Source organism: Dipodomys merriami, unplaced genomic scaffold (genome assembly GCF_024711535.1).
Source record: "Dipodomys merriami isolate MVZ:Mamm:240054 unplaced genomic scaffold, mDipMer1.0.p SCAF_8, whole genome shotgun sequence".
Classification (NCBI taxonomy): Eukaryota; Metazoa; Chordata; class Mammalia; order Rodentia; family Heteromyidae; genus Dipodomys; species Dipodomys merriami.
The window spans coordinates 59568153-59640241 of record NW_027206401.1 but is presented as its reverse complement, the minus strand read 5'-3'; the positions used below and the strand labels follow the sequence as shown (position 1 = coordinate 59640241).

The 72089-nt window shown below is 42.3% G+C and overlaps 1 protein-coding gene across 1 annotated transcript; it reads right to left on the bottom strand.

Moving 5' to 3' along the window:
• Positions 1-31818: 31818 nt before the first annotated feature.
• On the bottom strand, positions 31819-62340 carry Hmgn3 (high mobility group nucleosomal binding domain 3). The gene is made up of 6 exons (XM_070010941.1): positions 62176-62340; positions 43832-43882; positions 37216-37245; positions 34091-34144; positions 32836-32949; positions 31819-32294 (listed from the first exon to the last, which is right to left on the bottom strand). Exons 1-6 carry the CDS (start codon positions 62188-62190, stop codon positions 32256-32258), a joined length of 303 nt encoding a protein of 100 aa, XP_069867042.1. The 5' UTR covers positions 62191-62340; the 3' UTR covers positions 31819-32255.
• Between the last annotated feature and the right edge of the window lie 9749 nt (positions 62341-72089).

The following is a 72089-nucleotide window of genomic DNA, read 5'->3' as shown; positions in this document are numbered from 1 at the left end:
GACCAAATCATTAAGGCATGGTAACACAGGGCCCTTCAGGGGACATTTCTGACCCAAACTGCAGCAGCGATGCTGAAAACATTGTTTATTTTAGGAAGTCTTTAGAGTGTTTCCTAGAAATACATATAACAAAATTAGATTACATATAAGAGAGTGTGGAAAGTAGGACAGAATAAATCTGAATATGAAAGCTCACAAAATTGAACTAGGAGTGTGTTGTTCACAGCATGAACACTGTAAGGTTTTGTGATTTTTAACTCTGTATCTTTTGACACTGTTGGTGTCAAAAGCTAGGACACTAGAAAGAAGGACACTAGAAACACAATTCCTAGGTAACTTTACAGTATGAACTCAACTAATTAAAATAGATAACCTGAAAAATATGTACAAATATACATGTGCATACATATATACATATGTACACACATATATGTGTGTGTGCATATCTATGTATACATAAAAACCTTAGAAATACACCAGTAAAGATGATTGCTGGGTGATGGTGATTGGGTTTTTTTCTTTTATCTATTTTCTGAAGTTTTCAAGGATGACTGATGATTAGGAGAAGGCTTTTGTGCTTCTGGACTGATGACTTTGATGTCATTTATTGAGATCCTCAAGAGGAAGAGAGGACAAGGCATCAAGTGCGCAGGCGCATCACAGGTCAGCTGAGCTGCAGAGTAGCAGCTGTCTGGATGTGGCAGAGGGGCCTCTTTGTTCAAGGAGGAGAAGAGGGGAGAAGCTCTTGGGCTTGGCATGGAGACAGAGCTCCAGGAAACACATTTTCTTCTGAGCCATGTTCTGATCTTATGTAAGGAAAAGGCCCAAGGGGAGTGGGAAGACTGACGCTTGCAATTTCTCCTGAGGCACAGGGGAAAGCCAGCTGTGTTTGCTTTGGTCTCCAGTTCCCAAGATTCTAGTTTTAGTCCCAGGCTATTATTAGATGGCATTAATTCAGGTAAACTTTGGGCATAGTTACATGGAAAACATGGAGTTCAATTCATGATTCAGTTAATGATTCTCAGCCTCTTGAGCAGCCAGAATTACAAGCATGAGCCATTAGTGTCTGGCTTCTCTGGTTATTTGAGAGATAAGGTCTCATTTCCAAACTTGATGACATGCTTGAACTGCCATCCACCTACTTTAGCATTCCAGGCATTGCTGGGCTCACAGGGGCTGGCCACCGTGTCCAGCTCCCAGGCTCTGTCCAGACCAGCCTGGAACCATGACTTCCCCAATCTCAGCCTCTCTAGTAGCTAGGATTATGGGTCTGAGCTACCAGCACCGGACCAATTCTGGAAATCGCTAGCAGTTCTATAATCATGTAATTTATAAACCATAATATTTCCTGTTTAAATGTTTAATTTAGTTGTTCTTAGTACTTTCATGGAGTTGTTCAACAAGCACCATCAGCTAACTTATCATCCCCAAAGAGAAATCTCATATGTATTAATAGTTATTCCCCATTCTCCTCTATCTCGGTCCCAGAAAAGCACGAATCTACTTTCTATCTTTACAGAATTGCATCTGATTGGCATTTTGTATACATAAAATCATATGTTGCATAACCTTTTATCATTGGTCTCTTCATGAAGAATAATGCTGAGTTTCATCTGCATTATAACATGATCACAGCTTTTTATTCCTTTTTATGGCTTAATAATATTCAACTGCATGCTTGCAATACATCTTCTTTATCTGTTCACCAGTTGAAAAACATTTGTATTGTTTCTACTTTTTGGTTAGGTTCTTCAACTGTTGTTAAAATTTTTCTCCTGACATGGAACCTCCCTCCCTCCCTCCCTCCCTCCCTCCCTCCCTCCCTCCCTCCCTTCCTTCCTTCTTTCTTCCCTCCTTCCCTCTCTCCTCTCTCTCGCTTGCTCACTTTTCTTTTTTGTTGGTTGTGGGGCTTGAACTCAGGGCCTGAGTGCTGTTCCTGAGCTCTTTTGTTTAAGGCTTGTGCTCTACTACTTGGAGCCACAGCTTCACTTCCAGGTTTTGAGTGGTTAATTGGAGATAAAAGTCTCATGGGGACTTTTCTGACCTGACAGGATTAGAACTGAAATCCTTAAATCTCAGCTTCCTGAGCAGCTAGGATTACAGGCATGAGCCATCAGCACCCAGTGGAGCCTATGTTGCACAGGATCCTTCTTTATAAGTCTCATCAGGTGACTAATGTATTCCATTTAAACAAATCAAAGCCATTAAATGACTATTATTCCAAGTTCCCAAATAGCTAGCACAAAATAATTATCTTTAAAGATAACCACTTTTTGTACTGAACTTTCCTACTCTCATTCAGAAACCAGGCACTTTTGGTTAGCTCATACAACTTTAAGGATCCATTTCTACAACACTTTGAAATATGATGAAATGCAGCTTCACTCTGGGATCATTAGGCACTGGAGATAAACCTGAGGTCACAAGTCCTTCCTTTACGTTGCTGGAGCCGGCTCACAGCTTTACTGTTTTCAATCATATAAACGAACAGAGACAGGTTTGTAGAGCGTTGGCATGGAAAGTCCCTGGTGGATTTGGCAGTCAACGCATTTACCATCTTCCATAAATGATGACATCTGATTGAGCCTACCCATGTGTTCTTGGGATACAGCAAGGAAAGAAGGATGCTCCCTTGCTCCCAGCAATCCCCAGCCTTCCCAGAGATTGGCCCCAAGTTCTCCATCTTCCAGCTTTCCTGCTGCATTGCATTCACAGGCTCGGTGGAGGAGAGTAGATCGCAGTGATCTGGTTTCAGGATATTAAAGGGCCCCTCTTTCCAGGAGTGATACTGAGGAATTTAAAAAATCTAGACCTGGCTAGCTAATCCCAGCTACATGAGAGGTGGAGGTAGGAAGAGCACAGGTGGAGGCTAGCCCAGGTCAAGTGACCATGAGACCCTGACTGAAAAAAATAGCTAAAAGCAGAAAGAAAATAAGCAACAGCAAGGAAAGAATATGCTCAAATACTAGATCATTCTCCTGGCTAGTCGGAGGGCCTGAATTCAGTCCAGTCAGTGTGACTTGTCTCAGACAGCCCCAGAGCATGAAGGAACCTGTGTCATGTCACTGTCTGGTGTGGTGGGCAGTGAGCAAGGCGAAGCCAGGCTCCATCTTGTCATCTGCCCTTAACACCACCATCGGCATGTAGACTGGTGATCACCGGAATGACCAGGACTAATGTGTGCTGCTGGCCCCCCAACTTCACCTGGCCAAACACCCAGGGCCCAAGCCTGCTAGCTTTGGAGGGAAAGCAAAGGAGCCAGGGAAACGTGGAGCATGTGTTACACAGCTCTGCCCTCTGGAGGTTCATTCTGAATAGAAAAGGGGCTCTGTGTCACATTTGAAATGATCATTCTCAGGCTTGGGTTTGACTTTAGTGCTTATGGGCTGGGACCTTGGAAGTTCTTTGTTTTCTTTATCAAACACTTGCTTAATAGGCATCCAAGTAACTAAATTAATAGTGAGAGATTCATAAAAAGGGCAATTTAAGGACCTTGTGATATGTCTCTGATTAAGTGGATTTTTTGTTGTTGTTGGTTGTAGGGCTTGAACTCAGGGCATGGGTGCTGTCCTTGAGCTCTTTTTGCTCAAGGCTAGCTCTCTACCACTTTGAAACACAGCACTGCTTCTGTTTTTCTGTTGGTCCATTGGAGATAAGAGTCTCACAGACTTTCCTGCCAAGGCTGGCTTCAAACCATGATCCTTAGATCTCAGCCTCTTGAGTAGCTAGCGTTACAGGTGTGAGCCACAGGTGCCTGGCAATTATTTATCCTACATCCTAACTCTGGGAGCATCGTTTCTCCAGAGCAGAGGCTGGAAAGCAAAACCCTGAATTCCTCAAGCCCCTCAACAGTAGGGGATTGGCTAAGATTTCCATGCTGTCACGCTGATGAATTTGTTGGCAGTTTGGAAGGCAGATATGAGCAGCGTCATTGTCCCTCACTTGGCTGTTTTCCTGCTGGCAATGAGTTCTAGAGACGTGAGCTCCTGTCTGCAGCAGGCGTCCGGCCTTCCCTGGCCAGCGTCCAGTGTGTCAAAGGCAGTGCCAGCTGCGTATCTGCTGCTGCTTCTTGACTCTGGATTCCAGCATTAAGATGGGGTTTAATTTAATTTAACTTTGCTCCATTCTGTTCTACTGTCTTCAGTTCGATTCTAGTCTATGGTGTTCTCTTCTTTCCTTTTCTGTTTTATTCATTATATTCTATTCTCCTATTGTACTCTATGCCTATCCTTTTTGTTTTGTTTTGCTTTGTTTTTGGTGTCAGTGTTGGAGCTTGAACTCAGGGCCAGGGTCTTATCCCTTAGTTTTTCTCTCCAGGCTGGAGTTTTACCATTTCTGTGTTTGGTCTGGTTAATTGAAGATAAGAGTCTCACTGACTTTCCAGGCTCAGTTTGAACCAGAATCTATGCTCATATCACAGCCACCTGAGTAGTCACCAGTACACCTGGCTGAGATGTGATTTTAATATACTCAGCCCTTGATAGTAGTGATTTTCCTACTGGACCAGTTATGTGATTCGTTGGGAATTATTTCCACAGACGCAGCCTAGAACAGACTTCTTCAGCCCTACCCACAATTGTGTGAACATGAATTTCCTGTATTCAACCTCAGCCTGCAGAAAAATGCAAACAGTGGTTCCTTTTTTTTTCAGTGTTGTAACAAAATCAATATCTTATTTGGTTATTGTGAATATGAAATAATATATCTGTGTACACAAGCACTCACTACAGCCTCCTATGGATTAAGATCTAAATATAAGTTGAGTACACTAATGAGCAAGAATGTGAACAAGAATTTATACAGGCTCTCCCAGAGCGTTCTATTTAAAGATGATTCTAGCACTAGAAATATGTAGATCTAGCTGCTACTAAATGGTGCTTGTGTCGCACACAGTTCATATGCCCACCTTCCTCTGCCACACTCATTCAGAAAACATTATTTGGCCCTTCTCTGACCCTATGGCCATTTCACCTGGTTTTAAAGGGGAACCCCCCCAAAAAAAACCCTCTTTATTTCTGGGACTTTATGAGAATATTGTTAAAGGAGATATAAATGCACCAATAACAGAACCATCTTATTGAAATCTTCTCATTAAAAAACAATCTATTTAATTTTAGAAGGCAGCTAAAAATAAATAATATTATTCTTAAATAAATACTAATCTCAAAGAAGAAAATTAGAAATGAAATTATACATTGTCACTCTCTAAAATGTCTGTTGTCAGAATATTTAAACAACAACAAAAACTGAGGTGGGCATTGGTGGCTCACCCTGTAACACTAACCAATCAAGAGGCTGAGAACTGAGGATCACAATTAGAAACCAGCCCAGGCAGAAAAGTCCATGAGACTCATATCTCTATTAAACTACTCAGAAAAACCTGGAACTGGTGCTGTGGTACAAGTGGTAGAATGCTAGTCTTGAGTACAAAGAGGCTCAAGGACAGGGCCCAGGCCCTGAGTTCAAATTCCAGGACTGGAAAAAATCCACCACCACCAATGACAATAATAACAAAAAAACCACCTAACTGAACACTTATTAATTTGTCCTTAGATTCTTCAGTCTTCCTTTTAAAGTAAATTCCCTTTTCAATCATGCCTTGCACTGAAACCACCCAAATACCTTCCTTTCCTATTCCTCCTACCGAGTCCAGATTTTGAATCTCAAATGAGTATGAATTTGTCATGAGAAGACCTGCAGTGGCATGCCATTAATGACATGCAGAAGGGTCCTGCCAGATGTTGGTGACAATGACAATGACATCATTAATGACATGCAGAAGGGTCCTGCCAGGTGTTGGTGACAATGACAATGATGTCATTAATGACATGCAGAAGGGTCCTGCCAGGTGTTGGTGACAATGACAGTGATGTCATTAACGACATGCAGAAGGGGCCTGCCAGGTGTTGGTGACAAAGATAGTGAAGGCAGTTTTTGTGTTTGTTTTTTTCACACAAGTCTTGGAATTCACATTTGGGCGGAATTATAACTATTCAGTTCTAGATCTAACCCCTTACCTCGCTTGGCAGGTGTGTTTTATTATCAAAGTAGAGCTGCTGGGTACCACATAGGAAAGAAGTTAAGAATCTACTTTATGTGTTGGTCCACTCTGATGAGATTCTTTTTAGCTACAGTTTTAATGATCATCTCTGGGCAAGAAGTCTCTCTCTAAATTCCTGTTTTGCTTTTTAATCTGTAAGATGAGCATAATGATAGTCTCTACTCACATTTTTTATGAAATGTGTAGGTCGCAAAGTATATGAAATGCTTAGCTCGGTGTCTGGCAGTTTAGAAATATGTGATGCTGTGCCTGTCGCCACAGCAAATTATTTCATTTTCCTCATTAAGATTTCTTTGCAGAATGTTGACATGAGTTTATGTTAAGACATAGGGCACATTCATATTTGTTGCAGCACTCTTCACACTAGCCACGTCATGGAAACAGCTCAGATGCCCTACTTTAGTAATGAATGGACTAAAAAATGTGGTATCTATACATAATGAATAATATTCATTCTGTCATTTATAGGGACATGGATGGATCTGGAAATCATCATATGACATGAAGTAAACCAGGTTCAGAAGGGCAAAGGACACATTTTCTCTCTTATGTGGATGTTAGACTTAAAATATAAATATATAAATTCGTATATACAGTCTAAGCATATAAGTATATATGTATATATATGATTGATTTGACTGAAGTACAGTATATGCATGTGTGAGACACCATGGTGAACTCCCTTTGAACAATTAACATGCACTTCAAAAAAAATCCGTATTTGTAGGCCAGGAAGGTGGCTCAGTGGTAGAGTGCTTGCCTTGCATGCGTGAGACCCTAGGTTCTATTCCTCAGCACCACAGAAAAAGCCGAAGTGGTGCTGTGGCTTAAGTGGTAGAGCGCTAGCCTTGAACTGAAGACCTGAGGGACAGCGCTCAGGTCCAGAGTTCAGGCCCCACAACTGACAAAAAAAATCCATATTTGGAAGTTGAAACATGTCTTGTATGGAATTTAAGCGTTCGTGGGAAGGGAGAAGATAAATGGGCAGGGGCGGTAGGGTGAACATAGTTAAAATACTTTATGTGGAAAAAAAATACTTTATGTGGGTGAAAATGGAACAAGGAATCTTGATGAGATTGATTTGGGAAGGGGAGAGGGGATGAGGGATCATGGCAGAGGGCTGACTATGATTGAGAAACATGGTGTGGTTGGGAACCTGTGGTTCACGCCTGTAATGCTAGCTTCTCAGAAAGTTGAGGTCGGAGAGCCAGCCCAAGCAGACAAATGTGTGAGACTCTTGTCACTAACCAGCAAAAAGCCAAAATGGAGATGTGGCTCAAGGGATAGAGCGCCAACCATTGGTGAAAAACCCAAATGAGAGCACAAGGTCCTGAGTTCAAGCTCCAGTACAGGAGCGCAGACATGCACACACACACACACACACACACACACACACACACACACACACACACACGAAACATTGTGTGTATGTGCATGTATGCATATTTATGTATATATATATTTGTATATATGTGACTTATTAAATGAAATCCCTTTGTACAGCTAAAATGACTAAAATATAATAGATTACAAAGTAACGAAAGTTAAATAACGAGCTACAGACCTAAATGCTATAGAATCACTTCATGAATTCTATTGTTGCACCACCCTCCCACTGAGGACTGACCCTATTTAGCTTCTGAGATCAGCCAAGATTTGGCACATTCTGGCTGGTATGGCCATAGACAAAAATACTTTTCCTTGCAGGTGACCCACCTTGTTTATTTTCATCACCAAAGCCTGGGAGATTATAGCTGGACACTTTGCTTCTGAGCCAGAATCTAAACTTACTCCTGAGATATTTCTAGACAGGAAATACAAACTATTCATGCAGCTATTAAATATTTTATGGCTAATACTGGGAATTTTTATTTTTAATTTTGGTTTGTTGTGGGGCTTGAAATCAGAGCTTGAGTGCATTCCAAGCTAGCACTCTACCACTTGAGCCACAGCTCCACTTCCAGCTTTTTTTCTGAGTAGTTTATTGGAGATAAGAATCTCACAGACTTTCCTGCCTGAGCTGGCAGTGAACCACGATCCTCAGATCTCAGCCTCCTGAGTAGCTAGGATTACCCGCCCAAACCTTCGGTACTGAGAATGTTTTATGTGTAGCAAAGGGTGATGGTAGGATTTGGGACACTGAGATTTTCTGCACTGATTATTTGCAGGATGCCAGGATGGTGTTTTCCTCTGCACCTGCAAAGCTGTGGAGAGTTGTTTGGAGTTCTGACAGTTCCCTTTGACTTAATCAAAAGCAGGCTCTTTACTGGGGCACAAAGGTGGATCAGGGCCAGGAAGCTACGGCATTGGTTTCCTTCTAAGCACCCAGGGTGGCTTCTACCCTTGGACCAAGGGGCAATCAATCAATCCAGAGAGAAAGACTCTGACTTCCCACAGCCATCCTTGACTGGCTAGTTCTTTCATTTCACCTGTTTTGCTGTAGCCAGGCTCACTGGTGCGTTGCTAGATAAACAGTAATCTAATGTGACCATCAAAGTTCTGCCTGCAGTGTCAGTGGTGGAGGTTTATGACATGGTATATTTGACTTCTGTTCTGAAAGTGATCTGGACATACCCTGAGTAGGACTACATTTTTTAAGATCAGAGTATTTGACAGTAGAAATGACAACAAATTGATTGTTACAAATTGAGCATAGATAATGAAACAATTCTTTTAATTTTTTCTTTTGGAAAAAAATACTGTTTATATCCGTTTTTTGACATGCCCTGATTTTAAAAAATAATTTATAGAGGAATAATTTACATACCAGAAAAATAGACAAATGTAGAATTATTTGGGGCTAATTTTTATCAACTTATGGAACCATTACCAAAATCTAGTTCTAGAATATTTTAAATTGTTCATTGCTAGTATATAGAAATGCAGTTTATTTTTTTTCTTTTTTGGTCCAGTCGTGGGGCCTGAACTCTGGGCCTGGGCACTGTCTCTCTGCTCTTCAGCTCAAGGCTAGCACTCTACCACTTGAGCCACAGCGCCACTTCTGGCTTTTTTTTTCTGCTTATGTGGTGCTGAGAAATCAAACCCAGGGCCTCATGCATGCAAGGCAAGCGCTCTACCTCTGAGCCACCTTCCCAGCCCCATGCAGTTGATTTTTATATATTGCTCTCATATCTTTATATCTATCTATATGTTTTACATAGTTTTATGAGTTTCATATAGTTTTATGAGTTTTAATATTTTCTTCCTGTTTTATCTGTGTGTTCCTTAAGATTTTCTATATACATATCTTATCTGAGAATAAAGACAAGTGTTCTTCCCCCTTTTCCTTTTTTTTGTGTGCCTGTATTGGGGCTTGAACTCAGGGCCTAGCATTATATCCTGGATTTTTCATTTAAGGATGGAACTCTACCACTGGAGCCACATATCCTCTTCTGTCTTTTTGCTAGTTAATTGAAGATAAGTCTTACAGACTTTTCTACCAGGGCTGGCTTTGAACCTCAATCCTCAGATCTCAGCCTCTGGGGTAGCTAAAATTATAGGCTAGAGCGACCAGCAGGTACAGGTGGTGATGCTTTCTGCCTCCTGTTTTAAATGCAACAAAAGATATCAAATATACACCCTTTATGAGAAGGAACTCCTGGGAAGAGGCAAGACTAATTTTGCCCTACACAGCTCATCAGGATGTCTATGTGATATCTATGTGAAACCATTTCTTGGTTTCTGGAACAGGCTGCATCTTATAGTTATTTGTTTATTTATTTACTTAGGTATTTCTATACTGTTTATATTTCTTTGTGACATGGTTATTTCAATACTTAAAGAGAATTCCTTTTCCTTCATAGGTTGAAAAAGAAAATAAATGTGAAACTGGCAGTTTAAATGCCTTCTGGTGGCATTTATGCTATGACCTGTATATTATACACTAGAATTCCAACTTTTGTGTTCACTGTCATCACTTCCCATCAAACAGAAAATGAAAGAAATATTCACTTCTCTCTTCCAATAAAACCATCGTTTATCCTTTAAAAAAAAACAAAAACAAAAAACCCCCAAAATACTAGGACTTGGAAGGTGGCTCAGTGCTAGAGTGCTTGCCTTGCATGCATGAGGCCCTGGGTTCGATTCCTCAGCACCACATAAGCAGAAAAAAAAGCCAGATGTGGCGCTGTGGCTCAAGTGGTAGAGTGCTAGCCTTGAGCTGAAGAGCTAAGGGACAGTGCCCAACCCAGAGTTCATGCCCCATGACCTACAAAAACAAAAAAACAAAACAACAACAAAAAAACACTAATCCCTGGCATACAGATGAATTTTTATTTATTTTTTGAATGTTAACTTAAAATTTAAACCTCATACTGAAAGTGGTGGCTCACACCTGTAATCTCAGGTGAATAGCTGGGATTACAGCTCCTGAGTAGGAGGATGCAATCTTTGAATAAGGTTGAAAGCTAGTCCAGATAGGAAAGTCAATGAAGACTCTCATCTCCAATTAATCACCAAAAAGCCAAAAGTGTAGCTGTGGTTCAAGGGGAACAGAGCCAGCCTTGAGCATAAAAGCTCAGGGACAGAGCCCTGCCCCTGAATTCAAACCCCAGGACCAGCAAAAATAAAAAATAAAAAACAAAAAATAAATTAAACCTCAGAATTTAGGTATCATGTATAAAATTATGGAGTTTTTAAAAGTTAGACAGATATAGATGGTTGGCTACAGAAGAAATGTTGCTAGTTGCCAGGAGCTGGTGGCTCAGACCTGTAATCCTATCTACTCAGGAGGCTGAGATCTAAGGATCATGGTTCAAAGCCAGCCTGAGCAGGAAAGTCCATGAGACTCTTACCTATAATTAACCACTAGAAAACTGGAAGTGGCTCTGTGGCTCAAGTGGTAGAGCTTTCACCTTGAGCTGAAGAGCTGAGAGACAGCGACCAGGCCCAGAGTTCAAGCTCCACAACCACCAAAACAAAACAAAACAAAACAAATGTTGTCAGTTTTCAATCAAGATTGCTGAATGATGGCTGTGGAGGTTTTGTGATGGTAAGTTTTGAAAAGAACTGCTCTAAGCAGTAAGTTGTTCAAACCACATATATCTCCTCCAAGTGGGAAATCCATCACAACTCACATGAAGTTTACTGAACTCAAGCAGGGGAGGGTGCATCACTTTGCAGCTGAATGATTTCGTGTTGTAGGTTATCAGGCAGGTCAGCTGGTTCCACGCTGAATGGTGAAGCAAAAATGTTCAATTCTGTTTGTTTACTTTCCAGGTCTCTAAATTTTTCAAATGCCTCCGTTAGTTTTGCACATTCTCCAACATCTTCAAGTGTCCTAGGAAGCTTTTTATTCTTCCCAAATCAAGATGGGTACTGCATTGTTCCTTTTGGTTTGAACTTTCCAGTCTTGATTTAGTATCCAAGGATTGATTTCATGTTGGACAGCAGGGAGCTGAGAATCTGGTGGAGGCCCTGCAGCTTGATGGTTAGCTCTGAGAGGAACTTGGTAATGTCCACCATAAACTCTAGATCACCCAGCCTTTTGTCAGGTTTCCCCTTTGTCTCCGTGAACTGCCCGACTCCATGTTGTAATTTGGTTCCATGAGTCTGCCCTGGCACTTACAGTGACAGTCAAGATCATTATACCCATTCGAGATCATTCGGCAGCTACGAATCCTGGTGGCTGTGAAGCCCTCTGCTTTTGATAAAATGACACGTGACACTACTGCTGATGTCACAGTGTTGCTAGCATGGCTGCACAGAGGACTCTTGGTGTGTGATGCAGTGGCACATAAGGAAGTCACTTGGACCTGGATGGAAATCATTCCGTTTTTTCTTGAAAAATGCAATGAATTCTTTCTGTAAGCCACTGTGGCTGGTGCTCCGAGAGCAGGAAGGCCACTTGACTTTTCAAATGCAAGCTCAAGTTATTTTTTTCTTTTCTTTTTGTTCTATTCTGTGCAGATCCTGAGGCTTGACCTCAGGGCCTGGGCTCTGTCCCTGAGCTTTTGTGCTCAAGGCAAGCATTCTACTGCAGATCTGCTTCCTCGCTTTTTGGTGGTTAACTGGAGATAAAAAGCTCATAGACTTTCCTGCATGGGCTGGCTTTGAACCATAATCCTCATGTCTCAGCCTTCTGAGTAGCTAGGGTTATAGGTGTGAGCCACAATGAAGCTCAGCTCAAGGTTTTGTTTTGTTTTGTTTTTATTGATAAAACAAGTCTCTCCAACAAGTCCTGATCTTCGTAGTGTCATACATGGCTTCTGGGGACAGCATTCCTCTCATGTCAAACTCTGCAATTATCCTGTGAGCAAAATGGCCAGCCAGACAGTATCTATCATGTCTGTTGTCTTGATATAAGCCAAGGAGAAAAATTGCATGTTTCATGTAGAATCCTTTCATTTTTCTTCAATATCTTATGTCCAGTCAGTAATCTGATTCAAAATAGTTCTCTGAGACAAACTAACACTCTGAAATAATTTTACTTTGGTGTTAACAACCCTGAAGCAGCCCCTGTGGCAGTCTTCCAGAAACTTCCCCTCTACATGAGACCTCGGCTTCTTTGGGATTTTCTAGCTCACTACATAACTGAATGATGTTGGGTTTGCCTCAGAGAAGACCAGTAAAGCTGCTTGCTATAATTCCAAATGCCAGCAAAGAGCAGTGATTCTATGTAGATACATTGGTCACACAGTTCATTGAGTTTTGCATGCTTTGTTTGTTTGGTTAGTACCAGGGTTTGAACTCAAGACCTCACATTTGCTCAGCTTGCTTTTTCAGTTGGTGTGCTACCATTTGAACCAAGCCTTAGCTTAGGTTTGGTTATTTTGGAGATCGAGTCTCATGAAATTTCTGCCTGGGGTTGCTATGAATCTTAATCTTGGAGATCTCAGCTTCCTAATTAGGTAGAATTTGAAGTATGAGCCACTGGGTACCTGGCTCCAGATAGGCTAACCCATTGCCACAAAGCAGGTATCCATCGGAGTAGTGGGTGTTTGAAATTATGCCGAAAGCATATTACTTTATCTAGGACTTGCATCCCAAGCTAGCAAAGGTGATGTTAACAAATATTTGTCATAGAAAGCAAGCCAGTCTGGTAGGGTTGAGAACAGCTCTATTTTAAGATGACCAGGAAATTCTTCTTTACAGTTGACTTAGATCCCTCTTATCATTAGTTAATATTCATTTTTACTTTCAATCACTTCCACGCCCCCCCTCCCACTTTAAAGTTGGAAAAGAATTCCTCAGAACCACTTTAAAATTTGCATTCCTCTTTTAAGTCCAAGAGGTGTCGATAAGGAATAGACTATCCTATGCTCACTAGGTTTGCTATTGCAAAGTGTATAAATACGATGGTGCGTGGCTCAAGGTTCCAAATCCAGGTCTTCTGGAGAACCAGCCCCGGGATGGCAGCAGCTTGTCGGCCATCTTGTCCCTGTCGCCTCTCCTGAGTGTCCCTAGGGGCTTCAGGCCTGGTTCTGCTTCCTGCCTGTTCCATGGTCTCCCATGAGCCTCTGTCCCAGCGCTGGCTGGGTCTGCTACGCACTGCATTCTCCCCTCCTGCACTGCGAGCTCAACAAGCTAATTAGGCTAGTTAAGGGCCCAGAGAGGCAGAAATCTGTTGGAGGTTTTCGTCTCATTCATTTCTTTCAGAGGACTTTGCAAGGAAGCTCCTGTCAGCTTTTGGAACGAGAACAGAATCTCAAAAGCTTGGCATGAGACACAGCTGAAGGCGCCAGCCTTCCAGGCCAAAGATTCCAGCCACAAAAGGCCCCAATTCAACACTTTCCCTGGGGCAGACTTCAAAGTATGCAGGAATCAAAAACTCATATAATGGAAACAAACCAAATAATCTCTGCTGAGACTTGCTGGACACACATTTCTCCCACTCTGCCACAGTCCTCTCTGACCCTCAAAGGCTATGACACTTAATTACCTGGAAGGAAGACAAGAAAGGTTTTCTGATGCTCATTTCCTTTATTCTACTTATACTTGATTTATTATACATTTTTATTATATAGATGTGGAAATATACACATACCATTTCTGACTTTCTTTCCAGCATTTTTAGTTTGTCTTATCCTTTCTTTTCCTGAAAAGAAAAAAAATATATTGCTGGGCACTGGTGGCTCACTCCTGTAATCTTAGCTACTCAGGAGGCTGAGATCTGAGGATCGCAGTTCAAAAACAGCCTGGGTAGAAAAGTCCCCGTGAGACTCTATCTCCAATTAACCACTCAAAACCTGGAAGTGGCACTGTGGCTCAAGTGGTAGAGCTCTACCCTTGAGCACAAAAGAGTCTCAGGGATAGTGCCCAGATCCTGAGTTCAAGCTCCACAGCAGACAAAATAATAATAATAATAATAATAATACCACCTTTAGGTAATTGCACAAGGGTTTTAATTCAATGTGTCTATTCAATTCATGCTCCCAAATGTTAAAGATGGGGAAAAAATCACAAAATGACTATAATAGAGATCAAAGTAAACTCCTCTTCCCCCCCCCCCCCCAAATAAGCAGTGTTTGGATTTGTGGCTTTTTTTTCTAAGTAAAATATGAGCTACTTAACATATTTCGTAGAAAACTGTAACTAAAATGTTGTGAAAATTCATTTGGCCATTAGACCCAACATAGCAGAATAAAGCAGCCAGTGGAGGTTTTACTCTCTTGGACTTCTCTTATTTCTGTGGGCTCCTGGCATTGGCTGGTTTTGTCCCCACTAGTGAATTGCTTACCTCCAGGTTTTTGGGGGGTGGCAACCTGTGTAAGAGCATTGTTCACACACCAGTGCCCATATTCAAAGCACAAATGTCCAGCCTCCACAGCTGCTGCAGTAAGTCATTTATACGTTTTGCTTGCACCTACATAGTACCATTATCTGCATGCTTTCCTAATGAGTTGATTACAATTTAAAGCACAGTCAGCTAGTTAGTTTAAAAAATTAGCAGAGTGCTTGCAAAGACTTGACACTTCTGGTCTGTTAAAATTAGGATTTCCTACTAGAACATTTTGGGTTTCATAAAAGATAAGTAGACAGAAACTTGAATTATTAGATAGGTCTTACCTCATAGAATTTCTTTAGGGTATGCAGGTGTTTTTTTTTTTTTATTACCACTGCTAGTTTAGAATTCTGAAGCCTGTGCCATTTAGATTTGAATTACTGTCAACTATCAATTAGTGGAAGGAGGTGTGGGTTATTCTCCTCTTTCCAACGTTTTTTCATAACACCGCAATTTCACAGCAAGCCTGCTATTAACTGGCATGGCCAGCTAAGTAGAGATCTGATGGCATGGATAGAGAAGGTTTGTGAGGGAGCCGTTCTCTTAGAACTCTTGGGCTCTTTGCGAAATTAATTAGGCCCCTTAATGGCCTTAGAAAACAACGTGGAGAGGACTAAACATCATTGAATCTTTTGTTCCAAGAATATGGTATTGCTATGCCTCACTGTAATTCTGAAAGTACAGAACTGCAGGGGACAGGGGACAGGACCCACACTGCTTCCTGGACCAATCTGCTGAGCAATTATTTTCGCTTAGATCCCTGACATGTTTATTTCTTAACAAGAAGGTGCACAGGCACTAGAGCAGCTTGTCAGGGCTTACATTATTATTATTAATATTTGTGTGTGCATGTGTACATACCAGTCCTGGAACTTGAACTCAGGGCCTCATTCTCCCCTTTGGCTTTTTTCTTCAAGGCTGGTGCCCTACCCTTTGAACCACCTATTCACTTCTGCCTTTTGTTGGTTTTCTTGGAGATAAGAGTCTCATGCACTTTTCTGCCTGGACTGGCTTTGAACTGTGTTCCTCAGATCTCTTCCTTCTGAGAAACCAGGATTACAGCTGGGAGCCACCAGCCCCTGGTCAGGGTTTAAATTCTCATTCTACAACTGACTCACTGTATGGTGTTGGGAAAATCAGAGCCCTCTTTCTAGATTTCTTCATCTGTAATTTAGATAAAATCAGAGGGTTTAGTAGAGTCCATTCAGACTCATGCAGTATTATTTTTATAAAAGCACTAAAGAGCATAGTTAGGCCAGGAGAATTCATCAAACCACAAACTGTGAACACAGTTCCCAAAGTGGGTGCTCATTTTTGACAGCTCTGTCAAGTTCCAGGAGTTTCCACACCCACTTTTAGTTTTGATAACTCACTGGAAGAGTTCCTGGAACTCATTTATTACCATCAAACTCATGGTTGCCACCAAGCAAAGGGGTATGAACTAGAACCAACTGAAGGAAGAGACACACAGTGAAGAATTAGGCGAGTTTGAATCTCAAAGTCTCTCTGTCCTGAAGGCTGTGTTCTCCCGAGGTGTCAATGTCTGACAATGGAGAAAAGGTAGCCTGGAATGCTTACTTGAACTTCAGTGCCCACAGACTTTATGGACACATTACTACCTAGGCATGATTAATCGATTAGTCGATTGCCCCTGTGGGTCCAGCTCAGTCTTGAGGTTAAGCTGCTATGAGATGACCAGAAGGATAACTAGATATCACTCTGCTAGCATGAACTACTGGATATGGATAAGATCTACAGCTCTCTTTGGTCAAGTCAAATTCTTTATTATAAAATCTGAAACATGATAAGCACTCTCCTAATGTACATGATTATTAATAATTGTTCTCTTCTGTAAGATATCAAGGAATAACATTTTCTCACTTCATTTATTATTATGAAAATGAACACATATAGCAGAGACAATATTGTAAGAAACACCTGCATACCCACTGCTAGATCCAACAATGAAAATTGTGCTACATTTATTTTTAGCTCTTTAGGTGAGTTTATGTGTACATATACGTAAACACAAAACATGTATTATTTATATGTCTCATTAAAAAAAATTAAGTCTGAGAGTAGAGCTGGAACTCTGGACCTGATGCTTTTGCTCATGGACAAGTACTCTACCAACTGAGCCATGCCTCCAACTCCTACGTGTCATTTTTAGGTGTATTATAGAAGTTTAATATATTTGTTTTTAAATTTTTAAACAGTTATCACAAGGCGATGTACAGAGGGGTTACAAATACGTAAGTCAGATAAAGAGTATACTTCTTTTGGACAATGTCACCCCTTCCCTCACTCTCTCCTAATTTTTCCTTCCCATCCCCACCTACAAGTTGTATAGTTCCTTTTCAACAAAGTGTCTCCTGCATACCACTGCAGCATTTGTTCACCCTTTGTCCCACCATTTCTGTACTGCCCCTTACCTGCTGAAAGACAGATAAGCAAACAAACAATACAAAAAGAAAACAAAAACAGCAACAAAGAAAAAACCCTTCTTGTTTCCATTTCTTGGAGCTCATTTTGATAAATACTATTTTATATGATCAGATCTGCACATAGGTGCACCTTTGTGTTCTGTCTTTTGGTATCAATGTGTGTGAATGCCTAGAGTCTTATATAATTTATCATGCCCCCATGAAATTTTTTTTTTACCATCCTGTGTGTTTACTTATAGATTTATAGGCACATTCTAACTACCAAAAATAAGGAAAACCATGCAACCTCTGTTTCTCTGGGTCTGGCTTACTTGGCTTAATATAATTTTCTCCAAATCTTTCCATTTCCTTATGATTGGTACAGTGTCATTCTTTCTGATGGAACCACAAAATTCCATTATGTATATTAGCCGTATTTTCTCGATCCACTCATCCACTGAGAAGAATTTGAGTTGATTCCATATCTTGGCTACGGTAAACAATGCTGCAATGAATATGATTTTGCTGGTAGCATTAGTGTGGCCTGGTTTGTGGTCTATTGCATAAATGCCCAGGAGTGGAACTGTAGGGTCATAGGGAAGCTCTATGTTTAGCTCTGAGGAACCTCACTGCTTTCCAGAGTAGTTGAATAAGTTTACATTGCCACCAACAGTGCAGTAGCATTCCCTTTTGGTCATGTCCCCACCAGCATGTGTCACTGTTAGTTTTCTTGATATTAGCTATTCTAACTGTGGTGAGGTGGAATCTCAATGTTGTTTTGATTTGTATTTCCTTGATGGCCAGAGATGTGGAACATTTCTTCTGTGTCTATTGGTCATTCTTACTTCTTCTGAGAAGTCTCTCTTTAACTCTGTAGCCCATTTATTGAGTTGCTGTTTCTTTGAGGATTTATTTTTGGCAGTTTTCATTTTTTGAGCTCTAAGTATATTTTAGACATTAGTCCCTTATCTGATGCATATCTGGTAAAACTCTTCTCCCATTCTGTGGTTGTTAGCTACGTTCTTTGCCTTGCAGAAACTTTTCAGTTCAGTGTAATCCCATTTATCTAGTCTTTCTTCGATTTGTTGTAATTCTGGATCTTCACTTAGAAAGTTTCAACCCATGCCTAGCATCCCCAGTGTTGACCCTACCCCTTCCTGTAATATTTCCATGCTTTTTGTAATATTTCCATGCTTTCTGTAATATTTCCATGGTTTCTGGCCTTCTATTGAGGTCTTTTTTTTTTTTTTTTGTCGTTTGTGGGGGCTGAACTCTGGGCCTGGGCGCTGTCCCTCAGCTCTTCAGCTCAAGGCTAGCACTCTACTACTTGAGCCACAGCACCACTTCCGTCTTTTTTCTTTTTGCTTATGTGGTGCTGAGGAATTGAACCCAGGGCCTCATGCATGCAAGGCATGCGCTCTACCACTGAGCCACCTTCCCAGCCCCTATTGAGGTCTTTCTAAAAAAATGTCATTGTAAAAGTGATGTACAAAAGAGTTAAAGTTACATAAGTCAGGCAAAAATACATTTCTTTTTGAACAGTGTCACCTCATCTTGGATCCATTTTGAATTGATTCTGGTGCAAGGTGATACATAAGGATCTAGCTTCAGTTTTCTGCAATGTGGATAGCCAATGTGGCCAGCACCATTTGGTGAAGAGGCTCTGTATCTCTTCCAACCTGTGTTTTTGGCTTCTTATCAAATATTAGACTGCTATAGGTTTGTGGGATCATTTCTGGGTCTTCTATTCTGCTCCACTGATTATCAGGCATATTCTGTGCCCATACCAAACTTTTTTATTACTATGGCTTTGTGATAGAGTTTGATGTTTGGTATTGATATTCTGCCAATACCATTCTTCCTGTTAAGGATTGCTTTTGCTATTTGGGGTCTCCAACCTCCATGGGTCATACTTTTGCTGAATCGTGTTTAAATATGTCATAGCTATCACACCAATGATCCTTAAAAACTTCAGAATGTATTTCTGAACAATAATTATAAAATCATTAAGTGTTCATACAAACTTGAAAAGCTCACAATAATTTTCCCTAATATGTACTATCCAGAATGCATTTTAATCAAAGAAAAAAAAACACAAGAGTTACTTAAGTGATCTGTTTTGTTTCCCAGATACTTTTTCTCTAAACATCCTGCTTATGCTGTCTCTCCCCTATGGAAACCATATGTCTCACAGACTTAGTCCACATTCCCATATTTTCTTTTAGTGTATGCAAGGCATGGTGCTAAGTGCTTTTTATAATCTTCGTTGTCATTGGTCCCCACCAACAACCCTCCTCTCTAATGCACAAACCTTGTGTGTTGATTGTTTAGAGGAATCATTGCTTAGAAGGACCATTCAGCCATGGGCTCTAAGGGCCTCTGGGTAAAGTGATGGCTCAAGGGCGGATCATGGTCCTTCCTTGAAGTTTCCACACTACCACCAGGAGATAATTATTGGCATTCGGTTGCTTTTAGTGGCTTTAAAAGTCACTAATCAAATTCAATGTAACCATTTTATGAAAGAAATGGAATCACATAATGAATAGATTTTTCTCAGGTAGCCAAAGCTTGGTTAGTCAAGAACCCAATCCAAGAATATTCGAGCCCACATACTTCCTTCCAGCCTTTGGAACTCGTATGACTTCTGCTCCCTGGTCCCCTGACACCCTGTCTCTTCACACTGATTGAAAGAATTGGGAGGATTTGCACTTTCTCCATCATTAACTCTTTCAAACTTTTTTCTTTTGAGTATTTTTTTAATTATCTTTAAGCATCTGTACAAACAAGTTTCCATTCAACAAAGCAGTTTATGAATTCAATGCATCTTGATCAATACCATCTTTTTCAATATTCTCACCCCACCCCTTCCCTCATTTTTCTTAATTTTTAGTTTATGTATTGAATTTTTTGCCATTTAACAAAGTATTTTAAGATGATTTCCTTGTTTCCTAGACCTTTTTTAGTGTGAACTACACACATTTTACATTTTTTTGCTCTAGGAAACATTTTTTCCTTTCTTTTACACTTTTTTTTGTCAGTTGTGGGCCTTGAACTCTGGGCCTGGGCACTGTCCCTAAGCTCTTCAGCTCAAAGCAAGTGCTCTACCACTTGAGCTACAGCACCACTTCTGGCTTTTTGGTGTTTAATTAGAGATAAGAGTCTCACAGACTTTCCTGCCTGGACTGGCTTTGAACCGTGATCCTCAGATCTCAGCCTCCTGAGTAGCTAGGATGACAGGCGTGAGTCACCAGCCTTCTTTCGCACATTTTAAATGAAAACCAGTGGTTTTTAATTATGAATGAACATTATTTTTACTAATTTATTTGTAGTCAATGTAATATTTTTCTATCTTATAGCTTTAGCATCCATTTCTGTCTGAAGAATAAGATTTTTTTTTTTTTTGGGTCCGGTCGTGGGGCCTGAACTCTGGGCCTGGGCACTGTCCCTCAGCTCTTCAGCTCAAGGCTAGCGCTCTACCACTTGAGCCACAGCACCACTTCCAGCTTTTTTTCCCCTGCTTATGTGGTGCTGAGGAATCGAACCCAGGGCCTCAGGCATGCAAGGCAAGCGCTCTACCACTGAGCCACCTTCCCAGCCCAGGATTTTTTTTTTGTATAATCTCATTATTATTATCTACAAAATAAACTCAATATCTAATATATAGTCCTAGGAAATCTTTTTTCTTTTCTTTCCTTTCCTTTTTTTTATATTTTAGTTTTGTTTCCTCTTTCTTTGAAAGGTAGACTTTTCATTTAGTCTACGTGAATAATTCATTAAGCATCCATTGAATAATCATGCGGCCGGCATGAGTCAGGTGTGTAGTCTACGAGGATGAATAACTAGCTGCCGGCTCCCACTCGAGGCTCAAGTTCCACCCGTGGAAACAGATAGGAAAACAACATTCTTCCGTAGGCCGGGAATGGTGCTGTGAGCCTGAACCACAAAGTCAGCTCGTGGCGACACAGAGATCAAAAGGTTCACCTCTGTTCCTGGGCCTCTGAGACACCCTGTGGATGCGTGACTGATAGGGGTTTAGTTCTTAGTTTTGATAAATCAGTATCCATCTTCACTGTAAAAAAAATAATAATTCCAGAATTGCATCTAATCAAACACTTGTCTTGTCTCTTAAGATCAAAGCCAAAAATGACATTTCTTGTTAAAGTGATGATTACAAAAGACTCAGAACACCACAGGTGCTCAACAGTTAACTCGTCTGTGAAACATATATAGCATGGTGCTTTGTATACAGCGAGTAGCCAGTTTTTAAAAGCATATTTTTATTGTTATTATTACGGTGTTGTTCAGAGAGGTTATAGTTTTATAAGTCAGAAAATTAGTTCATTTCTTTCTTTTTTGGGGGGGGGCGGAATCTGGTCATGGGGCCTGAACTCTGGGCCTGGGCGCTGTCCCTCAGCTCTTCAGCTCAAGACTAGCATTCTACCACTTGAGCCACAGCGCCACTTCTGGCTTTTTTCTTTTTTCTGCTTATGTGGTGCTGAGGAATCGAGCCCAGGGCCTCTTGGGACGTCACCCTTTTCCTTCACTTATTAGCCAGGTTTCATTCATTCATACATTCATTCATTCATTTATTTTCTTTGTGTGTGTGTGTGTGTGTGTGTGTGTGTGTGTGTGTACCAGTCCTGGGACTTGAAGTCAGGGTATGGGTACTGTCCCTGAGTTTTTATGCTCAAGGCTGGCACTCTACCACTTGAGCCATAGCTCCACTTCTGATTTATTTTGTGATTAAGAGTCTTGTGGAGGTTTTTCCCTGAGCTGGCTTTGAATCCCAATCCTTTGCTCTCATCTTCCTGAGGAGCTAGAATTTCAGGGTGAGCCACTGGTACTGGCTAAGTAGCCACTTTTAAAGAATGATTACCAGTCCCTCACTTTGAATGTCCTCAGGGTGAATGCGTATTTTCTTCTTTCTTTCCTTCCTTCTTTTTTTTTTTTTTTTTTTTTTTGGTGGCTTATTGGGGCTTGAACTCAGGGCCTCACACTCTAGCTTGGCTGTTTTTTTGTTTTTATTTTTGTTTTTGTTTGTTGTTGTTATCATTCCTGGGGCTGAGCTCAAACTGAGTTCAAACTCAAGACCTGAGCTCTTTTTGTCAAGGCTAGTGCACTACCACTTTGAGCTCCGACACCATTTCTGGCTTTTGAGTGGTTAATTTGAGATAAAACTCTCATGGAGACTTTTCTGTCCAAGTTGGCTTTGAACCACCATCCTCAGATCTCAGCCTCTTGATTAGCTAGGATTACAGGCATGAGTCACTGGCCCTGGGCTTTCTAGCTTGGCTTCTTTATTCAAGACTGGTGCTCTGTCACTTGAGTCACACCTCTATTTCTAGCTTCTTGCTGGCTTATTAGAGAGAAGAATGTCACAGACTTTTCTGATTAGGCTGCCTTTGAACATGGTCCTCCTATCTTAGCCTCCTGAGTAGCTAGGATTATAGATGTGAGTCATCAGCATCTAGCAAAAGCATACCTTTTAATCAGATTATTCTGATTTATTTTCTACTCTTAGGAGATCACACATATATCACAGGAAAAAAAAAACAATTATTTTGGAACACTAAGACTCAACTCTAAGAACAGAGTAATATCACATGCTCACGAAGGCCAGCCCAAGTTCTCTTTACACCTGGGAGGTCGGCTCCCAGCCTCCATGACCCCTAAACCCTTATCTACCTGTCAGGTCACTCAAACTCTACCGATCACATGTATGACAGACTGAGCTTTCCATCTGAAAAGACAATCATTGAAAGGACCATAAGAACTCATACCTAATTATTTCTTGGAAGTAGAATTCAAACTTAATTATGCCAAATGCAGTGGCCATTTTTGGCAGGATCTCTATGGCAACCAGATGAATGATACTCCAAGAATGCTATTTGGTAAGTTCCTGTGGATATGTTTATGACTAAACATCTGTTAGGTTGGTTGAGATACAATTCTCAAAATGCATTAGGGAAATAACATTAATGGCTTTCTGTGGAAGAGGTCAGCGTTCTATAATGGCTCTTGAAAATGTACATTTATTTGGGTTAGGATGTAATTAATATTGACTACTAGTCTATGCTTCGCAGAGCAAGGAAACTGACCCCAGTATTGTGCAAAATGTCTGGTATTTAGATGCTCAATATGCAGGCATGCGTACACATGCGTACATGTATGTGTATGTATGCATGCATGCATGCACATGCATTGTGTGGTGGTACTGGGGTTTGGACTCAGGGCCTCAAAGTCACTGGGCTTGCTCACTTGTTTGCTCAGATGACCCTCTACCACTTAAGTTACACCTTCAGCCCTTAACATAGTTGTGATGCATGCATGACCTTGAAAGACATACTTTGATGCACTTCTGCAGTGCTCTATGCTAAGTAAAATACACTTTAGAGATCTGGATAAACTCACAGAAAGTATAATAATAAAACAAAAACTAGAGGAAAATGTAGTTTGAGCCATATAACATTGTTGTTTTTGCACAATTCTAAATTGAAAATAGGTGCTTCCTGTGTTCAAGTTAATGCTAATTGTATGTGTGTGTGTGTGTGTGTGTGTGTGTGTGTGTGTGTGTGTGTGTGTGTGTGTGTGTAAGAGAGAGAGACAGAGAGACAGAGACAGAGACAGAGACAAAGGGAGACCCAGAAAGTGCTAGAACTCTGGCTTCCTTGCTTGGCTTTTTCACTAAAGCCTGTTGCTCTACCACTTGACCCACACTTCCGCTTCCAGATTTTTGCTGGCTAATTGGAGATAAGAATCTTGTGGACTCTCCTGTCTGAACTATCTTTGAACCCTGATCCTCAGACCTCAGCCTCCTGAGTAGTCAGGATTATAGGCTCTTTTTTTCAAATGTCTGAAGTTGTGGGGCTCCAAAGAGATCTCAGTCCTGTGATACTCTACAAGGATAGTGAGAGGCAGGGCAGGTCCTCAGATGGGCTGTGCTAGGCATCTCCAGGTATTTGAAATGCTGCTGGGGTCAGAATCAAATTGATTCATGTGTCTGTAATCTAGTGGAGCTGAAATCAATAATTGTAAGTGACAGAGAGATTGCTTTTGACTCACCAATTAAAAAGCACTAACTTTCAGAGCTGTTTGAAAGCAGGATATGTTCAATTAGTCTGAGTGACTCTGTTGGTCCTATTGTAGTAGGGAATGTAAGCCACACAAGGGAGTGGCTGAAACACCAGTGGCCTAGGACTTGGCCTCCAGGAGCCCAGGAGACCCATTGATCTAGATATGGGTAAGTTTATTTCTAGGTGAACATTTGTTCCAACCACTAAGTACTCAATGATCTAGAAAGGAAGTGACCAGCGATGGTGGTGTAATTTTCCTGAAAAGTCAAGTTGGACTTAGATCAAAAGTAAATATGCAGCCAGGTGCTGGTGGCTCACACCTATAATCCTAGCTACTCAGGAGGCTGCGATCTGAGGATCACAGTTTGAAGCCAGTCTGGGCAGAAAAGTCCCTGTGAGACTCTCGTCTCCAATTAACCACTCAAAAACCAGTAGTGGAGCTGTGGCTTTAAAGTAGTAGAGCACTAGCCTTGAGCAAAAGAGCTCAGGGACAGCATCCAGGCCCTGAGTTCAAGCCCCATGACCAACAAAGAAAAAAAAAGTAAAAATTTGAGTTAAGAGAAATCAAAAGTAAATACGTGAATTAAGAGAATGAGCAATTCTTGTCACAAGAATAATGCCATACAAGAAGATGTTCAAGTTTCTGTTCTTAGCATTCAAAAGACTAAACAATAACTAAACAAGATAAAGATCGTTTCATGTATGGGATAATTTCAAGGAATACTAGGCAGAATAACAGTTTCTGTGCTTGAGCATGTAAACAACAATCATTGTTTATACAACCATTTATACAACCCTATATACCAACCAATTAGCTTCATTTGGAGATGGACACAGCAGTGGTAGCACCTTTTCTAAGCCTGGCTCTTCCCTGAACACTGCAGATCATGTTCATTTACCCACACATTGACTGGCTTTCCTTTCTGGGAGGCTGCAGAGGCATGAAGGGACACTAAAACAATGCTGCCCACCCCACAGAGTCAACATTGCATGCTCTTGATTTTGAATACCAGTGTCAGTACTCCCCAAACTCTCACTTTGTCCTGGGGCTTCAACTCAGGGTCTTGTGCTCTCGCTTGGCTTTTTCACTCAAGACTGGTGCTCTACCACTTGAGCCACAGTTCTATGTCCAGCATTTTGCTGGCTAATTGGAGATAAGTATCTCCTGGACTTTTCTCTCAGGCTGGCTTTCAACCTAGATCCCCAGTTCTCAGCCTCTTGAATAGCTAGGATTACAAGTGTGAACCTCTATACCCAGCTATCCAAGTACTACTTTAATTCCCATCGATGGACAGGAAAACTAAGGTGTGGATGTTCCAGGGTCACACAGCCAGTGAGTAACCAAGACTAAACCCAGGCAGCGTGGCTTTAGAGTTCACAAGCTGAACCATTGTGTTATTTTATTTTATTTTATTTTATTTTATTTTATTTTATTTTATTTGAGAACATACTGTACAGAGGGGTTACAATTACATGGGCAGGATAATGCATACATTTCTTACCAAGCATTGCAGCCTCCTCCTTTGTTTACCCTTCACCTCCCTTCCCAGCCTCCCCCTCCCCCCCACCCAATCATACCCCCCTCCCCCCCCCCACACCGACATTGTAAAGCTGGTTTTGACATGACATTTTGTACTTCTCATTGTTGCAACAGGTCCACCTGAATCCTTAAGCAACTTGTTTGTCCCCATCTCCTCCACATGTTATACTGACATCAAATATAGTGAAAGCGGGGGTTACACTGTGGGGGAGGGACATACAAAGCAACAAAGAAATAATCTTATAAATGCGTTAGAAACACATGCATGAAAGAAACGTAAACATTAAAATACATATTTAAGGGTTCGTTTTCCTAACATCACATTATCTGACCTTTTCCGCTTGACTCATACCTATACTAGATATTGCAAATAAGGGAAACCATGGGACCTATGTTTCTTTGGGCCTGGCTTACTTCACTTAATATAATTTTTTCCAAGCCTTTCCATTTCCTAACAAATGGGGCAATGTCATTCTTTCTGATGGAGGCATAGAATTCCATTGTGTATATATACCACATTTTCTTGATCCATTCATCTACTGAGGGGCATCTGGGTTGGTTCCATATCTTAGCTATGGTAAATAATGCTGCAATAAACATAGTTGTGCTGGTAACTTTAGTGTGGTCTTGTTTGTAAACATTTGGGTAAATGCCCAGTGAAGAACAGTTCTTCCTGTTTGCCCTGAAGGGCTCACTGACAAAGGCAATTGCTTGCAACCAACATACACAATTCGCAAAGCCACTTGTACTCACCCACTGCAGGGACAGCCCACCGCACGGCAGACACTACACACGCAGGCTTCTATCATCATGTCATTCATGCCTAAGAGCTTTATTAAGCTGGGACTCTACTTAAGAGGTGACAAAATTGAAGGATAGAAGTTAAATAACTGAGAACCATGCTCACTTTTCTTTTGTTTCTTTTTTCTTGCAGTACTGGGGCTTGAACTCACAGTTTTGCAAGTGCTCCACACCTTGGGCTATGTCTCCAGGACTTGCAAACAAGGTTTCCTATTTTTTCTCAGGGAATCCTGGAGCATGATCCCTTCAACTCCCTCCCCCACCCCCATTCTTATCTAGGATGAGGCACACGATACTAGGCCTAGCTTATTGGCTAACATTGGGATCTTGCTAACTTTCTGCATGTGTTATCCTGGAATCACAATCCTCCTGACTTCCACCTCTGGAGTATTTGAGATGACAGGTGAGAGCCACTGAACCCAGTCTCAATGCTTAACTGAAGGTCAACTGATTCCACATCTTATGCTTTGAGTAACCTGATAAATGTAACTTTCAGGAAGAGTTGTAATGAATAGTTACAAGTTGTGCAAGCACCGTCATTAATTCCATAACAATTCTATCATCACCCCAAAGACACCCTGAATTCGTTAGCAGCTACTTCTCATTTCTCCCTACCCATCCCCTCGCAACTAGTCAACTCTGTGCTTCTATGGATTCGCACACTGGACATTCGATATAAATGGAAGTGGCACGTGGCCTTTTATACCTAGCTCCTATTGTTTGGCATGGTGTTGTAAGGGTCATCTGTGTAGGAGCATATTAGTATTGTGTCCCTTTTTGAGAGCTCAATAGTACTTCTTTACATGGACTTACACTTTTCCTTTACTCACTGATGGATGTGTGAATTGTTTCCATTGGGGAATATGATGAAAAATAGTTGTGATTACATGTGTGTGTTTTTACCTAAGTAGGGTTTGTTCCATAGTACTGGGTATCAAAACAGAAGTACTGGGTGAGACTAACAAACTCCTTTTTTTTTGTCGGTTGTGGGGCTTGAACTCTAGGCCTGGGAACTGAGCCTGAGCTCTTCAGCTCAAGACCAGCACTCTACCACTTGAGCCACAGCGCCACTTTGTTTTTCTAGTGGTTTATTGGAGATAAAAGAGTCTAACAGATGTTCCTGCCCGGGGCTGGCTTTGAACCGTGATTCTCAGATCTCAGCCTTGTGAGTAGCTAGGATTGCAGGCGTGAGCCACCAGTGGCAAGCTACTGTTTAACTTTTTGAGAAGCTGCTAAATTGTTTCCCAAAGGACCGTGCTACTTTGCGTTTTCACCAGCATTGACTGTCTGCTCAAATTCCACTCCCCTATCCTCAGCAACATGTATTTCCTTTTCAGTATGATTTCCAGCCCCCGCAGGTATAAACTCATCTCACAAAGGGGTGGCCTCCTCTCACTGTTTATTGGCCACTGACAGGTTCCAAGAACCATCTGCTCAAATCCTGTGCTCATCTTGAAAGCTCAGCATCTTTGAAGTAATTTTATACCTGAAATCTGGATCCTTGTTAGACAGCTTGTTGGTGGTGCACACATATTTCAATCTTCTCTGCCATACTGTGCGTTTTTCTTAACTGTTTTCAATTTTGATGTTGTCCAACTTACCTTTGATTTAGTCTCTTGCATCTCAGTGTCACATCACAGGAATCGTCCAGCTTAAAGCCATGATACTTTACATATAAAGATTTGTAAAAAGAACTCTCAAAGGACTTCTTCTCCCATGAGGGGAAGGGAAGGGTACATCATGCAGTTTAAAGTGGGCCAGTCTCTACTTGATGGTGAAAATTTGAGCTGTTGCACTAGGAATAGAGTAACAAAATGATTTGTGTGTTGGTCCTGGGACTTGAACTAGGGCCTGAGTGTTGTCCCTGTAAAAGTGGGCCAGTCTCTACTTGATGGTGAAAATTTGAGCTTGTTGCATTAGGAATAGACTAACAAAATGATTTTTTGTGTTGATCTTGGGATTTGAACTAGGGCCTGATTGTTGTCCCTTGAGCTTTTTTGCTCAAGGCTTGCACTCTACCACTTGAGACACAGCTCACTTCCAGCGTTTTTTGGTAGTTTAGTGGAGATAAATGTCTTTACTTTCCTGCCCAGGCTGGCTTAAAACTGCAATCGTCAGATCTCAACTTCCTGAGTAGCTAGGATTATAGGCATGAGCCACCAATGCCTGGCCAAAATAATTATTAAACAATTGCCTCCAAAATTGGTAATTTATCTGAAGGGCTTATTAAAAAGCATTAAATCCTGCCTATTATTAGCCATTATTATTCTGATATTTAAACATCAATAAGCTGGATCAACTCATAGGGAATGACACACACTTGGAATTCATGTTGGAGTTTTGAAAAAGCAAGGAGCAGCCACTTTCTCAAGTGATGAGCCTTGTAAAGGCTCGCCATGCTTGTTCAGTTGGCAACCCAAGGGACATTTGTCTGGTAGCCAAGAGGAAAGTCCCGTAAATTTAGGGAACAGAAAGAAACCTTCATTTCTTGTCTCATTTCAGATGTATTATATAAACATACACTGGAGTTTATGGGTAGTTGATCTAGTCTTAGAACAAGGTAGTTTTGGCTTTTGGCTCAGATTCCATTAGCACAGAATTTAAAATTGGAAATTCCAGTACCATGTGTACCGGAAACCACTGAACACCTCCAGGAAAAACTTCAAGTGTGCACATCACCATCCATTTAGCTCAGCTCTGGGACATGAGGGGCACCCTGTGACTGTCACTGTAGGATTTCCCCATAGATCAGCAGGCAAGTACTTTGAAGAAGAGTCTAACATACCATACACTTATGCAAGAGATAGAGGTGGGCAGTGGGTGGTATCTGTGTCTTTCATGTGGTTGCAGGCAGCGTGTCCTTATTTTATTGATCGGGACAGTGTGAGGTTCCCAAGTGTTTAGGGTAAACTATCAGCACCACAGCATTCACACGTGTGGTCAATGCGATAATGAACATACTCATACACTGTAACAGACATGCACTAAGCCAGGTGCTAGCGGTGCACATCTGTAATCCTACTTGGAAAGCTGAGATCTGAGGATCAAGGTTTGAAACCAGACCATATAAAAAAATCTGAGACTCTTACCTCCCATTAACTAGCAAAGAGCCAGGTGCTCAAATGGTCGAGTGCCAGCCTTGATTTATAAAAGCCAAAAGATGAGAGAGCAAGGCCTTGAGTCCAAACCCCAGTACCAGTACACGCACAGTAAGTAATGGCATTGATGGCTGTTACGAAAAACTTAAAGCAGACCGATTCTTCAAAAGGAAAACTAGACAAAAACCAGCATTTGTAAAAGAAACTCAGAGGGCCAGTAAACATTAGAACAATTGCAAATTTACTAGTCATTCTAGTGGAATTTGAAATGAAAGTAGTGGAACCGATTTTATATTTGTTAAGTGGCCAAAATGAAAAGTGCTGTCAAAGGCGGGGAGAAATGGCATTCTCATGCTGCCGATGGAAGAAGTTAGTGTGACTCAACTAAGCTGCAAGCAGGCAGGGCTCTAGCTGTAAGCAGTTAACTAGTTTCATTGGTAGTACTGAAATATGGAAAACATAGAAATCTATGCAACTATACCTTGCTAGACAAATGCAAACATTAACATCTCTAAGTTATTTGTGTATGCTTGCATATGTGCACATATACGGACTAACTGTGCAGTAACAACCTCTCAGATGTATAAATAGGGGAGATTCTCAGTTCTTGTGTTACATACTATCATGTTTATACATTCATTCGAATTTACATATTTCTAGGTGCAACAATAACCACAAGGTAGGTATTGAAAAAAAAATGAAAGGTCGATCAGCTGTGCGATTTTTTTTCCAAAAGCTTGTAAAGATGAGCATCCACTTCTGAATTGGAAACTAGCCAGCAACGTCTTTCCATTACATATTGACAGCTTATTAAACCTTTTTTTAAAAAAAAAACTGAAAGTATTCACAGGACACCCAATATTTTTCTGAGATCAAGGTGATTTTAGCATGTCCAAAATGCAAGAAGCATCGTGATACCTTTCATAATGAGAAACCAAGGATGATGTTTCATCAGGAGAGGACAGCCCGGGCCAATTGTATGGTTAGTATTTACAACAGGATAACAGCAGATTTGAGACAGTGACACAGCAGGCTTAAGTTCTTAGCCCTAAATTAGATGCTGGACAAAGGATATAACCAGAACATAAAAACATCTCAGACTCCTAACAAGCCACAGTCTTCCAGACAGTAGTCTCTGCACAGTGGAGCTTTTTTCTCCACCTTGAGCTATGTGAATCTTCATCTAAACACAGTTCAAAGAATTCAGCTTTCCTGGGGACTCGGCTATCAGATGATCACAAATAACAAATTTTATGTACCAGATCTGATCCTAGAACTGCCAAGTTCTTTCGCAGACAGAAGGACATTGTGTAACATTCAAAAGGTTCAAAACTGACCTCCCTTCTGGGAGGTCACACATTACCCACACTCCCATTTCCTAGCCTCAAAAAGAGTGCTAATAATATCTTTGCAGACTCCTGCTGAGGCTGGCACACGACTGCAGGGTGGCCATGTGGGGTGAGGAGCTTTCTTCCAGGGAGTAAGAAGGCCTTTACTACAAATGTGACTGAGTGTTATGTGCAAAGTGGCAGATTTTCAAAGACAAGCCTGAAGTTACTAGCTCTGCATGAACAAACCTGTTTTCCTAGGACTTGTTACATTTTATTATATATGGTACCCATTGCTGAACACTTCTTTGTGAGTTGGATGTCTTTCCTCTGTACTGTCACAGATGTTTCACTGAACTAGTAACAACAATGTGGAAAGCCAGGAAATTAAGAAACAATTCTATTTCACTTATCCTCATGGAACAGACTGCAGAAATCCTTTTTTCCAGTACTGAGGCTTGAACTCAGGGCCTGGGTGCTGTCCCTTAGTTTTTACTCATGGCTGGTGGCTCTAAAACTTGAGCCACACCTCCAATTTGTCGCTTTTTGCTGGTTACTTGGAGATAAAGAGTCCCTTATGGACTTAAAGCTGGTTCCAAACCTGATCCTCAGATTTCAGCCTCCTTAGTAACTAGGATTACAGGTGTGAGCATTACAGGCGTGAACCACTATCACCCAGCTAAGTCTATAGAAATTCTTTATGTCATCTGCACTAAGAAAATGAGATCCTTCCTAAATCAAGTAAAGATAACAGGCAAGTATTTTGCAGACAAGAAAATCTTTTATTTTAAACCACAAATAATCAGCAGGTAGCTACAACTATCCATGTCTCATTAAAATCACATAAAACCTAGGTACAAAAGCACCACTGATTATTGCTCTAGAAAAACTGCATGAAAAATTCAAATATGCACAGTAAAAACACCACAGGTTGCACAAGACTAAGTTTTTTAAAGTGAGGGCATGGAATGATGGATCAACTTTAAACATACATTTCCAATTATTAGATAGGTATTTATTTTACTTGAGAATGATGAAAATTTCCAAAAAAGCATGATTACAAGAGGGTCGAATATCCATCTTTATATATACTATATGCCAACTAGTAGAGTCCTAAAAAAATTAGCATTTACAAAATACTTGGTAAAAATAGCTTTTAAAAGTTGTCCCAAGAGGTAAATAAAATCACCCCCAATTTTCCATGGCAATTTATTCTCCTTCGTTATCTATAGATTCAGTTTTCTGTGCCTGTGGAAAAGAAAAAGAAGAGAGTGATATAGTCCAATGCACTTGAAAATGACTATAATCAAAGCAATGTCCAACCATGTGCAGACACACAAGAACCATTCATTTTTTTGCAGCTCTTCTGTACAATCTATTTCAGCTCTGGGTGAAGAACAGACAAGGTGGGAAGACATTATGCCAATGCTAGGCCACATTTACTGCTTTCTGCTTTTCAAACAACCACAGCAGACTTACCTGTAAAGTCCCATTGCTTATAGTAAATAACAACAATATACACCACACCACTATCTGATTCTAGTCACTGCAAACGTGCCAAGTTTTCTACTGTACCCTTAACTCTCACTGTTTCAACGTGCCCCTTTACCGACAAGTTGCTGGGTGGGGTACTTCTGGAGGATGAGACATTAACACTTGAGCGAGAAATGTGGATCTGTAATTACATTACAGGTAATAAAGAGAGACATGCTGAGTGTGTCATCACAGGCTGCAGGACCGAGCAAGTCAGACATGGAGTCAGTCAGTGGGAGGTGTTTGCAGAAAGTACCTCTTTAGCTTTGGTTTCACCATTTTCAGATGGCACAGCGGCTTCCTTTCCAACTTCCTGCTTCTCCTCCTTCTTCCCTTTGGCTCCTCTGCTAATCTTTGCTCCGGGTTCTTTCTGATGGGAGATGAAAGCACAAGGAGAGAGCACGTGAAGATGTGGAGTGATGGGAGAGGATATCAGTTCGCCTCCATCCAGACACCTGGTGAAATGGACCGATGGTGGCCATGGTTAATTTTCAGGGGAAAACCAACCCAGTTCAGACTTCCATGGAGTAACTCTGAGATTATGACATGGTGACAAAGAAAGCAAGCCCACTGGGCTTGCCCTTCTGTGGGAAACCTATTAACCACACGCCAAGGATTTGTTTCATGGACCACCTCTCTTCTGGGTTGAGAAGTGGAGCTGCCACGGCTGGTCCAAGGCAGTGCTTGGGGGAACCTGGGCAGGAGCAGCTACTCATGCATGAGACATGAGGCTTTCCACTCCAGTACATCCAATGCACTTCACCAGATGAGACAATAGCCCTGTTAAGACTAAGCCATGGAAGTCAGCTCTGTGTGCATGTGCGTGTACACACACACACACACACACACACACACACACACACACACACACACACACACACACACACTTTCTCTCTCTCTCACACACACACACTCTCAGACAATGCAGAACAAGACCATGCTCTGATAGGCAGAGTACAGAAAATTCACTTGGGTTCTATTCCTGGTAATTTATGTACTTTATAGCTTCTTCGCTGACAAATCAGTGTATGTGTTATTTACCTCAATAGAGATAATGTGAAGATTATGTGGAAAGTGAGCAATAGTGGCTGGCATAGAGGGCTTGTCTTTATGAGTCAGTCACAAGGGTAGATCTACCAGGGTAGAACAACATCAGGTATCCGGTACCAGAGTCTGGAAGCTCCTCCCCCAGCCAGCTGGTACCCTGCTAGTTGGGCACCACGAGCACTGATTACCAGTTCTAAGGTAGCTAGCTGCCAGCCCAAGTTCTCATGGGGGGCCTCAGCCTGACCTGCTCTGATCCCCATTCAGCAAATGGGAAACCATTCCTGCTAAGGCACAGAACTGTGCTTTATGTCCTTTGAGACTTACCCTAAGAGTGGCAGTCAGTACACTTTAGCCTAAATCATTACATATGACTTTTTCTCAAGATGATTTTTGGGATGTGGAATGATCATTTATTCATTGCTTTAAAAACCCCAAGGTGGGAGGCTGGGCATCCCCACCTTTACCTTAGCAGATGTTTTCCTTGGTTTAGGCTCAGGTTTGGGTGGCGGAGCAGGTTTCTGTAGAGACGATATGAATGAATTAGAAAGAGCAGGAAAGGATTGTAAAGCACCACCATCCGCTCCAACTCCTGATGGTGCTCATTTTAAACACGATCTCATACTATTTTCAGCACTGGGGAACGGCATGAAGACATCCGTGTTTCACGACTATTTTCATCTTGGGTTTGCAAGTGAACGGCAGGTGAGACAGAAAAGCAAACTCATTAGTCACTGGTCCAGAATAGCTCTCAGGAAACAGATAAGGCACTTCTGTCTCTGGTATCTCTGCTCTTCCTTTTATCCCAGTCCAGAAACAAGAGGAATGGCTCAGAGCCTTGGCCACATGATTCAGTGCGCCTTCCCAACAATCTAGAAATCACAGCGAGGCCCACTGGGGTGTCTCTCAAATGGGGGGAGGGGGTGCAAATCCTTCCTCTCTTGATGTAGATCCTGAATTCTGTACCCCACCATCTTTAGACTTTTATTCTCTTCAATGTCAGTGTAATGTGTAGTTTACCCTGCCCAGATTATGGGCTGGTTTTATCTCTAGAACTTATAAAGAACACAATTATAGTGATGTATCCACTGTTGATTCCTGACATTTAACATTTATAAATACTATTAGCCAAAAAGCTCTCTAATTTTCTCCTGTCTTTATGACAGTACTGGTGTTTGAACTCAGGGCTCATGCTTGCTAGGCTAGCCATGATACCACTGAGCTACACTTCTAGCCCTCTGGTTCACTGGTTATTTATTCAAAATCAGGGTCTTGCTTCCCAGTGTGTGCCTGAGCTGTGCTCTGCCTTTGCTGTGTCTCTCTGCAGCCAGGACTACAGGTGTGCACAACTATGTCCAGGTTTCCTTCAGCGAAGATGGGAGTCTCTTGACTTTTTTCTGCCTGCACTGGCCTGGCACCTTGATCCTATGACCTCAGCCTCCCCCACAGCGTGGGGTGAGAGGCACAGGCCAATGTGTCTAGCTGTGAGTTCAGAAGGTGTCTTGAGCATTTTTCTGCCCAAGTTGGCCTTGAACCATGATCTTTCTGTTCTCAGCCTGCCAAGTAGCTAAATTACAAAGTGTGAGCCATCAGTATCCCTACCTAGCATTTCCTGTCTTATGTGGTTCTCTTCCCACCCCCCAGGGAACAGGACCCAGATTCCCATGGCTTTCCTCAGCCCTGGCCAGAGAGCAGGGGGCCCCTGCGTGGGGGTGGAGGAAGGTGATCGGTATAAAGCACAGTTCTTTATAGAGCTCGTAGGGCAAATACTGCACTCTAAATCTTGCCTGTCACTAGAATTTTTTTAAATAGAAAACAATGGCCAGGGTCTCCCCAGCCACGGGGAAAAATACAAGTGTGTACTATGTAATGTTTAGATCACAAAGCACTTGTCAAGTTCCTCTATGGTGAAAACAATAGCAATCTTTTCTTCTAGCTTTAAAAAATATTCAGTGTTTTATTGTTATCTCTAGTCATCCTATAGAACAATAGCATAAGTTCTTCTTCCTATTTAATGGTAACACAGACTAATAAAGAATGTTTTAAAGATTAAAAAAAAATACATGGAGCCCTCCAATGTCCCTAAGAGGTTCAGGTTTCACACGGAGTCTAGCTTTTTTCACCCACCCAGAGCATAAAGTGAAATTGGAGACAGTTTAATTCTGGGAGAATGACTGTTAGAAATTCCCTTTCAGCCTTTCAGCTGGATGCCAGTGGCTCATGCCTATAATTTAGCTACTCAGGAGGCTAAGATCTGAGGATCATAGCTAGCATTGAGCACAAGGGGCTCAGGAACAGCAATTGTCCGGGTCCCAGGACTGGCAAAAAGGGAAAAAAAGAAATTACTTTTCAAAAAAAAAAATGAAAGGAAGGGAGCTAAGAAGATGGCTCAGTGGTAGAGTGCTTGCCTTGCATGCATGAGGCCCTGGGTTCAATTCCTCAGCACCACATGAAAGTTGGAAGTGATGCTGTGGCTCAAGTGGTAAAGCACTAGCCTTGAGCACACACACACACACACACACACACACACACACACACACACACACACACACACACACACACACACACACACACACACACACACACACACGGAATATTTTCATTAATATTCTTAAATACTCTAAATCTAAAGTTTATTCTCTATATACAACTTTTTATGGTTCCCAATTTATTAATTAAAAAAAAAGATTTGCCCTGAGCAAAAGCCCTGAGCTTCTTTTGCTCAAAGCTAGCATTCTACCACTCGAGCCACAGTGCCACTTCCAGCTTTTCCAGAGTAGTCTACTGGAGATAAGAATCTCACTGACTTTCCTGCCCAGGCTAGCTTCAAGCCGGGATCCTAGGATCTCAGCCTCCTGAATAGTGGTTAGGATTACATGAGTCACTGGCTTCTGGCTTTGGCTCCCAAATTTTTCTGATTTAAGTGTCAGCAGTGAGCAAGAAGCTGAGAATAAGAGGCCCTGAGTTGAAGCCTCATTGCTGTTTTCTCTCTGACTCTCATTGACACATATACTTGATATTTTGTGTCCAGATGTGTTGTATTAATACACCAGTGTCTTCGATTTTCATCGAACCATTTCCTTTGTAAGGCTCTCTGTGACAGCCTCTATCTCCAGTGGCGGAGGTGAGTATGAGACCAGGCCACGCCCACCTGCCCCAGCACCTCTGACCTTCCTCACGTTCCTGGAGATGGCCTGCAGAAGGACACTCTGAGTAATAACTTTAGGAACATTCTGGCCCTGGAATAAACAGCATGAGCTGTGAAAATGGGTGCAGCATTTGAAGATGAGGACTCTGCCTCATGGATGTTTTTCCTGTCAAGATCTCTGGTAATGAACCTCAAGCGCCCTGGGCTTTGTGCTCTTGGCCATGGGCCAGCTGCTGCTCCTCAGACACCTCATCAGGTGACCTGCTCAGCAACACGGGTCAGGCCTATTGGAGATGTGACCCCAGGTGATTGTCAACAAGAAACATTCCCCAGGGAAATGCCATCTGCCATCTTAATCGTCCTTTTGCTGCTTTGTACCAAGGGAATGGATACTGTACCCACCCCTCCCCCAAGGTAAAACTCTGGGGGCTCTGAGATACTTACTGCAGATAGCCTGGCAGACCGTCTTGTGGGCTACAAAATGGAAAGAAAAAACACATGTCTGTAATTATATAAAAACCAGGTTGATTTTCTAAATCCATCGTGACATAGCTTACTTTGTCAAAAGAATCTAAGGTCTAATTCCCATCAGCCTGTCCTTATTAAGCGACAGTAAAACAGACCTTACCCGGCCGTCCTCTCAGAGAAAAGTTGTGATTACTGACTTTGCAAAGATTTTCTAGACGTGTAACACAAGGCATTCTGTTTAAATGAGTAGTCTTTCCCAATTAAGGTTCAGTGACTAAGAAAAGGAAGAAATCTCCCGTAGACTCCTAAACCTAAATATCAAATCTCAAGATACAATGAACAGGAGGACCACTGCGGGACCTTGGAGAAACGGTGTCCATCTAGACTCCTGTTCCTTCAAATGAAGCTACAGCCCGTGAGTTAATAAAAGAGATTTATATTAATTGCATAGAAACCAGAGTAAGCACAAGTTCCCTATCTTTCTGCTGGGCTGGAGAATCACTATAAATCACCCACAGTTAATAAGGGAGACTTTTTTTTTAGCCTGTAATAAAATAAAACACTTATCTACTAAAAGCATGTATGTTCAATGACTAGAGTAAAAGGTTCACTAGTCTTTTAATTTCAAACTTCAGAAAACCGACAGATTATACACTGATATTGAATTTAGGTTAATATTTTTTTCAGCAAACTTCTTCTTCAAGGACGTACCAGTTAATAGCAATTATGACTGTTAAGAAAATTTAAAAATAACTGGACCATCCTAGACAATTCCACAACCGCATGCAGAATTGGTACTTCATTTATTATCCAGCAGAAGCTCTTCTCAAAGGAATTCATAAAATTCTAAAATTCTAAAACCACACTGCTTTTTTTCCCTTAAAACACAAGTATTCAAAAAAAAAAAACAAACCAAAAAACCATTCCAGCACCATACTTTTCCTCTGTCTTACCTGCTGCTTCCTCTCGAGAGGAAGAGCACAGTGCTCAACATATCCATCCTCACTAACACTTACTGAATAAGGGAACTCAAGCTATCCCCCTATTTCTTGCTACTTTCTGCAGGGTTTGCCTCACGATGCTTAATGCTTTAATGCTTCAGATGCTTTAATGCTTCAGATCACTTCCTGAAGGGGGCCAACCAGGCTGCAGGTGTGGTCTTGGAGCATGTGCCATGATGCTGAGGAATCATGGGAAATTTTGAACCTACACTTAAGGCAGTCTAGGTGAGTCTGTCAGGCCCAACTGGGAAGAATTATGTCTTGCCATCTCCACTTTTAAGAACTTTCTTGCTGAGTAACATCAGAGAAGCTAAACTCATTTTCCTTTAAACTACAGAAAGAAAGGAAGGGCCTGATTCTCCATGGAGCATTTGAACCCTGGGGTCTCTGAAGAAAGATCAGAGCTGGGCTTGAGGCCAGCTAACGGAATATGCTGAGATGAGAAAACGGTGCAGGTTGCGTGGTTGGCTGGGACAGAGCCACTGCACACAGCAAGAGGTGGTACTGGTCGGCATGCGGCAGAGCCTCCGCAGGAAACACCGTGGTTGTCATGATGTATTCACCACCAGGCACCCACAAATCCCTAGGAATCAGGATCCAGTCCCTGCCTTTCCCACGAAAGTCAACCATCACTTGAAGAAAAGGCAACATTGAAATGGGCGCCTGTAATCCCAGCTACTCAGGAAGCTGAGATCTGGGCAGAAAACTCCATGAGACTTTTTAATCAACTGACCAGTAAAAAGCCCGAAGTGGAGCTGTGACTCAGGTGGTAGAGTACCATCCTAAAGTAAAAGAGCTAAGGGACAGTACCCAGGCTCTGAATTCAAGCTCTAGTACTGGCACACATACAACATCCTCATTTAAACCTGACATCAAGTATCCTGTGCTTTGTCAAGATGCTTTCTGAGTTGGACAGAAAGAATAGCTGCCAATCACCACTCAGAACCCAGCTCTGGAGCTGCTGTGTGGGCTCAACGACCACCCACATCGGCTCACAGGGCAGCTCGCCGAGAGAGGAGCGGCCGCACACCTGCTTGGTGGTCAACCTAAGCGCACCATGTTGGCTTTACTGTTCATCCTACCTGGCTCATGTCTATTTCCCCTTTTCCTGGGCTAGCCTTTCTCTTCTAGTTCAGAACCTCCAGTGCCTAGCAAGGGCCTTCAATCAATCTTGACATGAATGGAAGAAGTAAACACTAGTTCCTCTTCTAACGTCTCTAGCTTAACCCTGAGAAAAGACCAAATATGTTAGCCATTACTCAGCATTGCCTGTCAATTGTTGTTAGGGGGGAAAAAAACCCACTACTACACTCTGGCTCTGGTCCTTCCCTCCCCACGTGACCACCCAACGAGCAACTCAACAGGCTCAGTGACGTCAGAAAACCCTTTCCAATCAAAGCATTCCTCCACACAGCATCCAACTGTTCCATCGAATGCACTTCGCTCGACTGGGGCAAGAGATCAAACTAGAAAGCTTAGGAAATTAATGAAAAAACAAAAACAAGTCTTCTCTCTATAGGTTATCCAAACCAGCCAGCCTTTACAAATGGCTATTTTTACTGTCAAACCATCTTATGAAAAAAACCAGACACCTTGAAATTTCCTATCCGGTAATAACCACCATAAGATATTTTCTTTTTCAGTGCACACAGACAAGGCTGAGACTAACATTTTACTAAGTCAGCAGGACCAATTATGCATGCAAGTGTGGGTGCCTTCCTGGAAAGTTCCATCAGCTTCCACAGCCTTAAAATCTATAAATGATTGGACTATATTTATTGCACATGAAGGAGACACGACTGCTATTTTTCCCCCCTCTTTAAAACAACCCTAGCATCTCAAGTACCCATTTAAGACTCAGCCTGGCTAGGGATGAATAAAAAAAAAAAAGAATTTCTCTTAATTTGTTTATTCAGTGTGAAACCTCAGGAAAAATGGCCAAAAAGCACAGGAGGGAAGAAAGGCTTTAACAACAACAAATCCCATCACAATGACCCACACAATACATGCGATGCGAGCATTTGCCAAAGTGCTGGGGACATTAGAATGATCTCAGGAAACATTTACTGATTGTTATCATCTCTCCAGGCCGGACACAATTCTGGTGAAGGCCACCAGTAGAAAGGCATGAGTTCTCTGTCTCCTAGCACGTAGTGAAAGCAGCGCCTAAGTCTAATCTTACAAGGACAAAGTTCTCAAGGAGAGCTGGATCCAAGTAGAAATGCTGGACTTTACTAACTAGCATTAAAAATATCTGGGCCATCTCCTTGGAATTTGGAATTAAGTCTTTTATTGGGGGGAAGGGGTAGGGAGATACTGGGGTTTAAGCTCAGGGCCTCCAATGGTTAAGCTGGCGCGACGCAGCTGAGCCATGCCCCTGCTTGTCACTGGTTATGTTTAGGACTGGGTCTTACTTTGGGGCACATGCCTAAGCCATGATCACCTACTCTAGGTTTTTGATGGTTGCTGGGATTATAGGCACATACTACTCAGTCTCGCTTCTCTCTGTGAAGGCAGAATCCTATAGACTTTCCCTGCCTGGGCTGGCCTGGCACCATCATCTTCCCATTCCAGCTGTCACATAGCTGTGCACACCACCACACCCAACTTGAGTGGGAAGTGAGTGATTTTATGAAGTGTTCTGCCCAATCGAGCCTCAAACCACGTTCCTTACATTCTCAGCCTCCCCAGTAGCAAGGATTATGGGCATTAAGCCACTAGGCACCTAGCTTGGAAAGTATGCTTATCTTTATGAGCTGTGTTTTTGCTTTTGAACCTGACCATGTATTTCCAAGTAAAAACCAAAAGACAAATTGCTTTTAATTGTCAAAACAAATGAGAAGTAGAGTTTGTCTTCCTTTGAAATCTGGCAAGAAGGGAAAAATATATATTGTTAAGCCTCCAATGAACAAAGGTAAAAACCAAGAAATTGGGTTTTGTCAGATTTTTCTAAGTACAGGAAAAGCACATGGAAGCAGGATTTTGCATGAGGAGATCTGGACATTTCTCCTGGGTTCTGCTACTTCACAGTTGTCACACTTGAGCAAAATTATATTATTTCAGAGATCTTTTGTTTGTTCTTAGCTAAAATAGGAATAACACTTACCTATCTGTAATCACGTCACAGCCATTCTCTGATGTGCACCATTTCTGTCCCTTGCTTTATCTTTGCTTGACAGAAAATGCCCTTTTCTGTTATTGTTATACTGGTAGGGGTCTGGAGCTCAGAGCCTGGGTGATGTCCCTTAGCTCTACCACCACTTGAGGCACACCTTCACTTCCACAGTTTTGGTGGCTAGAGAAAAGTCTTACGCACAGACTTTCCTGCCTGAGATGGCTACAAATCTCAGACATCTGCCTTCTGTGTAGCTAGGATCACAAGACTGCTGGTGGCTCAGGCCCCAGCACCTATTATTTTATTTATCCAATTATTTTCTTTTTCCTTACCACACGGAGGTTCTCTGAAAACAGGGCTTTTTGCATGTTTTTCACTGTAAACCTTCTCGCATTGTAGGTGCTCATAGATTTTTGGTAAGAAAAGTCTGCACTGGTCTATTGCTTAATGGTCGAACATGAACTTATCATATACAAGGCCCCAGCACAAGGAGAAGAACAAAAACAAAAAATTCCAAGGAGAACTGGACCTTAAATTATTGTGTAGATTAGACAAAATAATGGATTGAAAGAGCTTGGTCAACTGCTGAGGATAATGATGGTGATATATTGTTAATCATTGATTACCCAAGTGTTCTGCAGAAATACCTACTGAGCACTGCCATTCAAATACTCAGCACTGGTGGAAGGTTTTCAAAAGAGGAAAGACCTCTGAAATCACTATCTGTTTACCATCGTCAAGGCTGTGTAAGCCCAGAGACAGAACTGGAAAACTCAGCCTGAAATAAATCCCAATTCAATGGGGGGTGGGGGGAGGGATCAATCACCATATAGTTTTGACAGTGCTTTTTTACCCTAAGCTACCAGCCAAAAGACTGACCTTCTCACAAGGTCAATGACCGAAAGACATGATTGTGAGTTTTAAACTGGTGTTGATTTAAATGACAGGATCTTGTCTAGAGAAGATTTTTGCTACTAATAATATTTTAAAAAATACAGAAACAAGATGAAATAAAATGTAAAACCAGCAACAACCTAAAACTATAAAGTAGAAAAATCTTTAGGCTAAAATAATATATATGTTTGTTTTATGTCTCTTCTAACCAGTTTGATTTGCTTTCAGTGTAGAGGAATAAAAAAGATTACTCTTGCTGAATTTTACTGCATATAATCAATTTAAATACCAGTTCCTGAGGAGAAACCCAAATCTGTGCATGTGTCCAAATTTTAAACCTCTAAGGTTACATTAAGCCAACTCTCTTCAAAGTCACATTTGCCATTTTCTAAAGCTATGTAAGCACTTGTCATCTTTCAGATGTTTTTAGTACTTCTGTGATTACACACTTTGGATTACCAACTTCATGTTTATCCCAAATTCTGTCAGACAGTGGATGCTTGGTCCATAGATGGTAGAAACAGGCAGTTTTGTTTTTGCTTTTAAATTACTTCTTTGTAGCTTCTGGTAAAGATTTTTCCCTTTAGCACAATGAATTTCCTTGTATAGATCCTGTGCAGGGGTTTAGGTAGAAGGACAAATGCCTCTGAATTATTAACCACAGTCTGAATTACCCAATCAAAAGAATCAAGAGACTAGATGCTGGTTTTGCCTGTCCTTTGACCCCTTTTTGTTTATATGCTCAAGCGTAAGAGCTTTAGTTTGCCATGCACTGTAAAGGTTTCTACATCAGGGAATGGCTGTCATCACACATACAAATGCATCTCATGTCCTCTTTTCTCATCCGTCTCCTTTTAGATGCTGGTAATTCTACCACAAAGGGCCAAATACGAGCATCTCTGCGAGGTGCTTCCCCTTCAGCAGCTTTCTGTATTTTAATCAGTGTCTTTGAATCATTACCTAATTTTGAATCACTGCCTAATTAGTTATCTGAAAGCCCTAAAGAGTTTTCCTAACTTAAACAAAGCTTTTGTGTTTTTCTGAGGTATTATATATCCTTTCATAGTTTTATTCATTTTTTACCTAAGACATAGATGGATCCTTTTAGCTCAATACATCTAAAAAGTAATTGATAATTCACTTACCGGAGCAGAAAATTTATGAGATCAACAGCTTTTCAGTTTCCTGCTATGAATGGCGCTCACTCTGTTCTCCTTGATGAATTTACCTATTATCTCATTCCTTGTCCAGAAGGAATTCTCAGTATTCCCTCTAACAGACAGCAGGACCAACAGATGGATGGATAAACAATGCAGTAATCGGGAATACCTCATCAATATACTGAGTGAATCATATCCAGGCAAGAGAGACTACACAAAACCCTTTATCCAGCTTATGCAGTCTCAGCCATCTTATTTACAACAGTATTCACTCACACAGAAATATTCTCCATAGTATTAAACACTGCCATTTCCAGAATTAAATGGAAGATGTCAGATATGTGTGTGTGTGTGTGTGTGTGTGTGTGTGTGTGTGTGTGTGTGTGTGTGTGTGTGTGTGTGTAATATATATATATACTTACCTCCCGTTTGGTTACTTTGGGTCCATCTTTGCCCTCTGCATTCTCTGGAGACTAGAAAAGAAAATTATTTCAGTGAATTGTCTTTAAATTGGGAATTACATGCTATAATAAAATGAAAATACACAATGCTTATTTTAACTCCTGGGACCAGAGAAGCCAATAGATTGACTACAGGGAAAAGTAAGTTTAGGAAAGAGTATGTTACACTTACGCGCGCGCACACACACACACACACACACACACACACACACACACACACACACACACACACACACACACACACACACACACACACACACACACACACATTTAGCTGCATAGTTGCTCTACTTTTAAAACAGGACTGGAAAAGGGGCCGTAAACCCTTATTCACAGCGCACTCCCATCTCCCCAAGCAATTTTCGCTCATCTGTCATGAATGAACCATCAGCAAAAGCACAGGGACTCGAAAGCCAGTTGATCCGGATGCGCTTGCTTGTTTGAATCACTATGTCCTTTAAGATCAAGGACAGGAGGAGGCCAAGGAAGTCCAGGCCAACCACAAAGCTTCCAGACCATTTTTTGATCTGATCTGCTGTATTTGTCACAGATTGGTATTTTTCCATCATCGGCCCCAGCATCTCTACAGCATGCCCTGCTGTGGCAAGATGGCCAGGCGCACGCCACCCCCAGCTGAGGCCTTTCCCGACTTTGGTCCTTCCCCTGGGCAGCTGTCTGTCCCCTCCCATGACAGCTCAGACCTAATGGAGACAAAGGCTGCACACAGCTATGGGAAAATGCCTGTTACATGTTCCCTTATGTTTCAAAGAAAAGTCTACTTTTGGTTGGTAAAACACTTCACATATCCCAATATGTTCCTTCCTGCATGTAAGATAAAACAAGTATGCTAATTAGAAAAGGAAACTCCCTCCCACATTTTACGATATGACGGTGAATACAATACTCTTTCTCTAAGACTCAAATGGGCCATGAGTACGAACAGAGCTCCCATTAGAAGAAAATACAAATAACAAAATGACATTTGGCACCACACTTGGCTCAGCAAAGTAACAGCTATATAGCAAGGCCTCATCTGATGAAAATGAGTGCAAAATGTGTAAGATTATAAAATTCACTCTTTCAGAGGGGCAGTTGTTCTCAAAGAACAATTTGAGGAAAGACACAGAGCACAAGACAATGAGACAGCAATTCCAACTTTGTCAAAGTACTGATCTGACAAATTCTTCGAATATAACTAGACACCACAAATTCAGTAAATGCAAAAATATTTAAATGCTGTAACAATGCAATGACATTAAACATAGGCCATTTGGGTACAGAAAACCTACATTAAAAAGCTAAGCACTGGTGGCTCACCAATTCTAGCTACTATGGAAGCAGAGAACTGAGGATCTGTTTGGAGACAACCTGGAGAGGAAAATCTGGGAGACTCTTATCCCTAATTAACTAGCAAAAAGCTGAAGTAGAATTATGGCTCAAGAACTAGAGCTCCAGCTTTGAGTTAAAAAGCCAAGGAAGAACACAAACCTCTGATGGAGGGAAGGAGCAAGGAAGGGAGGGGAGGAAAGAGAAGGGAAAGAAGAAAGAAGGAAGGAAATAAGGAAAGAAGAAGGGAGGAAAGAAGGAAAGATAAAGACTACATAGTATGATGCTATGGTTTAAAAAACTTAGATAATAACATAGTAAGAAAGATGTAAGTATTAAGTGTTTATAATCTGTGAAAAATAAAAACGTTTCCAGGCAAAGGACACTAGGAGCATTCTGTAGGCCTTGGACTATATTCTCTCCAGAACCACCCACGTGACATTAGCTCCTGCTTCCCAAATCACCTGTCTCCTCCTCCAGCATGGAAACTTCTCTGTTCTGAAGGAAGAGGGCTTTCTTGCTGGCCCCATTCTTAAACAAGAATGCTCGTATCATGCATCTTCTGCTGTCTGTCGGTTGAGTTAGCGCAATCTCAGCAAGGCTGAGCACATGAAGACCACTCCCACACAGGTTAGTTGGCTTTGCTCAGTTCTGCAGTTATAAAACTCAATGCTCCTGAACTGGGAAGGTGGCTCAGTGGTGGAAAGCTTGCCTTGCATGCATGAGGCCCCGGGTTTGATTCCTCAGCAGAAAAAACCCTGAAGTGGCACTGTGGCTCAAGTGGTAGAGCACTAACCTTGAGCTCAAGAGATGAGGGACAGCGCCCAAGCCCAGAGTTCAGGCCCCACGACTGACAGAAAAAACAAAACAAAACAAAACAAAAAACCCAACTCAATGCTCTCCACACACCACTCTCTACCATGACTCTCGAGTGTTCTATGAATGCTCAGTCTCATTCATTCTGGTCAGGAGGCTGGGACTGATCTAAGCAGTTTAGGAAGTAGCACACAGCTATTCAGAAAAGTTGATGTGGCAATGACATTTTTCCATTCTCTTCTAAACTAAGGGTTCACAACAGGCAATATGACCAAGAGATCAGTCTTTAAATGCCCAACTAATGATGTTTGTGCTGCATACACTTTTTTTGTGGAGAGAGAGCGAGCGAGAATGAGAGCAAGAGCGAGAGAGCTGGTGGTTCATGTCTGTAACTCTAGCTACGCAGAGACTGAGATCTGAGAACCAAGGTTCAAAGCCAGCCCATGCAGGAAAAGTCCCATGGGACTCTAATCTCCAATTAATCACCAAAACCAGAAATAGAGCTGTGGCTCAAAGTGGTGGAGTGCTAACTAGACTTAATTTAAAAGCTCAAAGATAGTGCCTAGGCCCTGAGTTCAAGCCTCAAGAAGAGAGAGGGGAAAGGAGATTAGGGAAAAACAGTTTTTGGAAATGTCAATTACTTCAAATGTGAAGAACTTCAAGTATAGACATAGCTGAGTTCTCTGGCGATCTCTCCACGTGGCTTTCCATTAGCAAGCTCATGCACAGTTCCTCTGGGGTCATGTATGACTGCGCAGAACACGCAGGATATGAACAGCCGTATGAAACAGGACAGTGGCTTGATCACACACAGGCTATCTGTCTCCAGCCATCCATGAATGACAGGTGATAATGAAATCAGAGGGGTTTTGTTTAGGATCAAGTGAGAAAGGTTGCAGAAATAATCTCGTAACTTGTGAAGTAGTCCACTGATGTTATATGACAGAAAATATGCAAGCTCTTAAGGAGTTTTCTGAATGACACATGGAATTATACTCAACAGTCTTACAGTCTTTCTTGCCATCAGATTGTCTACCAAGTGGTCCCCTGGTTTGGCTGCGTAGGTTTTAATAGGTATACCCCTTTGGGAGGATCTACCATTGCAGTCTGACCCATCACAAACCTCCTTCCCAGAAACCCTTACAGCGAGGAGGTCAAGACAGGAAGGAGGAGGAATGGTAGGAAAGCTCGCCATTTTCTGTCCTGTGTTGTATCTGAGGAATAAAGGACAAATAAAGGCGGGAAGGAAGGCAGATGATTTAGATGCAGCTCAACCCGCTGGTGGGCTGAAATGGAGGGTGAGGCAACAGGATGAAAACCAGAATGGCCCAACAAAAATGTCCACACACCTACCTGCTAGGCCTGGGTGGCACCTGCGAGCCAGCAAGTTGGCTAGGGTCACCACAGAGAGAGGGCAAGGGCACAGGGGAGAGACTGGCCCCCGGCAGCTGGCTCAGAACACAGATCTGGCCAAGTGAGGACCTGAGCTTTGGCAGGATTATTTTAAGTTGAACGCGGTTGACCCAGGGCCACTGCACAGCAAGCAGGTAACTGGCCAGACACAAGCCAGAACCTCTGTTCTATGACTCGAGCTAGACAATACACTCCCAGAAAGGTGAGATGAAGCAGAGTGTGATGGCTCCTGGGTGGAGGGAAGGGTGGCGGCCCACTGAGGTTTGTGTTCATCCCAATGGAGGCCAATGGGTTTGTTCCAGGCCCTAAGGGGTCCTAATGGTTCTAAGGAGCCGATGTTCTGTAGATTCTAGTGTCTTCCATTGAATCAGGAGAGTTAGATGCTTTCTTTTTTCCTTTTTTTTTTCCCCCTGGGTCATGGGGCCTGAACTCTGGGCCTGGACGCTGTCTCTCAGCATTTCAGCTCAAGGTAAGCGCTCTACCACTTGAGCCATAGCGCCACTTCCAGCCTTTTCTGCTTATGTGGTGCTGAGAAATCGAACCCAGGGCCTCGTACGTATGAGGCAATCACTCTACCACTGAGCCTTCTTGAGCTAAACATGTGGCATCCATGCAAGCCAATGTGTATCAAGGTATGTCAAGTTGGCCAGGTGCTGGTGGCTCATACCTATCATCACAATCCTGGCTATACAGGAGGCTGAGATCTGAGGATGATAGTTCAAAGTCAGCCCAGGCAGAAAAGTCTGTTATTTCCAATTAACTACCAAAAAGCAGAAAGTGGAGGTGTGGCTCAAGTGGTAGAGGGTTAGCCTTGGGCAGATACACCAGAGTAATTGCTTCGTGGTTAGAATGCAGGCATACAGGCCGTGTGGAGGGTGGGAACACAGCAGGGTTCAAACATCTAGAATGCTAAGGCTCACGGAGGCAAAATCCTTTACTGATCTATTCCTACAGAAGCTAACTTGAATATTTTATTATGCCAGTACTAGGATATGTGAACTCAGGACCTAGACACCGTCCTTTGGCTTTTTTAAAATTAGGCTGGTGCTCTACCACTTAAGCCACATCTCCAGGTCTGAATTTCTGCTGGCTAATGAGAGTTAAGAAGCTCTCAGGTTTGTCTGCCTGGGCTGGCTTTGAACCAGTATCTTCAGATTTCAGCCTCCTGACTAGCGAGGATTGCAGGCATCAGTCACTGGCACCGACAGACTTGTACTTCTAAGAGTGCAGGCAACCAGGGCTGTAACTTTACAACTTCAGTGAATTAGCTGAAAGCCCAGAGCACTTAGGAAACTCAAGTGACCACTTGCCAACAGTCATAAAACAGATTCCATCTGCAGCCCCGGTCATCTGTGCCAGCATGCTAAAACTCCGGGGAGGAGCCCTCAAGTGCTTCTTCTATCTGGAAAAGTATCTATTACATCAAGGTGATTTCTCTCCCACTTGCTGGCCAATAGTTTTATTTTTACCACTCCAAATTTCTTTTTTAAAAAAAACCCAAGCCTAGACTTCAAAGAAAAAAAAATGTACCTATCATTCCAATGATGAGCTTGCCAGTTATTTGGACACTAAAGTTCAAATAAACTCACCAAGAAAGACTGAAAGTTGTCTAATTCTGTCACCTTTCAGCTCAATTTAACACATAACCACTTGATTCATACAAGATTAAATTTTCCTCATAAATGAAGTTATTGCCCATGAAATTCTTATGAGGTTTTTTTTCTTTTTAAAGTAACAGGTAGTTCCCTTGAGATGAAAATATTTCCAGGACATATGAAAGACACTGGTGATTTTATTCAAAGCCACACAGACTGTGTTTAACATCTAGAGTGCTTTTCATTCACCCTATGGGTTCCATGTTTCAAATCCTCCAGTGTTGCACTGCATATTTAATTTTTATTCATTTTTTTGTAGGACTGGTCAGAGCTTTGTGCTTACTCTGTAGGCCCTCTACCACTTGAATTAAGCAGGAGAACCTTTTTGCCTTGGTTAGGCTTCAAATGAGGCCTTATATGTATGCCCAGCCCTCCTGAACAACTATCTATCATGTATGCCTCCTGCATAGCTGGTGTGACAGGCATGCACCACTATTCTGGATTTACTGGTTGAGATGGTGTCGTGCTAACTATTGCCCAGGCTGGCCTTGAACCACAATTCTCTCAATCTCCACCTCCCCGGTATCTGGAATTATATAAGTGAGCCAGCATGCCCTGCCCTGCAGTGTCTTATTCTGAGGGTGCTGGGATCTGAACTTAGGGCCTCCTCCCTGCTCAGCCATTGATCTACCATTTGAGCTATGCCTCCAGCTCTGATTTATTGTTGGTTATTCTGTGCCTGTATTGTCTTTCTAAGTAATCTTTGAATGTGCCAGATCATAGTGCATTAACAAAGACGGCTGTATCATATTTCTTGACTACCATTTCTTCCTCAGCTTGGCTCAACAATTTCACCAGGTATGAACCCAAATTGTCTAAGATCACTGAAAACCAGTATGCCTGCTCCAACTCTCCAGCTCTTCACGATAACAGTCATTCCAAGATGAACCCTGTGGCTCAGGCCTGTAACCCTGGCTACTTGGGTTGGAGGCTGAGACCTGAGGATCAAGGTTTGAAGCCACCTGGGTGAACAAATTTGGGATATTCTTATCTCCAATTAACCAGCAAAAACGGCAGAAGTAGAGCTGTGGCTCAAGTGGTAGAGTGTCAGCCTTGAATAACAAAGCCAAGTGACAAATACTGCACTTAAACCCCAGTGCTGGCACATACCACACACGTGCACACGCACACACACATACACACAAAGACTTTAGATGAACTCAAAACAAGAACTCTCTTCTGAGAATTACTTAGAGGGAATGTATTTCATCTAGATAACCAAAGAGAAGAGAGAATTTTACCTTTTCATAAAAGATAAAAGTAAAAAAGGCATGCTCAAGTGAAATTTTACTAGAGTAATAGATAATTCATAATATATGAGTAATATATTTGAGACAAGAGAAATAGCTTGAACTATTCTGTACCCTTTTCCATGTACATGGGTCTGCACAGATAGGATTGTGGAGGAAAAAACCCAGCTGAGCCTAAATTCCTGTGTGGTTCACACTTGACTCTGGGCCTCAATTTCTTCACCAGTACAAGAGGAAGGAGCTGGGCCTTCGTGCCTCCGGTGCGTGTTTATCACCGCAGCTGCATCTCAGGGAAAAGGATGAGGCAAGGGAGCAGAGGACAGGAGCAACATAGATGGAGTCTGCATGGATGTGGTCCAGTGCTTTCCTCACGGCAGTCCTGGGAGGATGGACACCAGTGTTCCACCATGTTAGAAGCACAGAATCAAGGCCGGGCACATAGGAACACGTCCAGATGACTCAGCCTTATCTTCCTGATAAGTTGAAGAAAGTTCAGACTCTTCATTGCACAGCATTCAAGCAGCTGGGGTTCACCAAGGGCCTCAGATGTGGGGTACAGATAGCAAAGAGCTTTCAGGTTGGGAAACACCTTCTGCTGTGGCCCTAGCCAAGGCACACAGGATGGACACGGGGGCTTACAGAAGCGTCTCACTTACCACCCTCCTGAATTAACAAACTAAAAAGACACGTGATGAAGCAGGGCGCCAGTGGCTCACACCTATCATCCTAGCTACTCAGGAGGCTGAGATCTGAGGATCACAGTTCAAAGTCAGCCCAGGTAGGTCTCTTTTCTCCAATTAACCACCAGAAAACCCGAAGTGGCACTGTGGCTCAAAGTGATAGAGAGCTAGCCTTGAGCTGAAGAGCCCAGGCCCAGAGTTCAAGCCCCACAACAAACCAGAAAAAAAAAAGACATGGTAAGAAACATAACTTTTACTATTCTGAGTTGTTAAATGGTCATAGATATAGATCTAAATTTTGTGTTGCTGGGTTTTTTTTTGGTATCACTCAAAACTAAAGACAAAACATGAACTCATTTTATAGCACTTTTTTTAGTGTGTGTGTATGTGTTTGTTTGTGTATGTGTATGCACGCACACATGTACTAAGGCTTGAACTCAAGGCCTTGTCCTCTACTTCTGGCCTTCTGCTAGTTAACTGGAGCTAACAGTCTCTCAGATTCCTCTGCCCAGGCTGGCTTTGAACCGGGATCCTCATATCTCAGCTACAAGCATGAGCCCCTGGCTCCCGGCTTTTCAATGTGCCTTTGAATTGCTGTTGCATTTGCTATCTTCTCAGTATCATGAGATAAAAAGAGCCAGTCTTAATATTCTCATGTTACAAATTCAAAGAAATCAAGCGATCTGACATGGTACTAGGCTTTATTTTTCTATTGTCCAGATATGAATCACCATCTAGCAAAAACGACATACAATTGTGATACTCAAGGAACTTTCGCAAAACCAGTCAGGTAGTTGTGATGAGCTCTACAAATGACCACTAAAAGAAGAAATTTAAAATTAAACCTTGTATTTGAGAGGTAAAATGAGCAATGAAAAGTAGGTTAAAATAATGCAATTTTTTTAAGGCGCAAATGGAAACCTAAGAAGCTTTGGAAGGAATCTTCCTGTTGTTGACTTTGAAATATTATTTTCCTATGTTTCCTAGTGTGACCTTGAACTCCTGGACTTCCTGCTTGTGCCTAAAGAGTTCTGGGATTACAGGCAGGTTCCACCAAGTGCCCAGCTAGAATGCTTCAAAGCTTCACATTCCAAATACCTCAACTCTCCGGTACATAATCTCCCACATAAACCATGCCTCCTCCTCAGAATGCCTACAACGCAGAATTTAATTGCCTAAAAGTGAAAAATCACAAATTACAGCTAAAGAGAAGGGAAAATAGAGAAAATCTACGAAAAGCCAAGTGTAGATTTTCTATTTCTTTTCATGAGTTAAAATAATCAAGACCGAATTTGAAGAGAATACAAGTCCCTGATCACAGAGCATGAGTCCTGATTATATATAAAAATGATAGGATACAACAATGCAAATAATGTATCTTGACCTTAGGTAAGGTCAGCAGTTCATCCAACTAATGCAATGTGAAGAGAAGAATGCCAAGACTTGATACAGAGTTCCCATACAGAGAGCACTTCATCTATGTACAGGGCTGCTTCCACAAACAGTAAAACATACAATTACAGCACAATATCTTGTATATATGTTGATTCCTAATAATTTCCTACATTTCTATTTAAATAAGGTAGGTGCCTAATGAGTGGAAAACACAAAGCTCAGATCTGGTTCATACACATTCACTAGTGCTACTTAAATTTGGAAGATTATAATACAGATATTTCAATTACAGCCACTAATTCCTCCTAAAATATTAAACTTTGGGACCAATTTGAAACCCTTCACCATCTTCCCCATTCCTACCAGAGGACAGAGGCACAGTGTTTGCTTTCTGTGTGACTGATGGAGGCCTTTGCCTTGAGCACATTTACATGGCTTTATTTCTAGATGTGCCCACAGGATAGAAGACTGCCGGGTGCCCGTGGCTCATGCCTGTAATCCTAGCTACTCAAGTGATTGAGATCTCAGGATCACAGTTCAAAGCCAGCCTGGGCAGGAATGCCCATGAGACTCTAATCTCCAATTAACCACCAGAAAACCAGAAGTGGCGCTGTGGCTCAAGTAGTAGAACACTAGCCTTTAGCTGACGAGCTGAGGGACAATACCCAGGCCCAGAGTTCAAGCCCTATAACTGACAGACCAAAAAAAAAAAAAAAAAGATAGACAACTACTGGATTTAATAAATACCATCCCCAACAACCCACGATTGATTTGACTGAAAAAGCAAAATGAATAGCAAGAAAAAAAGAGTATTCAACATTTTGATCTGGTTTATTTTCAACTCTGAGTTTTCAATTACTCAGGAGACTAACATCATACTTCAACATACTAGATCGTAGGAAAGTGGACAGTTCAAATGCTATTTATTTTAGTCACCACTTCCAAATTGTACCCAGCAGAGAAATGGAATATTTATTTAACTTTGGTTTAAAAAAAAGCAGTGGGGTTTTTTGGGGGGTTGGGGGTGGGGGAGAATAAAGGAAAGGAAGAGTATTGAACTGATTTGCCAAAGCAGTTTAATCTTTATATGGAGATATTTTTCAACTTTCTTTTCGCAGAAAAATTAACCATGTAAAAAACGTACTAGTTTGTGTTCTTCTAAAAACAATGCAGTTATGTTGTTATCAAGCAAGGACTTTTATAACTATCATCCATCAGATGTCCCGGGTGGGATCTGCCTGCTTCCTCTCCAATGCAGGTGCCATTTGTCCTGCAAGATGAAGCTGAAAGGTTTGTTTTCATCAGTCGTTGGGCCTGAATACAGGACTTGTCCCTGAGCTTTTTCCACTCAAGGCTACTGCTCTACCACTTTGAGCCACTGCGCCACTTCCTTTTCTGGTGGTTAACTGGAGATAAGAGTCTCACAGACTTTCCTGCCCGGGCTGGCTTTGAACCAAGATCCTCAGATCTCAGCCTCCTGAGTAGCTAGAATAACAAGCATGAGTCACCAGCACCCAGTGAATCTGGAAGTTTATTAGAGCCTACTATTTCATTGTAGTTCTGTGTGTGTAGGTGTACATGTGTGTATAAGCACACACACACACACACACACACACACACACACACACACACACACACACACACACACACACACACACACACACACACACCCCAATAATTAGGCCTGAACTCAGGACCTTGAGCTCTTGCTAGGCTTTGTCCACTCAAGACTGGCACTCTACTACTTGGGTTATACCTCCATTTCTGGCTTTTATCTGGCTAACTGCAGATAAGAGTCTTGAAGAGTATCTACCTGAGCTAGCTTCAAACCACAATTTGCAGGTCTTACCTCCTGAGCAGTTAGGATTGAGCCTCTTAAGTCACCAGTTCTGACACATTATGGTTCTCTTCATAATTAATACCCTAATCACAACAATGGGCATTCTTCAGCTGCTCAGCCCATGCTTGGGCATGTACACTACCATTTCATTTGCTTGGACATGTACACTACCATTTCATTTTAATTCCCACAAGACTATGAAGTAGGATATTTATTATTTACAGCTCAGGATACCATGTCTTTGGAAATTAGGAACACAAATTTCATGAAAGGTTAAGTAAACTGCCCTATATAGTTACTATACAAGGAAAGCTGGAAACATATGGGGCTCTAGAAGGGAAAGTATGAGCTATTTTTCAACTGATTACTTTCTTACCCTGACAATAATTCATTTATTAACTTTTCAACAATCATCTACAGCATTTCCATTAAGGGTTATGGGGAATAAAAGACCAAAGCCTTCAAAAAGATGTCATGTCAGATCAGAAGGATTACACAACAAAATCAAAATTAATTAGGAACAGGAATAATAACCTGTGTAAAAACAATCAAGTAATCTGCATCAACTTAGAATTATGGCTCCAGATAACAACACTTAAAAAACTAATTAGTCAGGAAATGGAAATGACATTTTTTTTATTGTACTGTTTGCAGTTATTTCTTTTTTCTTTTATTTATTCCCTTCTGTCACTGGTTTTGATTTCTGTACCCTTTGTCTTGTATAAGTTTATCTGATTTCGGGAGGGGAAGGGAAAGCACAGAAATGGTGGGACAAAGGGTGAGCTAATTCAACAACGGCACTCACTAGATACAACATTAGAAATGAACTATACAATATAGGGGGCAGAGGGTCTGGAGGGAAAAAAGTAGGAAAAAATGAGGGAGGGAGTGATACTTTTCAAAAAGAAATGTACTCAATATCTTGACTTATATAACTGTTACCCCTCTATGCATCACCTTTACAATAAAACAAACTAAAAAAACAACAAAGATCAAAAAGCTATCATCCCTAGCTCTTAACAAGACAACAGCTTACCAACATTTCTTCTTTGAACACTGAGTTTGGCCAGATGTTTGAATGCTTATAGCTCATAGTGTTCCTCCTTCATGGTTCATGACTGTGTTTGTCATGATTTATGAATACTGTGGCTTGTGCTCACCCATCCTGTCAGACCAGACATTCTTTTAACAACAGAGGATAATCTCATTCACTCTAAAATGGGATGAAAACAAAACAAAACTAAACAGTACTTACATGCAATTTCCCAAGGTGATAAAATCTTGCATAAAGGTGGTACTCGATAAATGCTTAACACGGAGAGAATAAATAACATGTACAGCCCTGTCATTTTTGAGTTTTATTCAAATACAGGTTCCATAGCAATGCATAACTCAATTAAACTCAAATATTTATGGATGTCAGATCCTTTTACATTCAGACTGTGACACTCAATATTGCTACAAAGATAATTCTCAAGTAGTTTATACATTCAAATCAATCCCTATCAAAATCATAGAAGGGTATTTTTTTGGGGAGGGAAGGGGTAGAAATTCAGAAGCCGATTCTAAAATAAAGGGTCTCCTAGAAGAAAGAACAAAGCATAGGACTGGTACTACCAGATGTAAGATTATACTACAAAGCCAGTGTGATCAAGATAGTTTAGTACTGGTATCAAGATAGACTTGTAGATAATAGAATATAAGGGAAACCATGGGACCTATGTTTCTTTGGGCCTGGCTTACTTCACCTAATATAATTTTATACAATGGACAATCCAGAAATAAAGCTTTACATTGATGATGAACTGAGTTGGTCATGGGGATTACCTCATGGCCTGCATGCTGTCCCTGAGCTCTTGCTCAAGGCTAATATTGTACCACTCTGAGCCACAGCTCTACTTCAGGTTTTGAGAGGTTAGAGTCTCATGTACTTTCTTTGCCCTGGCTGGCTTTGAACCATGATCCTCAGATCTCACCCTCCTGAGGAGCTAGGCTAACAGGTGTGAGCCACCAGCACCCAGCAAAAAAGATGGGTCATATAAGCAAATAGTGCTGGGGGTATTCACATTTTTAAAAAGGGGAATTAAATATTTCATCTCACCCACAAAATTAGTTCAAAATGGGTCACAGATCTAAATACAACAACTAAAACTGTACAATTTCTAGAAGATATCTGTGGTGTTAGGTTAGGTATATCACTGAGTGGATAAGGATTATTTTATTGTTCAAAAGATACCAGGAAAAACAAAAATGAGTTAGGCACCGCGGCTCACACATATAATCCTAGCTACCGAGGAGGCTGAGATTTGAGAATTACAGTCCCTAGCTAGCCAGGGCAGACAAAGTCGAGAGACTCTTTATCTCCAATTAACCAGCAAAGTAGAGGTATGGCTCAAGTGGTAGAGCTCCAGCCTTTAGTGAAAAACAGAGCAAGACAATGAGGCCCAGAGTTCACATCCCAGTACCAGCTTTCCCAAGAAAAAGAAAAAAAAAGTAAAGCTCAAGACTAGCAAAGAAAGTATGTAAAAATGGGTTGGAAGCAGGGCTCAGTTTGGTAGAGCACTAGCCACTGACCAACAGCTTCGGGTACTGAGTTTGAGTCCCAGTCTCGGATCAAAGGAAAATAAAAGAATGTAAAATTCATACATTTGACTCTTATCTCACATGTCACTGTAACAAGCCAACAATCCAACTTTAAAATGGGCAATGAACTTAAGATACACATGAAATTCGCTAACACAAGAACATTATTGAAGAAATATAAACTTAAAATATATAAAAGTCACCAATGTCTATAGGCAGAAATACATCACAGTACTAGGTTTGAGCAAGAAGCAACTTTCATATGCTTGGGAAAACAGTCTCGAAGTTTCTTTAAAATGTTAAATACTGGGCTGGGAAGGTGGCTCAGTGGTAAAGCGCTTGCCTTGCATGCCTGAGGCCCTGAGTTCGATTCCTCAGCACCACATATATTGAATCACTCCAAAATTAAAAATAAAAATAAAATAAAATAAAATGTTAAATACTGCTGGGAGCCAGTGGCTCACACCTGTAATCCTAGCTACTCAGGAGGCTGAGATCTGAGGATCCTAATTCACTGCTAGCATAGGCAAACAAGTATGAGAGATTCCTGTACCCAATTAACCACCAAAAAGAAGAAGTAGAGCTGTGGTTCAGCTGGTAAAGTGCCAGCCTTGAGCAACAAAGCCAAGTAAGAGTTTGAGGTCCTGAGTTCAAGCTCCAGTGTTAGCACATGTGTGCACACACACACATGCGCACGCACACACACCCACACAAACACACACGAAGAATGTAATAACAAGCTACCATATGGACCTCAAAAAAATACACACTGAGCAAGACTTTTTTTTGTAAAATTTCCCAAAGGGCAAATCTACAAAATTAAGAATAAAAGTATGCTGTGGGGTAGATGCAGTAGTAGATGCTGGATATAAACACGAGGTTGAGGTTTCCACAAAGCTTTGAAACTACACTGTGGGAGTACCTGAACAACTTCCTAATTTATTGCACACCACTGAATGATACAGTGAGGGTCCTACACTCTCACTTGGCTGTTTCTCTCAAGGCTGGCACTCTTACCACTTGAGCCAAAGCTCTACTTCCCACTTTTTGCTGGTTAAGTGGCTATCTCCAGTTTGTCTGCCCCGGGTGGCTTCACACGTAATTGTCAGATCTCAGCTTTCTGAGTAGCTAGTATTACAGGAGTGACACACGGGGCATGTGGCTGAAGTGTATACATGGACTTCATGGTAAGTTAAGATCATCTTCAGTAAATCTTTTTCTGGTAAAGAAATTTAACGCCTGGGCTGGGAAGGTGGCTCAGTGGTAGAGTGCTTGCCTTGCATGCATGGGGCCCTGGGTTCGATTCCTCAGCACCACATAAGCAGAAAAAGCCAGAAGTGGTGCTGTGGCTCAAGTGGTAAAGCACTAGTCTTAAGCTGAAAAGTGCAGGGACAGCACCCAGGCCCCACGTTCAGGCCCCACAACTGACAAAAAATTAATGCCTACTCCTTTTTACAATTACTTGAAGATGATTTTCTAAAAGTTTAAAATTAGCTGGGCACTGGTGACTCACACCTGTAATTCTCGTGACTCAGGAGGCTGAGATCTGAGGATCACAGTTTGAAGCCAACCACAGGCAGGAAAGTCTGTGAGACTCTTACCTGCAATTAACCACCAGAAAACCAGAAGTGGTGCTGTAGCTCAGGTGGTAGAGCACTAGCCTGAAGCAAAGAGTTCAGTGCCAGTGCTCAGGCAGGAGTTCAAGCCCCACAACTGATTAAAAAATACAAAAGCTTAAAATTCAAATTGAAAAGCAAATTCTTACCTACACTGCTTCAGAGTGTCTATACCCCTCAACACTGTGTGTCTCTCCAACACACACACATTCCGCAAGTGCTCACCTTCTTAGCACAATGCTTCAAGGATAAGGACAGCAACAGTACAAAAGATGCGGCAACTAGTTCGCTGATGCTCTCAGGCCAAGCCAATGATCCCAGGCCTCCCTGGCCTCTGCTTCTTTGTGAAACACTAGATCATCACTAGACAACATGACTACTGCAGGCACTAGTGGTCATGTGACCAGAACAGCTTAGAACTCAGCCACTCACTGTTCTGCCATTCATCCTTTTCCTGCTCTTTTGCTCGTTCCCTACGCAGTATATAGCCAAGGAGACGCAACTGTAGCCTTTACAAACTTAAAAACAGATCACAATGCTAGGTTCTATTGTGCTCCAAAACCTAACACAGAGTTCCTTTATAAAAAAATTGTTGTATTTAAGCTGAACACTGGTGGCTCATGCTTTTAATCCTAGCTACTCAGGAAGGTGAAAGTCCATGAGACTCCTATCTCCAATGAACCAGCAAAAAAAAAAAAAAAAGGCCATGTGGCTCAAATGGTGGATCTTCAACCTTGAGTGGAGAATGACACACAAGTGCCAGGCCCTGAGTTCAAGTCTCAATACTGGACACAAAATCAGGTTTAACTATCACACACACACAGATATAACACATGTATAGTTGTGGGTGTATTCATATACATATCACCAGTTCTAAATATATAATCTTACATAAAAATGGAAGATATTATGACCTTGAAGTTGTGTAACACATTTAGTCATGTTGAGATATAATTAGAGATATTCAAATGCCTGAAAAGAGAACATGACTGATTTTCTCTTTGTGCACGGGAGTTCTTCCCACCTTTCAGGACTATCCCAACCTCAAACCATCTCCTTGTCTCTCCCACAGCCTTTGTGATGCAGGTCTACATACTTCACAGCATGCACACAGCTGCAGAACAAGCTGTGGGGGCCTGACAGCCTTAAAACAGGGCCAGGATTCCACATCTCCCTGACTTTGTTATCACTTTTTGCTCTGCAGAACTTAGAAACTAATTAAATAGTATTTCTTGATTTCCACGGAAAGGTGAGACAAAAAAGCTAAGATGGAAAAAAAAAAAGGTATGAAGGGAAGTATATGTGTGTGCATGTATGCATGACCATCCTAGGGCAGGAAATCAGGGCCTGGACACTATCCCTGACCTTTTTTGCTCAAGGCTAGCATATTACCACTTTTGGCTTTTTTTATGGATCACTGGAGGAAGAATCTCATAGGCTTTCATGCCCAGGCTGGCTTTGAACCATGATCCTCAGATCTCAGCCTCCTGAGTAGCTAGGATTACAGGTGTGAGCCACCAGTGCTGGGCTAAAGGGTGGCAGTTTGAAAGCGATGTATATAATGCACAAAGGGTGGTTCTTTAGTCAAGGAAAACAACATTGTGGAGTCATCTATGTATGCTTTGGTAGTTTCTTGGTACTCCAAAAGCTAAGACAGATGAACAACCCAGGTCCTTGGGCTTCAGATACAAGCATAAAGCCTTCCTATTAATTAAAGAGAGTTCCTTCTTGAAGAATGACCAGAGTCCTGAAGGGCACACACAGGAGCCTGTACCTAGGTGTTCCCCAGGGCCAGGATTCTTGGTAGGCAGCCATGGGCCTTCCAGGGATGTACCAGAGAGCTATCACCATCCACCCTCAGCTAACCACAAAAACACATTTTGTTAGAGGATGCCGCATTTTCTCAGCATGGCCCTCAAAAGCCATGGTCTACTTATTGGCACATAGGGGACACACATCTAATTTGCTGTTTATCTACACAGGTAATCATTCCCGGGGCAGGGGAAGTAGCACCAACTCACCCTGTAACTCATTTTTATTAGCATATGTTAATGGTATAAAGAGGCATCATCAGGACATTCTCAGAGGCATAGAATGTATTTCAAGCAGATTCATCTCCTCATTATACCTTTTAATACCTGCATCTGGATTCCCCTTTTTCAAAGAGTATGTAATAAATTTCACTGTTATTTTCATGTTGTGTGTTCTCACTCTGCTCCTGCTACCTCTCAGTATCTTCTTCTTTCTCTCTTCCCACTGTTTCTCTCCCAGCTTCCCCCTTTATTGTGCTCATATCTCATTTTTATTGTTGTTGTGTTACATCTAGATTCATACCTGAATGAAAACGTGAACTAGTTGTCTTCTAACTCACACCTTGATCACTTACTGTCTCCTGATTCCACTAGAGTTCCCAACCCACAAAACGCTGGAAATCAGGCTATCACCTTAATAGCCTTGGGCTTTCGAAATTAAGTTTAAATATTGAGTCTCAAGTCTCATCTTCTCAGGCCACCAGCACTTTCCTATTTCCTAATTCTTAAATTCCAACCACCTCCACAAGGGAAGAGGAGCAAAGACTAGTTGGGAGAGGATTCTGGGATATGCCACATCGGCTTCTTGGTCGGTGAGATTTAGATAGTTTTTGTGCTTATGAACTCCATCCTTGATCAACCTATTCTGAGACATGAATAAAAGAATGCAAGTCATATGGTGCAGAGTAGGAGCACATTAAATACTAAGCGTTAAAAATACTACTTCAATTACTATGCCTTCTTTAAAAAAAAATAAGTGGAGAAGGTATGTTTGCCCCAAATTCTTAGTAAGAAGGCAAATGGTACTGAATTTTTAAAACTCTAATATTTTTAAATAATGTAATCACACACCACCATCATCACCACCATCATCACCACCATGTCTCTGATGGAGAATATTGTTATTTGCAATCATGCTTCCAATCGAATATTCCTCCTGGCTGACTTGAGATCCCCATTTTCTTGGGGACCCTGCCCTTCCCTGACTGGGTCACTGCCTGCTTGAAACCCCGACCCTGAGCCACATCTGGGACCCCACGCGCGGTCCTCGGTACCCGCGCGGGAACACCGAAGGGGAGCGGAAGGCGAGACTCCGAGCGGGCTCCCTGGGCTCGGAGGCCGGAGGGACCCGGAGCGCCCGCCCCGCGGCCTCCCTGCCGACCCCGGAGAGGCGATGGCCCCGGCCCGGCCCCGCTCGCGCCCTCGGCGCCCTGCTCGCTCCAGGCCCCGCGCCGCGGGTCCGGCCTGGCGGACGCGGGGAGGAGGGTGTGGGCGCGGGGTGGGGGTCCGGGCGGCCCGCCCGCCCTCCCCGCGGGCCCGGCTCCGGGGTCACCCCGACCTCGGCTAGCCCGCCTCCCGTCCCGTCGTTTCTCTCCCCCTCCCCGCCGCCCGCGGGGCCCGGAGTTGGCGCGGAGGGAACTCCTCCCGCGGAGGGGGCGGAGAACCCGGCCCCGCGGAGGCCGCGGACCCCGTCCCGGGAGGACGGGCCCCCGAACCGGGAGCGGCCGGCCGGGGAGGGCGTGACGCCGGGGACGGACGCGGGGACGGGCGGAGCGGGGACGGGCGAGGGCCGCAACAGGCATCCGGGAGCGCCCGGCCCGAGTTGCTCCCGCGCGCGCGCCACCAGACCAGCCGTGCGTGCGCACCGCCGAAGGCCTGGGCAGCAGCCTTCTCCCCGGCTCTCCCTTTAGGCTGACTTACCTTTCTCTTCGGCATAATGACTATGTGGTCGCGGGGGGAAAGTACAAGCCGCTGGCTGGGTCCGCGGGCGCCGCCGCCCCGCCGGGTGCCGCCTGGATGTGCAGTCCGCCGCTCCCGCCCGCACGTGGCACCGCGCAGCCCGGCCTCCCGACCTGCACCCCAGCGGCTCCCTCCCGCCCCCGGCCCTCCACTCGCTCGCCTGCCGATCCTCCAATGAGGAGCTCCGGCCGCCGGACGCGAGGCTCCATTGGCTGAGGCCCCGTTCTCAATTCCACGAGGCCACGCCCATGTCCGTCCCGCCCCCGTACGCGCTGGTGTGGTTTCCACTCCGTGGACAAATCTGCCTGGCGACTGAGCATGCGCAGTTCAACTAGGCGCCTCTGGACACCCAGTGTCATTGTTTTAAGCTCCTTTTTTTTCTCTTCAATTAATGGGAGCAGAGTGCAATTTCATTGGAAGGGAAATAAAAGAGTAAGGATGGACACGCTAACTAATGTGAATGTATATGTAGCAAGTACTTTATACTTAATTTGGGGGGGGGCGCTTGAACTAGTGGCCTGTGTGCTTCCCTTAGCTTTTGTGCTAGCATTGTACCACACCTCCATTTTCAGCATTTTGGTGGTTAATTGGAGATACAAGTGTCTCAAATTTGAACCTCTATCCTCAGATCTCAGCCTCTTGAATATCTTGCATTACAGACGTGAGCTACAGCCCAATTCTATCATTATTGTCATTTTTAATGCTTATGTTGTCCTGTCTAGTCAATGAGAATCTATTCAAATTAATGTCTGTTTCCCCACTTGTGATTGATAGATACCTACTCTCAGGCATTCACTAGGTGACAATGTGATTATACTCAGAAGAACTATGATAAAAGTCAATCTATTACTTTAGAGCTGCAAAAACGCTGAGGTTAGTAATTTTACCCATTAAAATAATAGTAATAATGAAGGTATCTAGGAAGAGTTAATTTGCCAAGAATCTGACAGTATTCTTAGCTCAAGACTAGCACTCTACCATTTGAGCCACAGCGCCATTTCCAGCTTTTTCTGCATATGTGGTGCTGAGGAATCGAACCCAGGGCCACATTCATGCAAGACAAGCATTCTACTACTGAGCCACCTTCCCAGCCCAAAGTCTGGGAAGACTTTTTTTTTTTTTTTTGCCAGTCCTGGAGCTTTGACTTTGGACCTGGGTGCTGTCCCTGAAGCTTTTGCTCAAGGTTAACAGTCTACCACTTGATTTACAGCACCACTTCTGGCTTTTTGTGTTTATGTGGTACTGAGGAATCGAACCCAGGGCTTCATGCATACAAAGTAAGCACTCTACCACTAAGCCACCTTCCCAGCCCTCTGACAGTATCCTTAAGCCATGGAAGATACTGTTAATAAGACACATGATAAAGATGCTAAGTAGAACAATTTACATTGAACCGCTTTACTTTATGGAGATGTAAAGATTTTGATGACAAGGGTAAGATGAATTGTTTTCTTCTGTGTGATGAAAAGTGACTCACACAATTGACTTCATTATGCTTCTCAAGGCCAAATGGTCAGTTCACAACAGCAAACAAACTCGTGATTATTTTTATTGCACATAATAAAATACTTGTGATGAATTTGAAGCTTGCTAGGTGACTAGACAAAGTTGATTATGTGAAACATTGAGTCATTTGGGTCTCTTAGTTCCTTTACAAGTGCTGAAAATAACTGTTGAAAAATAGAAATGGTTATCTTTCTTTTGATGTAGATTGCACAGGACTGAGAAGAGCAGGAATGGGGACTGAGCAGGAATGGGGACTGAGCAGGAATGGGGAATTGAGTGTTTTCTATGAGAAAAGCATCTATTCTATAAAAGTAATTTGTTTCTTTTCTGTTAATCTTGTAAGAATTGTTTTTCTGAAAGGTTCCTGCTTTGGCCAGGTGGCTTGGGCTTTGTTAATTACATTTCAGTTACATCCTTTTCCTGCTGCACTTAAGACATCCTGTTAGAAGTTCCTTGAATGTTTGTTACATCCTGTGAATTAAATCACATCCTTCTGCAGATTGTGAACCTGAGCTCAGCCAATGTGAGCAGAGGGGCGGGGCCTTCGGGGTTAGCGATAAAAAGGGGGCAGCCTGCCTGGTCTGTGTGCTTGCTTGCTAGGTGTTTTGGCTGGGGTGTGCTTTTCTGCAAATGTAAACTTTGTCTTGTTTAGTTTCTTTTGAGTTGGTATTCTTGGGAACCATGTAAGAAAATAACATCTCAACATCTCAATCTATAATATTTCCCTTCTACCCTTGGTTTTTTTCAGGATCTGGGAAATCAGCTCAAACCTCTGCTGGCAGCATTGAAGGTAAGAGTAATTTGCAAAGAGAATGATTTCACCCATCAGTAGAATTCTGGTTAGAGATGAACACGCGTGAGCAGAAGTGAACATGCCACATGCAGGTAGGCCACCATGCCACAATTAGAAAATCTGGTTAGTACATTCTACTGAGCACCCACCACTAAGGTAGTTAAAGCTTCTCTGAAGGATGCGAAGATAGGCAATATTAAAAGATTTACTACCCGAGGAAGAAATGAGTGAGCAAGCTTTTTTTTTCCATCTCTAGATCCTTTGTTCTTTCCCACTAGAAATTACTGGAATACTAACAGACCCCAGAACTTTCCAAACAAAAAGGCAAAATCATGCACAGTGTCATCAAGGAAAAAAAGAAAGGAGAAAACAAGAAAGGGAAAGAAAAGAAAGAGCTGCGCATAGATACTCAGCATCTCACATGGTGATGGCTAGTAGTGGTTTACAAATCATTTCCATTTTCCATATATCTACAAATGAGCTCACACACGTTTGTGTGTGCAGTGGGGGGTACTATATACATTTGAGTGCTATGAATGTGCTGGGTTGTGATGTGATATACATGTTTGCTATTAGTCTTGGTGGGGAAAAATGAAAGCAGCTTTTCTACTGCTCATTGCTGATAAGTCTTACGGATTTTTGTGGTCCTCACAGTTTGTTCTTCTGGAAGAAAGGTGATGCATCTTCCAAACCTGAAGGTAAAGTTGAAAGAAAATGATTGTTTTGCAGCTTACCTCCCTCTCCACCTGCCTCTTCTACCCTCTCCGGGGCTTCTTTGACTTCTCTCTAAGAGATAGTAATGTTTAGAGAAATCATATCTATCATATGTTCAACTTACATGATATTGGTCTCTGCTCTCTTAATACCAGGCTATGTCATGGTGCTTTATATAGGCCAAAGAGTTCCAAAGTGAATTCAGGAGTGTAACAATACATTAAAAATTACAAGAGAGCAAAAGCGTATTCTTTATTTTGTATTTAATCAATTTTTCCCCTGAGGCTGGATTTGAATGTTTCTACATACACCTCCTTTATAGCTAGGATTGCAAATGTGTGCTATCATGTTTGGATTGTGTTTTGAATCTGAAGACTTTTGTTCATTCGGCCTAATCTCAGACCACAGTCCTTCCATCTCTACCTCGTGTGGCTACAATCAAAATTTTAACTTGATTGAATGCTAATTTTTTTTTGCATACTAACTTTGGAAGAGACTAAGGTGAGTTGTTACAAAGTGAACATGAGAATCAAGAGCTTCTTCTCCAGACTCATGTGAGCTACTTGATAATGAATTCAGGTTTTTAGACCCCAACTCCAACCCTTCTTTTGTTATGGCCACACTGGAATTTGAGATTTCTGGACAAGATCTTTGCTCTCAGCAGATCTCTATTACATTTTGGCAGAGTCTTCCCTGGTTTCCAAAGCTCCTACAGCATAACCTGTAGATATTCCTTTATGAATTGTGCACTATTCACTTATATGCCTCCTCCTGTATACTCTAAATCATCCCACTGCTCACAGAATGCACTATAAATGTTCAAAAATTCATAGTTATGTCATGTTCTTTTATGGAATCATATCAAGAGAAGAGCTATATATGTTTAGTCCAGATGTAATATATTTTTTTATGGGTTCATGGTAGTTGAATCTACAGATGTAGAACCTATGGGTAGAAAGGGTCCACTGTAGTTGGATTGTGAGATGTGTAAAATAGATATGTCTAAATAAAACGTGTGTATGAAATAGGTGTGTTGACTTTTTAAAAACACATTTCAAAAGCAGAAACAAGAACCTGTGGGCAAAATTCCTATCATAGATCTTTACTTTCCTCCAGCTCCCCATTCCAAGTTGGCTGGGCTGGAGCCCTTACTTCACATTCTTCTTCATGCTTAGTTGCAAGCAACCTGAAGAGTGACTGAGAAGCTTCCACATCCACCTGCAGATACCTAGATCACCACCTCCTCCATCCTCCCACCCATCGCTCAGATTCCATCGCAGGGGCCTGGGTTTGTTTCTGTGCTGATTAAAGAATTAAAAGGCAAGAAAATGCTTAAAGCAGCCAGAGCAAGTTTATTTGAAATCAGATGTAGTATACAGCCAAACACCTGTGGCTTACACCTATAATCCTAGCTACTCAAAGGGCTGAGATCTGAGGATTACGGTTTGACCCAGGGCAGGAAAGTGCAGGAAACTTTTTTTTTTGGCTGGTTGTGTGGCTTGAACTCAGGGTATGGGTACTGTCCCTGAACAACTTCACTCAGGGCTAGCACTCTACTACTTGAGCCACTTCCAGCTTTCTGGTGGTTAAATGGAGATAAGAGTCTCACAGACTTTGCTGCTCAGGCTAGCTTTGAACCACCATCCTCAGATCTCAGCCTCCTGAGTAGCTAGGATTATAGGTGTGAGACACCTTTGTCCAGCCAGGAGACTTTTATCTTCCAATTAATCACAGAAAAATCTGGAAATAGAGCTGTGGCTCAAGTGGTAGAGCACTAGCCTTGAGCACAAAATCTTAGAGATAGAGCCCAGGTCCAGAGTTCAAGCCGCAGTACTAGCAAAAATAAAAATAAAAAGTAAAATGTAGTGTATAGACTCTATAGAGAGGGGTCTTAGAGCTAGGAGTCCAACAGAATCCTTTTGGAGGAGGGTATTACTGTAGTACAGGCTCCCAACCACCTCCTTTGGGCTTCTTGCTGATTGCTTGATGGCATGTGTATGTATTGTCCCAGTTCTTCTCATTGGTTGGGAACCCAGGGCATTATGGGAAGAAGTGCCATGATGGACCATATGTTATCTCTCATGTGTTATGTCCTCTGTTTTGTTTTTGTTTTTGTTTTTTGTCGGTTGTGGGGGTTTGAACTCTGGGTCTGGGTGCTGTCCCTCTGCTCTTCAGCTCAAGGCAAGTGCTCTACCACTTGAGCCACAGTGCCACTTCCGGTTTTCTGGTGGTTAATTGGAGATAAGAGTCTCACAGACTTTACTGCCCAGGCTGGCTTTGAACCATGATCCTCAGATCTCAGCCTCCTGAGGAGTTATGATGACAGGTGTTAGCCACTGACACCCAGTATGTCCACTGTTTTTTTTGTTGAATCTGGTCATGTGGGCTGAACTCTGGGCCTGGGTGCTGTCCCTCAGCTCTTCAGCTCAAGGCTAGCGCTTTTATCACTTGAGCCACAGCGCTACTTCCGGCTTTTTTCTGCTTATGTGGTGCTGAGGAATAGAATCCAGGGCCTCATGCATGCGAGGCAAGCACTCTACCACTGAGCTACCTTCCCAGCCCCACCATTTTTTTTTTTTTATCCCTAGCTACTTATACAAGGAGGTCTGTCTGTCAGCTCTTGACCCTCTACTTCCATGTATAGAACCTTAGCCAAAATCCTGCAAGCTGCAGCCTTTCACTGTGTTGAGATGTCAAGGGTTAGTTGTACAAGCATACCTTGGAACTATTAACAGCAAGAGGTGTCTCCTGCGGCCTTCCAACAGGAGCCTACTTTTTGCTTTCTCAGACCTTAATCAAATTTAATCCAAGAACAGATTCTTTGTCCCAAATGTATTTTCCACAGCTTTTCTGCCCACCAGTTCTTCAGGTTCAAGCTCTGTTTAGTTTACCTTTCCGTCTTGCTCTGCTGCTTGAGTTCACCAAGTGTAATTAGTGCGTCCATTGTAGCCCACAAATGACTATTTGGGGATGTATTAGGCCTGCTAAGTAGCAAGCATCAAGGATTGGGTTACATTCTTGGAGTCAACTTTTTCCGCCAGATTGCTAAGAGCCTGCCAGATCCAAAAGGGGGAAAATGAGCAGTGGGCAATCACCGGAGGTTCACCATGAGGACACAGCAAGGATGGCTCCCATCCCCCTAGGGAACAAAGCCACCAGGTGCCAAAAATCAATGGGGTGGCTCTCAGGCTGAGCTCCACATTCCGCTAGACAACCATCATTGCCAGCCACTGTCAGACACACACACACACCCTGCTGTCAACTGGGCTCTGGCTCCTGTGTTTTGTCCAATCTCAGCATCCCTGAGAGTTTGAAGAGGCGCCTCTGGGAGCCATGGATGTCACTGTTCTCAGCAGTTACACCTTTTCAGGGCAGATCTGCCATTTCTCCTTTCTTAATGGACATGAACACATTCTGGCAGAGGAATATGAGAGACCAAATGAACTGTTCTGGAAGCGATCATTGAGCAATTGGAGATAATTTTCAGGTTAGATTGATTGATGACTATTCTGAATCAAAAGCACTAGCTGAGAGTTAATAGAGGCCATAAAATGAGTGCCAGGTCACTATGAACTCTACCCACAAGGCTGTAGACATTTTCACCCAGCCAGGGAAAGGTAGCCTGAAAACATGGCACAATCTCAAGGGTACTATTATTAAGCATGGCTTTTGTTTTGGTTTTGTTTTTTAAGCATGAAAACATATTATTCACATTAGAATTCTCTCATCTATTTGACTTCTCCAGAATTGGAAGGAAAAAAAGTCTTTTTCATCTCTTTGTCAGTTTAAAAAAGTTTGTAATCATTTATAAAGTCAACTTACAGGTGTAAATTCAAATCTCCTATCATTGAGCAATGATCACATGACCTCTTTGAACTTTGATTTCCTTATACTATGAGGAAAATAGTTATTGTTGTTTCAATCAGAAGCATATATATTTAGTTATGTGTTCAATATCCACCCTAAACTTCCTTTCCTACAGAATTCTGATTTGGCATAGATCCTGGCCAAAACAAATGCCTTAGTCCCCTGCTTCTCTGAGGATAGCGGCTGCTAAATGGCAAGTTGTACTACTTAGCTGTCTGTGGAAGTCAAGAGGAAGAGGTGTAAATATCTACACCCACCTCTGTCCATTCCGCCCCTTCCTCCAAAATAGAAGTTGCCACAGTGTCTAAAAGTAGAAAAGAGCCATGTTAGCCACAGAAATGAAGGACACAAGATATGGACAAAGGAACATGGTGTGAATCTGTCCCAGCCTTGGATTACCAAGCTTCAGACTTCAGATCTGTGTGTGTGTGTGTGTGTGTGTGTGTGTGTGTGTGTGTGTAAGAGGGGGGAGAGAGAGAGATATTGGCTCTGAGGCTTGAATTCAGGGCCTAGTCTCTGTCTCTTAGCTTTTCCACTCAAGGTTGCTGCTCTAAATTGAGTCCCACTTCCACTTCCAGATTGTAGGTGGTTCAGTGGATAGGAGTCTCACAGGCCTTCTTGCCCAGGCTGGCTTCAAAATGTGATCCTCAGATCTCAGCCTCTTGAGTAGCTAAGATTGCAGTTGTGAGAATGCAGTGCCAAGTGAGAGCCTCTTCTTGTATGCACTCTGTTTGATCAAAGTGCTGTAGGGGGCCTCTGTGCAGGACAATTGAATACAACACTAATATATTGCTTTATGATAGGGAAACTGGGGATGCCCAGCTACTAAACTCTGGGAGTCTTCAGTGTCTAAACCTGACACTCGACATCTTTTGTGTATAGCTAGTATGATCTATTTCCCTTTCGGTTACAAGATAGTCCAAGAAATATTTTCCTTTTCCTGAATCCCTGAGAGCTTGATGATGAATACTTCATGTGACATTCTTTAAAATGACTTCGAAATCCACAGGGATTAAAAATGAACCCAATTCAAAGTATTTATCACATTGCCATATAGCATGGTAGCCTGTGACATGCCCCTTTGCTGTGTGTTTAAGGAGCAGCAATGTTGGATAGTTGTTCAATTTACTTGTGTTGTCGTGCGGATGCTGGCATATCCATGGCAGCTGGGCTTCGGGGTGAACAGAACACACTAGCATGAAATCAGAGTGGGAAGTTGGGGAAGGCCACACTTTTGCTATGTCCATTGTATATGCTATTTCTTGTTTTTCTTTTACTTTCTTTTTTTTTTCTTGGTCGGTTGTGGGTCTTGAACTCTGGGCCTGGGCACTATCCCTTAGCTCTTCAGCTCAAGACTAGCGCTCTATCACTTGAGCCATAGTGGCACTTCTGGTTTTCTGGTGGTCCATTGGAGATAAGAGTCTCATGGACTTTTCTGTCTGGGCTTTCTTTGAACCACCAGTCTCAGATCTCAACCACCTGAGTAGCTAGGATTACAGTTATGAACCACCAGGGCCTGGCTGTTTTGTTTTTCTTTTTTAAAAATCAAATATTTTTTATTGTTATTCCCTTTATTGTTATTCTATTTATTTATGGTTATTCTACTTATTGTTTTTCTATAGCAACATCCATGCAGGCTACCCCTGGGCACCTGTTCTGTGGGTTTGTTTTGTTTTGTTTTGTGCCAATCTAGGGGCTTGAACCCAGGGCCTGGACGCTCTCACTGAGAATTTTTGCTCAAGCTTGGCGATCTCCCATTTGAGCCACAGCTCCACTTCTGGCTATTTTGGGTGCTTAACTGGAGTTCAAACGCTCATGGACTTTTCTGCCCCAAGTTGGCTTTGAACTTTGGTCCTTAGATCTCTGTCTCCTGAGTAACTAGGATTACAAGGCATGAGCCTCTGGTGCCTGGCTCTCTGTGCATTCTGGGTGGAAGTTCTCTCTGCCTCCACTCTACAGGCAGACTAGAAGGTGACGCAGTGACTTGGTGTCTGAGAAAGTGTTTTCATTGTCACATTGTCACTTGTTCTGATAGCTAATGGATTCTTGGCTGAAGAAGAGCTTCCTATTGGGGGCGGGGGGGGGGTAGGGGGAGTTAGTACTGCATTGAAACTCAAGAACTTGAACTTGTTCAGTTTTCTCACTCATCTAGTACCCAATCCCTTGAAACCACACTCCCATCTCTGCTTTTTGCTGGTTTTGGAAATGAAATCTGGTACCCTTTTCTGCCCGAGCTTGCTTCAAACTACCATCCTCCTCCACACTGCAACCATCTAAGTAGCTAGGATTACAGAAGTGAGCCACGAGTGGCCAGCTTAACAGGTTCTATGAATGATGTGGTTCTGGGTGTGACTTTGGGAGATTTTCCTGCAACCTAGTCTGATTCTTTAGTTTTGATGCCTTACAACCTAGAGTTTGTTTCTTTAGTTCTCTCAACTGTCCCATCAGCCATTGCATCCTTGTGGCTCTTTCTCCTTACCATGAGCTGAGTGGGTGGCATCCTATGCAGAGAAATGGCTTCTGTTTGAGCGCCTACCAAGTACCTGCAGCTGAAATGAATTCTGCCTTCCCTCGGAAGCTCTGGTGTGGAAGCAGATGCTGGCGCACACATTGCCTGTGTGCCTGGCTGGAGTGAACAGAAACCTTGAGGATCTCTGCAGTGGACATGCCCCATGAGTGACAGAGTATCTTTCACTGAAACTGAGATTTGGGGGCATTTGAACCCACAGTATCACCTAGCTTAACCTGAAAGAACAGAACCTAGAATCTTAGGAGTGGGGTATAGCTTTAATAATAAAAGAAAACCCCCAGATACATGGCTTTGGTTTAATACTTGGTCAGGGGGAAGCAGGAAACTATTACTAAACACAGGTGTAGAAATCTATATTTTCTAGTAATGAAATCCATAGTGCAACTCTGTCTGAAGTAAATTGGAAGATAAGTAGCATGCCTGACATTAGGGAAGAGGTTGAAGAAGGATTATTATTACCATTTG

Bases quoted from the DNA above. Each gene is read 5' to 3' on its own strand.
- Hmgn3 (XM_070010941.1), bottom strand. The intron at 34,145-37,215 runs GTAAGTATCTCA...TCGTCTCTACAG, and splicing joins GGTCTGCCAGGCTATCTGCA to AAACCTGCTCCGCCACCCAA. The intron at 32,950-34,090 runs GTAAAGGTGGGG...ATCTCCCATCAG, and splicing joins CAAGGAAAACATCTGCTAAG to AAAGAACCCGGAGCAAAGAT.